The sequence below is a fragment of the Porites lutea genome, chromosome 11 (assembly GCF_958299795.1).
Source record: "Porites lutea chromosome 11, jaPorLute2.1, whole genome shotgun sequence".
NCBI lineage: Eukaryota > Metazoa > Cnidaria > Anthozoa > Scleractinia > Poritidae > Porites > Porites lutea.
Window position 1 is genome coordinate 17,920,336 of NC_133211.1, and position 71,642 is coordinate 17,991,977.

Genomic DNA, 71,642 nt, shown 5'->3' on the forward strand with positions numbered 1-71,642 from the left:
CGCACCGCTCCCCACTATCTGAACGCCTGGAACAAGCTAGATCGCGTCTTACCTTCATGACACTCGCATTGCGGTGTTGATCAGTATATTTAATATAATTAGGTTTTTAGTATTTTTATATCATAATTATAACTATTATTATTATTATTATTATTATTATTATTATTATTATTATTATTACTATTATTATTATTATTATTATTATTATTTTCTTTAATTTTTTTAATAATTCAATCTCAAGCAGCATTTGTAAATTGCCTATACGTAGCGAGATTTACAATTGCACTTTCAAAACCACAAAAAAAGTTTCCATTATTATTATTATACATGGTTTATCAAACTACTATCGAGAGGACGGAGGACTCAAAACAAATTAAGCACAATTTACTGTTGCGAAATCAAGATCGCGAGGCATTGAAGTAGTGAAACTATCATATCTCTGTTCCTCGCGTAAGACTTTTCCTGTCAAGTGAAGGGCACAAACGAGCTCATTGATAATACCGGCAAGTTCCTTTCACGTTATTTTTTTAAAGCACTTAATAGGTAAACTATTTACATTCGCGGCATCACATTTACTTTTTCCTTATCTTAAACTCCGTCCTCCAAGAAAAAGACCATACTTTACAAGTTGTCATTAATATACATCATCCTCTTGTGGTTGTTAAAGGATTGGAAGAACTAGGAAAACTTGAAGTATCTAGTGTCAAAACAAACTGGCAGATACTTCTGTAACTAATCACCAACCAAACTTCTGAGAAGAATGGACAATTTTTCAGTTTATTGTCTCAAGGCTCCTGTTTGATCTTAAGATTTTGGAGCTACCATAGTTTCATTCAAGGCTTCAGCTTTATAGAGGAACTTTTAATGCTTTTAATGCTACGAGGAAGTAAAGTCCCAAGTGAAATAAGATGACGAAGTGGAAGCTCGATATAACGAACCTCTATATAACAAAGTCCTCTGTATAACGAACGATTTTGTTTTTCACCTTAGGAATAGTAAAATATATGGAAAAGAACCTCAGTATAACGGACATAACGAAACCGCTCGTTAAAGAGAACAAATTTTGCCAGTCCCTTCGGCCCTTTAGTCTTTATATCGAGGTTCCTGCACTGTACTGTGTTATAAATTTAATAGCAACCCATGGTGTGTGGTTCCTTGTTTCTCAGAATACTTATCAAAAATTGAAAGGACCACAACGTTAGTAGACATCCTTCCTATTCGCTTCTAACTAACTAGTATATCAGAGATGTATGCCGCCAACAGCGGATTCAGTCCTAACTGTGCTGTGTTCGCACTAATGAATCCATCATGGCATGCAAATTCTCGGCTTGCACTGTCACGCAATGAAAAATAAAAATGCAAACCATTCAATACAGAAGGACTAGAATCTGGGAAATGAAAAAAGATAAATATACAAAAACCCTTGCCAAGAATCAGGTCTGTGAAATATTTCAAATGCGAGATACTGGGAAAAAACGGTTTACCTAGATTCATAAAGCTTTGTATGGAAACACCATGTTGGTGTCCCTTTCAGGAACACCAATATGGCCGCCGGATACCAACAAGAAACATCTGTTTTCGCGTTTTCCTACTAATGCGTGAATTCTTCGCTTGAGGAACTCATAAAGATTACAGTAATATTTATTCTGAGACAAGGAATGTTTAGATTGCAAAATCTCCCAAAATCGGTGATGTTTTTAACCCACATAAGAGCTTTCTCGGCCGCCAGCTAAATGCCGCGTCACGCAAAAGCCTGGAAATTCAAGCGTCCTCTTTCGCAAAACGAAGAACCCTTTCGAACCAAAAATTTGTTTATGTAAAGGCATTTAGATACTGTAATACCTCGTGAAAGTAGAAACTCAGAAGAATCGATAGTTTCTTAGTTTGATTTTTGGTGACGTCACCTGCAACCCAAGAATAGGTAGAACTCGCTGACCGTTCCCTTTTTGAGAAAGTTCTTGCTTGTCAAGTGTTAATTTCTCCGATCATTCTGTCGGTCTTGGTGGTCTCGATCAGTGCTTATACAATATTCCAAGGATTGCGTAAGCAAGGATAGGTGGTGCGCCAATATTCTTGAACGTAGAGTGGAAAACAAAAAAGCAATTTTGCCCCGTTTGGCGGCTTTTGTTTCAACGAGAACCGTTGCTATGTCAAGTTGCAGTAACGTTGGCGGAAGTTCTCGGTTACAGTCATTCCGCGAAAGCATGCCCACGCCAGTCTTAATTTCTACAACTTCCGCGTTGTGGTAACCATAGTAAGAAAACTTTTATTTATCTCACAAAAAATAACAACCTCTTCCGTCAGCTGAAAACATCCGGTCTGTTTTTGGTTTTGGTTAAGCTCGCAATTTGGATAATACATGCTCTATTGCTCCGCAAATATATACCACATATTGGAAGTCTGAGTATAAATCAGTAGTTTAAAGACCTTACGTACTGAAGACCCGATACATAAAAACTGTTTTTTGAAGTTTCCTCGATCAGCATTACTCATGCCATGCACGTTGCCTGGAAATAAACCAGATTTTACACACAGAGGGGAGCCTGCACTGCGTACGAACTTTCACATAAAATACGGCAAAAGACAACAGCTTATGAAAAAGGAGTAGATTTATGTTAAATGGAACAGCTTTAATATACGTTTATCTACAGTTTTGCTTCCAGAGACTTGATGTGCCTGTTTGGATTTTTCAGCTCAAGGAAGATCTCTGCACTCCAGTCGGCTGGCCGGTGATGATCTAGCCTGTTCCAGGCTCCGAGATAGTCGGGTCCGCTGAATTGAGAAAGCGCAAACACAAAAATGCCTTTTTCTTTCGCGTCTTCCCCACTATCTGGGAGCCTGGAACAGGCTAGTGATGACCAGATCATACTTGTTAATTTATTATTCATGTTCTTGTGGTTGTTACAGGAACGAAAACTAATCAGGAAAACTATCTGTTGTTGAAATCGTCCCTCAAATCCTTCAATATTGGGCTTTAAATTAGTGAACTGGCAGAGCTTCTGTGACTGATCATCAACCAGACTAATATTATGAGAAAAACAGACAAAATTTCAGGCAAGGGCCAGGCTTCTGTTTGACTCTTACATGAGCTGACATGATTTCATTGCTGGCATCAGCTTCATAGAAGAACGTGGCATTTGTATACAATGCTACGAGGAAGTAAAGGGTGGCTCTTGAAGTATTGAAGCTACCTGCAGATGAAATTAACGACGATGTAACACTGTGTGCTATAAACTTCATAAATTGCGACCAATGGCTCGAGGTTCCTTTCTTTCTCAGAATTTAATAAAAAATTGAAATAACCACAACTCTTACACTTCCTTCCTATAAACTTCTCCAAACACCAACCGAGACACAGAGAGGATTGGGATAGCCTGCGAAAACATCCGTTTCAGTCCACGCTCTTCGCCGCTGGGGACGTTTCGCGCGAAACGTCTTAGCGGCGAAGAGCGCGGAGAAACGGATGTTTTCGCAGGCTAGGATTGGGACTATGATGACAGCCTTTATTACAACATGTAAATAGGTAATCACTCAAGTCACTCAATATAGGTACAATATTAAAATGAAACAGGTAAATGCTACTACTTTTGACTGTTGTTAGCCGAGTATCTTGCAAGTGAATTATAAGATGCTGGGCCCTGAATTTATACAAGCGTGCTTGGACTTTTACTGGCATTGAGTACAAAAAGCTGATCGTAAAAACACTGGGGATACTTCGTGAGTAAAATAACTTGATATGCCAGATGGAATAGTAATAGTACTCAATCTATGTAAAACTTGTACTAAGGTAAAGGCTGTCTTAGTCCCAGTACCCCATGTTTGATATTTAGGGCAGCATGACAAAACTGATGCCAACCAAAAATCAGTCGCGAGTAAAAGCACAACCCAACCATTGGCGGCTTGACGGTTCAGCGCCCGCGACATGTGTTACGTTCGCACATGAAAAAGACGGTAAATGAATCTTTATCATGGCATGTCATGGCGGCCTTGAAACCCTGTTAGTTAAACGTCCTCATACTGGCAGCGCACACAGATGGTTCCTCAGTTTAATCAAGTTCTTTCTTCCGTGTCATTTCTCATTCGTTCTTTGGAATTGGCGATCTTGCTCCCGGCAGTGGTTATACATTTGAATGATTTATTCCCAGGATTGCGTGGGCACCGGGAATGGAGGCGGTGTCTCAATTCACTGAGAATAATGAAAATTAAGAGAGCAATTTTCCTTTTGGAGCCGGCTACGGCTTCGGCTATTGAGTTGCGCATCGGTCATACCGCTTAAAACCTGTGCCCACGTCTTATTCCGCATGATGGGCATAGTTAGTATTAAAAGGGGACTCCCCTTTCATCGATGTGCTAACGGTTTTCTCACAAATAAAATTGGGCAGAGTTTAATTCATAACTGCCGTAACGATTGCATAAGAAAGAGTGAGTCAAACATCTCACACAACTGTCAGAGCATACCTGTACTCCTGCTACTGTGTGTGAATCATAGTAATTTGTTTACTTTATCGGTGGTTTTCGGTTACGGTGATTTAAGTCGTTCTGGGGCTCAAATCACGAAAATAAATAAGTAAAATAAGATGTTAATAAAAAAAAACTTCTTTTGAAGAGTTTTAATTGAACCACGATCATTCTCTCTTGATTGAACTTAACACCATTGCTTCAGCATGTTCAGTTTTAATTGAAAGTGGGCGAGTGAGCCTCAGGTTACCCTGCGATCGAAGGAGACTCTGCTCGCAGGGTAGCCTCAGGTAAAACCAGGAGAGGCTCTCGTGGCAAAACTGAACTCAAAACTAGACAATGATATCGATATATTTTTTCAAAGCAACAGAGAAGCATTGGAATTTGACTTTTTAATCATCCGCAAAAATAAGTAACTAGACCCAGTTATAAATTTTTTTCACAAATACGTCATTGACAGCAGACGCTGTTTTTATCTTTGGCAAAGGTACAACAATCATGTATTGTAATGTTTCTCGGAACTACAGGTATTTTTAAAGTTGTCAAAGGTGAAATGTTATGCGAGTAAACATTGGTATCATTTACTTGCTTCTCGTATTGCCGGATATCATTCCATTGCGGTATTAAATGCCGGAATCTCGGCTTTGAGCGTCCATTTAGTACTTTGCTCCGAATCTTATTCCCATGAACGAGACTTTGAATGGGTTGTCTTAGAAATATATTTTTTTTTCCTTGGCAGTTTTGTTGAATTTTGAAAATACCATAACCGATAAAGCAAAACCCGTTATTGGGTACATAATAACGAAGAAAACACAAACTATTAGTTCTCAAAAATTGAACCTTCCGTGATGTTTTCTTGTATTCACGGATTAGCTAAACTTTCCTTTAGTACTGAAGCCCAATATTTTTTTTCCATCTAGAATGCCGAGCATCTGTAATCAATATTCGGAGGAGGAAGGTTTCGCGTGATCGAGCAATTTGCATTTTCAGAAACTTTAAAATAGCTAAGCACAGTCTTCGGTTGCTTTCGTGGCAGTTTACAAATCATCGTTCGATTCGTCATGCATTTCGTAAAAGTACTTCCGCTAAGATTAGTCTTCTACCCTTTTGAAAGTGTTACCAAGTAAACTGCTTTAGCTAAAATCCAGTGGGACGAATCACGAAATTTCCGGTTACTATTTGTGATGACGTACAAACACGTCAAAGAGATCAATTTGCTATCACGGTTCAGTGCTCATTTTTTAGAGAGTGCATTATAAAAGACGGCGCCGTTACACGTACACAGCTATCTTAGTCTTTCTCTGCGGTGTTGTTTGCACACGTTAACAGCTGCAGTTACTCTAAGCATTTTGGAATAAGTCACTGGAAACAAAAAGGATAGTTGCGACGGTAAGTGGAGAAGAAAAAAATTGTAATCGTTTTGCGTAATAACGGTTATATAATGACCTGATCATGAATTTTACTTTAAAAAATCGGGAAGAAAATGGCCTTAATAATGTAAGGCGTATGAGAATTCAACGAAAAATCAACACACCATTTCTTAACATTTTAAGACCTTTAGGAACCGCCTTCGCCCTTCGAACATCAAATGATTTCAATCTCGCAGTAGCTGAAGTTCCGTACGAAGAACTGCCAAAAAATCCATTTTCAACTATCATTTTGTAACTAAGATAAACAAACAATCAAACTGAGGAAGCTGCCATCAAAAGCGGTGATTTGATGAGTCAGAAACGCTAAAATATTGTCATGGGTCGCCTCACGTACTGCGTGGGCGAAATGGCGTACGTGGGTGGATTACACGTGTCGTGTGTTTTGGGACGTATAGCAGTTCTAACTAAGCAGGTCTTTTTCTTGCAGAAAGAAGAATGATTCTAAAAAACGAAGCACAGACAAAAACAATCCAACAAACAGGGGAGATTGCGCAGTTTTTACAAGTAAGAAAAGCCGATTTGTCTGTCATATAAGCCGGGTATTAGCTTTATCACATGCCTTTGGTCATCTTAGACATTAAGTCTGTTCACTGAATGCCGTCACAACATCACTTTACAATTTGCAATATGCTGACCATATCAATATGTTTTTGTATTGCTCAACAAAAATCAACGCCCCTCTATTTGTACATTTGTTAGTACGTTTTTCTTTTTAGGCTGCAAAAAATGTATTAAGAAAACATAGAGTAAAGTAAGACTCAGGGGAAATATTACGGTAGTGAAGAAACTTTGATCGGATCCTTGAAACAAGCGAGTAGGAGGATTTCTTATCCACCCTGGCTTGGGCAGCTAAGATATATCAGATGATAATTTATGAGAAGTATTTCATTTCATTCTTAGGCCACTCCAAGACCATGTATAGCTCTGAAAATTAAAGTTTTGAGGGCCAGGAATGTCACGCAAGGGTGGTACGATTGGAGTAAGTAGAACAGATTTGATTTTTTACTGTGTAACCAGGTACACATTTTTCTTTCTTTAAAACCAAACAACGCCCAACATCTTCTTTGAAAACAGGCTTACAACTAGTCAATACAGTCAATACCAAGGGAGCCACTTCGCTTCGAGGTAGTTAGTAGATTTTTGGTGATGAAGTTTTGGTAGCTGAGTCAGTTTAGACAACAAAAAGCTCTCTCTTACCGCCGGATTTCAATTTTCCACATAATTCAACCGCCGTTACATTCAACTTATAAACTCAAATGCGTTCCTTGGCTCTCTCTTGTCAGTGATCCCGTTCCTACCCTCCGAGGACAGATTTCTTAATCTGGCATAGTCGTTCGCATGGCGTGTCAGTCGCGTAGTTGGCGTAAACAAACCAATTACGCGACTGACACACCAAAGAGAACGACTTTACAAATGCTAAAAGCCATGCCAGAAAGAAATCTCTACTCGCCCACAGGGTACCCCGTCTCATCTGTTGTCGCCGGCTCATTCTCCCTCGAGAGGTTTGGAATAGATTAAGAACGAGGCTGTTTAAATCTATTGATTCGCCTCTCTTTTTTACAGTACTAATATATGACGTTATATCATCATTCCTTGGTTAACCAATTCCTACATATTCAAAACTCAATTTTATGTGCTTTTTCAGTCGACACCCCAGATCCATATTTGAAGATGCAGATTCCTACATCTGCTGAAATTGTTAAAAGAACCAAATGTGTGTCAAACAACAAGAATCCTGAATGGCACGAAGAACCTTTTGTATTCCACATTGATCCTGAAGAAAACAACGTCTTAGGTTTGTTAAAATAACCACTTACTAGCTCTAACTTTCTATCATACAGTAATAACATAATAACATAAAAGAAAGCAAAGACAAAGAAAATTCGCCGGACAATCCAGTCTTGGAATCAGACGTGATGAGAAACGTTTTTTTTTCTTGCCACACCCTTCTGTTGAAAAAATTTCCAGTTCTTTCGCGTTCCAGTTCTTTCGATCGTTATCAGGAGAAGACATGTCGAGCCATTTTTCTTGTTTTGTTGTAGAATTAACTTTGTGGGATGAAGACTACAACGATGATGATCAAATTGGAGTAGCAGTTTGTTTGCCTTTGAAAAACTTGCAACTCGATAAACCAGAGCACAGAACCCTTAAATTTGGAGAGGTTAGTACAACAACTCATGAAATTTAGCGACGCCCCTGTGCGGAGAAGGTTGATAACTCATAAGTAAAATAAGATTGAGAAAATTCAAACTACGTGTGATGTTCTTAATTTACCCTCGATCAATAATCGTATTGCTCTGGTCAAGTGCTGTTAACAACCAAGCACTCGACCTCGTTGTCTAACCTAACTACTAAATAATCATCCAGGAAAGTTTTTTTGGTATATTTTGTACTACATGCAGTGCGAAATAAACGTTGTTGTTGTTGCTTAACCCAAAACTACCTACTAACAAAATTCGTCTTTTTTGTATATGTTTTAGCATTCAGAGGTAGACATCATCCTGGAAGCTTCTGACGTGTAAGTTTGGGACATTTCTCACTATTTTTTTGTGAATGCATTAAAAATTTTCTTGCTTCCTTTGTTATATTAACTTTTAAATATTTAATTTTTCAGTCCTGAGAAGCAATCAGACCTTCGGCACAGCTCGGAGCTCTGCGATGAAGAGAAAGGATTTCGGGAAAAGAGAAAAGCTACTGTTTTTGAAGCGATGAAAAAGCTCCTAGGGGAACGTGGCCCTCAAAACATGGACGAGGTAGGAGGAGTATTTGAGCAATTTAGTCTTAACTGATCTGCCAAGATTGTAGCTTGGTCTTCAGTCTCGTTGAACGAGTTCACAACCAGAGAATTGCAGTTGATGATCTATATAATACTCTCACAAAAATCAGTTTAGCAAGCTTGCTTATATATTTTTTCCCAGAAAGTTTTGATCAGTACTGCACTAATGAGGAGTGTGGTGGCGAAGGGGTTTTGTGAAAACTGCAGTGGTGTAATTAGTGCGTTGTTTTGTTGTACTCAGGTTCCAACGATTGCAGTTCTTGGATCTGGGGGAGGTTACCGAGCTACCACAGGCTTCAGTGCTGCCTGCAGAGCCCTGGAAGAATTGGGCTTTTTAGATTGTGTGACGTACCTCACTGGGTTATCTGGTTCTGCCTGGTAAGTGATTCTCTTAGAAGCATGCGCTCGTCAACCTCATAGGTTCCCTGGCGAACCGAGATAGAAAGTAGAAGAAAAATAGAGAGAAAATGGAGGCAGAAAACCGCTAAAACAGGGTATTTGACTAATAGGAGAAACAAAACTAAACAAAATCGCATCTGTCCAAAAAATATGTCCCGAGATGGTACAAAGCCAAGCTCATCGCAAAAGAGTGTATGCTGTTGGTATCAAGTATGGTCACAGGTAACCCAAGAAAGTTCGGTCGCATGAGTACAGCACCTAACAGAAGACTTGAGAAGTTCGCTTATGAAGAAAGTAAAAACTTCCATAACAACTAATGAAAAAAGGGACACATCAGTTGGATAGTAAAGCGACAAAATGTCATTAAGACAGAAAAAGGGAATGCCACATCCTCAACCCTGATGTACCTGCTATATGATGGTCTTTCGCAACCTTTCATGCTACCGTAACTAAAGGAATTTCTTTTAATTCCTTAGGGGACTTTCTCTATTATACTCGCAAACTGCCGGCGACAAAATCGACCCTAAGGAGACCCAAAAGAACATCAGGGAACAGCTTCAGTGGGGGCCTTTGTGGCTTCTTACTCCCAGGAGAGTGATGCATTACGTGAAGGATATCACTGAGAAATGGAAGAAAGGACAACCCGTAAGTCTGACGGACTTTTATGGCCACTGCGTTGGAGAGAGCCTACTGGGCCCGGTGAGTTTTGCCTCAAATTTCTGTAAAACCTCAATCAGCTCTCGAGTTTCCACCATAAGAAGCAGGAGTGTTTATAGGGCATACTGAAACATAAAGAACACGCGAAAAAGAAGCATGTTCCAAGTCTTTTGTTGCGATATCACGTTACTGCTCGGTAAAGCTAGCCGCCTTCTGCTATACCAAGCCGTCTTTGTAACCCTTTAAAGCCGCCTTCGATAGAAACCAGTTCATGATATGAGCTTTTAACCCTTTCACTCTTAGAAGTGCGCAAAGCTAAAAAATTGAGCGAAGAAGCACACATTTCATTTCGTAACTTATGAAATAAGCTGTACTTTTCAAACTTTCTAACCAAGTTTCAGTTCATAGCAACACCTTAGGGTTTCGTCCACAGATTCGAAAGCTAGACTAACAAATAATGTTGCCACAACTTGGTCTAGGGCTGAAGGGGTTAAAACAAAATATAAATAATGTGAGGTTTTGTTCCACAGAAAAAGGACAAAGTAAAGTTAAGCCAACAGCAGGAGAAAGTGGGTGAAGGCGCGGTTCCTATGCCGATATACACCGCAATTAACTCCAGGCGAGATGTGTCAGCACAGTGGTTTGCAGGTAAATTGTATTTTACAGGAAATACAAGATATATTTACCAATATACATCAAACCATATTACGTTTTTTTAACAGTTTCTGCTCTATTGTGCTTCAGAATGGGTTGAATTTACTCCTTATGAGATCGGTATGGACAAGTATGGCACATTCATGAAGACAGAATTGTTTGGAAGTAAATTCTTTTGCGGAAAACTTGTTGAGAAATTTCCAGAATTTCCGCTGTATTACCTTCAAGGTTTGTTATTAATGTGTTCTTAAGAAACTTACAAAAATCCTTTTACTTTCAGTTATTTTCTTGCAACGAATTTGACATCCACTGTTCACTCTTTAATTCAGGAATCTGGGGTAGTTTTTACGCTATACTGTTGCAGCGAGTCTTGAAAGAAGAAGGAAAGTTGAGGGCGATAAAAGAAAGTGACGACGAACAGCAACTGTTAGGTAAAGTAATAAACATCATTCCAGTTCAAATGAAGAAATGCCGACCTACTCAGTGCAGAGAAACACATTGAAGTCGCAGTTCTAGTAAACCTGAAAACATTTTGATGCCTTGGACCAGAATTGATCTATCATTCATGCCCCTTGCTACTGGCAAGATTCCCTACTAACCAACTGAGCCAAGCTCTATTTACAAACTGTTAATAGTAGTGTGAGAAAAAGATTGCCCAAACTGTTTCTAACGGAATTTCCTTACACATAATCTGCTCAAAATAGCCACTATGAGGCATTTTGCGATTAGAAGTTATCTCTAATTAATTTTCCCTTCTTTTCTTTTTCAGAAAAACAGTTTCTCCCAAAAGACAACGACCAAACGGACAATTATGTTGACGATGACGATGACGTCATAGAGCTCCAAAAAACGAAAAAGAAAGAAGACGTGGAAAGTGTTCTCATGAAGAAACTTACAACTGCTATGACAACGGATGAAGAGACGCAGCTGGATGGTAAAGCAACAAAAAATCAGAAATCAGAGAAAAAGGAATTTCGCAAGAAAGTCCTGGACTATGTGCTGGAAAAGCTGCCAGGCCTGGAGAGTCGATCGAAGAGAGCTGGGCTGGTTCATAATTTTCTTCGAGGCCTGAGACTCAGTTCACCACAAGGTATTTGTCCTTATCCATGATCCTTCATAAAATATCCAGCCCTTACTATATTCCCCTTTCTGGTGTTCATTAGGAGATGCCCTCTTAATACAGTTCATTTTACACGAAACGTGCGAGGAAACGCTTGGGATTTACTGACACCCGTGTGCGCGTAACACATATCACTGGCGCTTTTTACCATATAGAGGATTCACTGACGCCTAACACAGGATTCACTGGCGCTTGATACAAGATTCTCTGGCGCTTAATACAGGATTCACTGGCGCTTGATACAAGATTCTCTGGCGCTTAGTAAAAGATTCTCTAGCGCTTGATTCAGGAATCCTGGCGCCTAATACAGGATTCCCTGGCGCTTGTATGAGATTCAGTCTCGCGCTTAATACATTATTAATTCACTGTCATTTACTCGAGCAACTTACTAACTTAAATTTCAATTTCTTTGCAGTGACCACAGATGGGACTCCTCCACAATGCAGCGAATGCTTGGAAGTAGACAATACAAAAAGAAAGCGAATGGAGCTTATAGACGCGGGACTTATGTTTAATTCTCCCTACCCACCCCTCCTCCGAAAAGAGAGAACTGTTGATGTTATCTTGTCATTTGACTTCAGCGCCCGCGAGGCGGACGAGGAAAGACCTTTTAAGGTAAAATGGAACACGTGACGTCCTGAGACTTCTCTGTTTGTAACGACTAAACTCTGTAAAACTGGTTTATTTAATGTGAACACAACACGAGCTTCTCTTCTTTTATAACAAGGGTATTCGAATAAGAACTAACAGATTTCGACAAAAATCTTGTTAATTCGTGCGTCACTTCTATTAAGTCATTAAAGCATTTTATTTAGAGTGAAATAAAAACACTTTTATTTAGTAGAAGAGAAGCCAACAAAAAGTTTAGCAGGTTACGTTTAATTTGAAATTTTGTACTAAATCACTGCGCATTTGGTTCTTTTATAGAACATTAAATTAGCTGAAGCATGGGCCAAGAGAAATGGTCTTCTTTTCCCGCCAATTGATGCGGACGAGCAGTTTGATCGAGAGGGCTGGAAAGAGTGTTATATATTCAAACATCCGACCAACCCTGAATGTCCCATAGTGCTTCACTTTGTTCTGGTCAACAAGACCTACAGAGATTACATTCGACCAGGTGAGACCTTTACACGATTACTCTTTCCGGTGTAAATGTATTGAAAAAGCCCCTCCAAATGCGCCAATCACAGACAGCTGTTGGAAGCCAACCATTCAGAGCATAGTAAGGCTATCAGAGGACCTCAGCCGCAACTAATGAATACTAGTAGTAGGCAGTCGTTATGTCGCGATACATCACAAGTGAAAAAATGAAGAGAAAAACGATAATACTTCATTATTATTGGACTTCAACACGAGGAATGACTGTAACCTTTCTACGACAATTCTGTAACGTTGTACAAAATTAACCGTTAAGAAATGTATGGCGTCTAAACCTGATCTTGCCCAATTTCTTGACAGCAAAGTTTTCTAGCCTCGGTCACCCTTTTTTTGGATCGGTCACATAATGTTAGTCGTCTCGGATCGTACAGTATCAAATAAAAACCCTATGGAACCCTTCATTTTTACATTCTTAAGTCAAAATGTAGTAGGAAAATGATGTAAAGTACCTTAATACCACAAAGCTCCACAACGTAGACGGGTATGTTCTTTAGAACTAGTACGAACTTCTTTCTTAAAGTTTATTTTCTCTTCCCTTTTTAAGGAGTCCCAAGATTGTCAAAAGACGAGAAGAAAGATGGCAATTTTCCCATTTTCAATGATCCTGATAAACGTTACAGCACATTCAACTTAAAATATACTCATGAGATCTTCGATCGGCTTAGTGGCTTAGTCGAGTTCAACACCGCTCTAAACGAACAGCTTATCCGGGACACCATAGCTGAGTGTGTACTAAGAAGAAGAGCACTTAACCAATGAACAAATAGCCCCTCCGACGTACCCGGATGTGGAAGAAGAAACCGAATATTGAAGAAGTTTCTGCGTCATATTCATATGACGTTTTACAGTAATCAAAGGAAAGAGAAAAATGGACTCTATTGCAAGCTAATTAACGCGAAGAGATTCGTATGGAATAGATAGCTTAAGCAAAATACAATTGCCTCTTACACCACAGAGGAATCCCGATTTCTCAAAACTCTCGATAATTCAGACTAATACCAACTTGCATCCCTTCCCCCTTCCACCCTGTAATTTTATCCCCGAATTTTCGAATCAACTTCTTTTACTCGGGAGATTGGAGGAATCGCAATTCAGCTGTAGTCATTATGAAAATTTTTTAAACTAATTTTTTACACCAAGCCCCCTACCACTCCAAACCTGTTAAATGAGCAGATCTTCAAGTTTGGTTAAAAAAAAATTGAAAAGAGAAGAAATCTCGAAGTGAAAAAAGAAAAAAGTAAACATCAAATATAGCAGTAGCGGCTTGTTTCCCCTCATTTCCTGCATTGTAGTGAAGTTAACAAGAAAATATGTATCTTTCCTCTGAATTTCACTTGTTTTGTAAAGATAGAAGTTAATATATTTATTCATCAGAAAATTATATATGTACTTTGTAAATATTGAAAATTATCTGTTTATTGCAAGAAATCCAATCATGTAACACATTTAAGTAAAAAGTAAAGTTGAAACAGATGCTATTAAAAGACCAGATTATTTTATACCAGGTGATACCTGTCGAATCAAGTGGTGATTTGTATAATTTATTCTTTAAGGAACTCGTATAAGAGGGAATATCAAAAATGACAAATATGAAAAATATTATATGTAGGCACTTCCTAAAAGAACTGTGTTTCCAAAACGTAAATTTGCCTATAACAATATAAATTGGACAACTTATAATACGCCCTGTCAAAAATCTACAAACTTTTCTCATAGTGTAATAATATTATTACTGATGACTTAAAAACTCGAAAAAAAAAATTGATTTAAACTTACATAGCGTCAGCTCCAGCGTTAAAAACAGTATAAAACCACATTTGTCAGAATTTCCTGTTTATTGATTCCCGAAGATCCTCTTTTCACAGTTTTGGTGCCATGCTCATTGCAGTGACGTGCGCAGTGTCAGTTTTCGTTGACTTCTGTTTTGAAAAACTAAAAATAACTGTTTTAGGTCTCTACACAGGAGTGTTTTCCGATAGGTGCAATAACTACTGGTAAACAGCTCCAATAACTACTGGACGTGTAAACTGCAAAACGGTCGGTTTTTTCTCAAAATCGGTTTAGTGATGTTTTTTTTGACAACTCAGCGTTAACATTTTTGGAACTTGAAAAGGGGCCAGGATCGTGGTAACCATATTGATGTTAACAGCTGTTCAAAACTACGAAAGGGGCTGTAAAACATTTTTAAAATTCACTTGCCTGTGTAGTTGTTTGGCTTGTGAGTCTTTCTAAGTAAAATGTCCTTTAAACAGGGTTTGTTCAACCCCCAATAGGGTAGGGGGGGGGTGGTACTACGGAGTTCAAGTGACGGGGATGATCGAACGATTTTTGGGGGAGGTTTGAAATTTTCGATTCCGGGATTTTGTTTTGGGTAGGAAAATTTGGCAAGTATTTTTTTGGGTGGCTTGATTTAAGTGGCGATTTCTTTGGATATTCAAAACAATCTGAAGATTCGTGGTATCGTGGTAGTACCCGCGTATCCTGGCTGCCTTTGGTTTTTTTCGTGTTATATCCTTTCCGGCTCTCCGGAAATTCGTCAGGGAATTTTTTGGGTTTTGCTTGAAGCCACTCCTGTTGAAGCCTAAGGGATTTTTTTTGTGTTTCGAGTTTTGCCCTCATTCGATCATTCCCGTGACTTGAAATCCGGAGTACCCAACCCCCCCCCGCCCCCCCGGGTTCAAGCGGTACTTTCACTTAGTAGTAGTTTTCTCGTCACTTCACCTGACGTAAAAAGTAACGGTCAGTAACTCTTCCCCATGGTCCTTTGGTACGTCCGGTAGAATTTTTCCCGCACATACAGGTGAACTTGACATCTTGCGTTCCTGTACTTCCGGGTACGTCGAAGGGGCAATTTGCTCATTGATTAAGTGCTCTCCCAAAACAGATGAAAATCTTAAAATAAAGTGCGTTGTTGTCAACGACTCACAATTTTAAAGTTTAATATTTGGTGCAAACAGGTCGTGCAAACAACAAGCGCAGCTAAATCGTTTAGAAAATTTATTATTTTGTTTAAGACTGAAGTCTATAACAACTGCATGCACTGATTGAAACTGGAAAATCATAGGGTTCTTACTTGATACAACTTTAAATTAAAGGCGAGGCTGATTTGCGGACAGCTGGGTGACATTTCGGTTACTATGGCCTGACGGTTTTAGTATTTTCCAATGTTGTCATTGTTTCGAATCGTTGTTAACCTCTTGTAAGCGATCTTCTGACGCATGGTGTGGTCTCTGTTCAGTGTATGTACTACGCTTCTCAGAGTATAAAAAGGCAACATGTAACTATATTAAAACGTACGGTGGCCGATACTGAACAAAACAGAATCACAAAACCCAAAACAGAAACACAAAACTCGAAACAGAATCACAAAACCCAATACAGAAACACAAAACTCAAAACAGAATCACGAAACCCAAAACAGAAACACAAAACTCAAAACAGAATCACAAAACCCAAAACAGAATCACAAAACTCAAAACGGAAACACAAAACAAAAAACGGAAATACAAAATAGATAGCAGAAAAAAAACAGTAATAAAAAACAGTGGATTAGCCAGGTTACTAAGACAGACACGTGTAATCACAAAGGTTAAACTTCATGCTCAGTGTAAAACATGGCTTCTTTGGTAAAACACTTTCCTTTTTCCCCACTGTTTTCGCATTTCTATTATATCAATTTGTTTTCATTAATGATCTTCCCGCCTGTCCGGTTGTGAGTAATTTTGTTCCGCTGGAAGATTGCATACGCTCATATTGGTTCATTGGTTACAACTTACAAGTACGCTAGCATCGTTACGTTTTTGTCCCTTTACCACGGCATTCATACAACCGTAAGACAACTAAAATACCTGATTAACATTAAATATAATCTTCGAAGGAGAAATAACGAAAGTGCAGCTCACGAAATACGGCGAGCGTTACGCTATGAATTAAATGGACCGGGCTGTTTATTAATGAGTTATCGTTCCATGACAAGATGCCTCAGGTTTTGATTTGTTTTTTCTGGAAACACTGGTTAAATTAAATGCTTCCCATAAAAAATTTCGACGTTTTCATCAGTCAATGACGTAAATAACGTGGGATCCGCCCATCAAACAATTTATCGTGTAAGTGAGGCGAACGGTGTCAGAGGGCTACAGATACTGATGACCTTGGATATAATGATGATGAATCTCACACCGTGTATATAAAAATAGTAATGACACATGTAATCTGAAATGTGCTTTATTTTATCTTTCTTCTATCCTACTCGCCGTAGAGATTACGACCCAACTTACCGAGTAGTCTCATGTTGAAGTTCTATCTCCAGCAAAAATAAATTATGAAAACGCAAGTTTCATGACCCCTTCCTGCAGAGTAAAGTCACTTAGAGTGCAGGCGCCCTCTGCATCCGATTTCTTTGTTTCACAATAATCTCCACCCAACCCGCCCCTCGCTCTTCCCATGACGGATCAGCCTACGCTAACGAAATGTACAGCATGTATTTCAAAAAATTAAGCACTTCTTCGCTTTCCCCTGTCCGGTTGATACATCTTCCAACGAAGAAATTTAATCAAAAAGTAATGTGGCAAACATTTTCTTTTGCATGCATCGTTTAATTTTTCTCTCGGTGTATTTTCTTAATAGTTGTTTTAACTTATGTATTTTTAGAAAATCCAGGAGAAGTTGTTGTAATACGTTCCCCTAGAGTCTCCGTGATTCTCCGTTCCGGTTGGGAACTGTACAGTACCGCAAATGATCCCCAACCGCAAATGATCCCGAGACCGCAAATGATCCCCAAAATGGACCGCAAATGATCCTCGACCGCAAGTGATCCCCAAAGTCGACCGCAAATGATCCCGAAAGAAAAATAGGAATGACTTGGAATCAGGTTAGCGGATCATCGTGTCGATTTTATTATTATTACAATAAGTCAGATTAAAAGCTAAAGTTTACTTCTCAAATAAATACAAAATGAAACTAAAAATGATACTAAATGAAAAAAATCATTCAAGAGTAAAAACGAAGTAGGTAGGCAACACACGACTTTTACCTCATGCTAAAATGCTGCTTGTTCCAATGACTTTTTTCTGGCTCTGGCGGGTAGATTATACCTCTGAGGAAAACGTTTTGACTGAGCAAATACATGTGATTTTTGCTGCTTATTGCATAGTGAGAGGTCATGACACGCAATTTCTGCGGTTATTGTTGTTTCTGGTCGGCATGATTTGCCCTTTGATGCAAGAGCATTTCCTTTTACCTCTTTTGAAATGCAGTGCTCTTCATTGCCGCTAAATAAGGGTTTTAGGTTGTTTAATTTTCTCTTAAGTGCCTCCTGGATCCGAATAATCATAAGCGATTTTCTTTTAGTCCGTGAATGTGACGGTTTCTTACGATGTTTTGTCACACGATAACTACCGCTTACCTGGCTTTGCGTTTCTCATTACCAGGTTTAGATTTCTGGTAACTGTCTTCAGCAAAGCACAACAAATGAATATACATAAAAACGCTAATATAACAATTCACAACACGTTCATGAGATGTAAGAAAGTTGCTATTTCGAAATAAACCGAAACCTGTGTACATTGATAAGTTCGGGGGCATTTTGACTTGTGTTTATGTTAAATCATGTCTTGTTTCGTAATGGGCACCTAAGTTACGAACAAATGTCTTGCTGTTTATCACGTAAAATTAACACTTCAGAGAAAAATCAAAATGAAATATTCTGGCTGATTAATTTCATGCTTTCAAAAAGATCAGTAAAGTCAATAAAGCTCTTGTTAGGTAGAGGGTGCCCGGCTTTGTATTCCTCAATAGAAAGGTTGAGCTTCTAGGCGTTAAAACAATTTTTCTGTTTAACGTCCTGCCTGTCTTAAATTTTTCATTCTTGAAAGGAAATTGAAGCAATCGACAAAGGAAGAAGTATACGGTAAATACTATACCTTTTCAGATTTATTCCATTTTTTTTTTCGCCTTGTATAAATTGACCTGAGAGTGAGATGTAGCGTCCTCCTTCCCTTTTTCTTTAAAAGACGAGAGAAAAAGGTTTCTTTTTTATAATCAGTCCTTTTATGTAATCAGTCCCATAAAATCCATTCCATTCCTCAAGTTTTCAAGGGATCATTTGCGGTCGACTTTAGGGATCACTTGCGGTCGAGGATCATTTACGGTCCATTTTGAGGATCATTTGCGGTCTCGGGATCATTTGCGGTTGGGGATCATTTGCGGTACTGTACAGAACCCCCTGGAAAGATTTTTTCCGTCAAAAAAGCTGAATGCAAAATGTCATTGTTTCTTTAAAATGAGAAAAAAATTTCGTATTCATGTTAATACATGGTCTAATAAACTCACTTTTGTGTTGTAGATTATTTTCTTAGCAAATAATTAACGGTGAGTCACTGCAAAAGAACAAATAATCACTGGCCGATCTTATTTGCAAAGCCACCCCCACCCCCTCGTAAATTGCCTTCTTTTGGGCCTACTCTCTTCGGAATTTTTGTTGTCCTCCGTGAGGAGGGTATGGAAATTTTCTGGCCGGAACAACACAAAGCAGTCCCCCATTTCCTTTAGTCAAAATTGTTGTCTCTTTTTAGTATGTGTCTTCTGAACAGGATCCTCAAATTGGCTCCTGGTTCTAAATTAGTGTGGGTTCAATAAAGGCTACTAAAGTAGTAAAAGATGTGGAAGTTGAAGCAAGGTGGAGCAAAACTGTCAGTAGGCTCCTTCTCATCACCAAACTTTGTTTTTTCTCTCTTCCGGTCAATCTCTCCTTCTCCGGTTTAAGAGAGGAATGGTGGGGGAGGAGGGTGCGTCTATATTTTGTCCCGTGTGCCCTTTTTACTTTGTGATTTTGTTTTGAGTTTCCTTTTTGAGTTTTGTGTTTCTGTTTTGGGTTTTGTGATTCTGTTTTGACTTTTGCGATTCTGTTTTGAATTTTTCGATGCTATTGTTAACTTTGTGATTTTGTTTTGGGTTTTACGATTCTGTTTTAGGGTTTTGTGATTCTGTTTTAGGGTTTTGTGATTCTGTTTTGAGTTTTGTGATTCTGTTTTGAATTTTGCGATTCTATTTTAGGTTTTGTGATTCTGTTTTGGGTTTTGCGACTTTTTTGGGGGGGAGGGGGGGGGGTTGTGATTCTGTTTTGGGTTCTGCGGTTCTGTTTTGTTACTATCTACCATCGTAAAAGCGCTTTCAGGGAGCTTAAACAACGCCGGCAGACGGCAACGGATAACTTAACGCTGCAGATGCAGCACACATCGTCGTCACTGCTTGATTACGTAGGCTCCTGGCCCCGGTTGTTCAAACGTTGGATAGCGCCACCCCTCGGATAAATCACGAACCTACGGATAAGTATTAGGAAAATCGATTGCACTATCCACTGCGGGATAGATATTTATCCACTGGATAGCGCTATCCAATGTTTGAACAGCCGGGGCCTGCTGATTACTAATTTGACATCATCCTGCCTGCAGAGCCTTTCTTTTGCGTGTTCGATCTACACAGCCGTTTTTAGTGTCATCACGCAACGCTCCCTGAGCGCCCTGCTGCTCACGTATTGTCAAGTTTCTTATACATGATTGGTTTGTTCGTTAGACCACAAACACAAAGGGAAAGGAATGTGGGTCGATTTTCAGCAGCCGTTAGTGGGGAGTAGCGTTGCGTGACGACACTAAAAACGGCTGTGTAGCAGACTAGATTGGCGGACCCGAGAAAGACTTTTGTGAGCACGCGCTGATGTTACTTAGATACCAGATACCAAACCCAGTCCTAAAAGCCGTGTGCTTGTTACAGTGGACTCAGTTATGACCATCGGTTTATCAATAAATGGATGCTTACACTCAAAAAACCCGTTTGACGAGAGAAAACAAGATTGACTTGTTCAAAGGTTGGGGCTGCGGTGCCCTTTTCTCCTCCTACATATTATCCTTCTTTTTCTGAACTTTGATCCTCTGCATTTGTAAAATTGAACGAGACGGATAATATGTGTGTTTGGTGCGGCCTTAAGGCAGCCTTTGGTGGTTGATTTTATGACATGATTTTATTTATCTTAGGAATCACTTTTAGGACCAAAAATGCTTTGATGAACCCGTCCCCGGCCAGGTCGGGCGGCTGGTGAAGGAGCGGAAACGGTCACTTTCCTCCCGCTTGTCAAGAAAGGAAGAAACTATCTATATTATTCCATTTCTTATCATATTCATCCCCATGCTTTAGAATTTGCTGCCTTCCATAAAGGCATAATAACGACTTGAAAAATAAAACTCGTAATATTATATACATGAAAAATAAGAAGACTGATGGAGCTGGATTACTGAAGTGGTCTTGAACATTCATTGCTACTCAGAGTTTCATAACTTCTTGCGAATTAATCATCAGGCAACTGACAAAAGTAAAGGTTACAATCAAAGATATAGAGAAAACAGATTAAGTTTCGGATTCCCATGATAAAATCGAGGTTTGGTTCCGGATCTTTTTCAAAATAATGGCAATGAAGGATCATGAATTTGTTTTATCTCGGTTATCAAGCTTTGTCTGGGGAAATTAAGTTTAAACGTTTTTCATTAAGGCGGGGGCTTGCAAAATGTAAATATACAGGTCCTAGTACAGTCAAACTTCGTTAATACGTCTGAGGGGGCCATAGAAGGTGTCTGTATTAGCGGAATGTCCGTATTAAGCCGGTTGAATTAAGAAAAAAAGTAAGGGCTTTCCTTTCCCAGGGACAAAGTAAACTGTCAGTCTACTGTCCGTAATAATGAGGTTATGTGACTGTACTTGGAAGATCCCAGCGCCGATTAGGATGTAAACAGAATATAGGAAAATGTATGGCGTCAGGATGATCCGCCTCCTAGGATCTTCCTGGTACTAGAATCCTCCTCCCTCCATGTAAACAGTCTGTTAAACTCTTCTCAACAACTCTGACTAAGTCAGGTATTTACATCAGACAAGCGCTTAATTGTTATTGTTACTAGTATTTTTGTCCATGCTGCCATATGTTGGAAGCATATTTACACCTGTACACATCTAGATACACCTGAGTCAATTACTAATGTTGCTGATTTTGTTTCTCTTCTGTATGCATTTTCGTGTTTACTTGTTGATTGTATTTTTACTCACCCTCCCGCGATCATTCTGACGTGCAACACGTGTTAAAGGTTCCTGCTTATCTTGGGTTTAAAATTAATTTATCTTTTGGTCGGAATACATACCTATGATCATTCATCAGCATAGTAAACATGACCAATGAAAGTAATCCTTGGATGAAAATAACCCTTGACGTACGCGACCGAGTTCACTTCAACTACCTTGAAATAAAACTGACACTTTAAAACTTCAGTACTTATTTTCCTACGCGTTTAATCTCTAGCTTACATAAACCATGAGGACCCGCGAGACTTAGAGATCGGCGAAGTCGGTCATCTGAAATGACCGATTGCGCAATGTAAAACAAAAGACGTGTTGACAACTCATAGAATACGATCCCCTCTAAATCATCACGACTGGATGTTTCATTTTATTTACAAGTCATCGTTTGACAGCTTAACCAAATTAATGAGAAATTTGATTCATTGCACTCAATGGAAACACAGAAAAAAACTCGTGGGACCTTTCAAAGCAAGCCGCGACAACGGCGAGTAAAACGCGTGAACAATTTTGCGTGTGAGCTGCAAATGCCCAGTTAAAAACTATTTTTCTCGTGAGTGAAATATTTGGCTAAAAGCGAGGAAAACTAAATGCACGCCGTAACAATTATTCCGAAACCAAATCTTACATAGAATTCTTTAGTCAGTTTGCGAAGGTTAACTCAAAATTTTTTAGTACAATATTTATTTTGCCAACAGAAGGCCTCGTTGCTTGAACGACTATAAACTGCAGTCTATTATTTTCCATTACAAAACCGCGAACTGCTAAATGCGGGCGTCTCGACCTTCACTGATTTCACTGAAAAGCTTTGGCCGAAAACGGAAAGCGCGGGCATGGAAAGTCTCTGGCACCCAGGGTAAATTCTCTATTCTAAAGTTGTTGTTTACAATCTCGCTAGCTGGAATAAGAACTAAACAGATTTTAAGAGAAAAGGCGGGCTGCAAACAGTCTAGAAAGACTTTCTTAAATGTTTGAAATAAACACGACTTAAAAACTCGCAATGTTGTGAGACGTGACCTTAGAGTTTGCTTGAACAACAGGGGTTTTCCTTCCTTCCCTCGTCGCGCGTTGGTCATCATGCCGCACATGGAGCGTTCTAAAATTGTATTTTTTCCGCCGCACTGAGACTTACATTTAGCGGTCATGAAAATGGTCTATGCAAAAAACGGCGGCCTGCAAGCAGTCTACAAAAACTCTCTTAATTGTTTGAAATAAACACGACTTATAAACTAGTAATAATGTGAGACGTGACCTTAGAGGTCCTTAGAGTTTGCTTGAACAACAGGGGTTTTCTTTGTCGCGCGTTGGTCACTATGCCGCGCGTGGAGCGTTCTAAACTTTTACTGAGCGAATCTTATTTTTTCCGCGACATACATTTCGAGGTCAAGAAGATGGTCCATGTATATTGGGTAATTATTTTCTAAAAATAAAGATTTTAGTTTCTTTTGTTTTCACTCAAGATCATTTTTTAGACGCTGATGCAGTCCATTAAGTTTTTCTTGGAACAAGTTAGTCTTTGAACTGGAGCGCCATTTTTTTCTGTAGGTATTAAAGTATTATGCCTGCCAAGATTGCAGTCATAAGCCTACAAATGGTCAAAGTTAAGAAAAAGGATTGCTTAATATTAGATTTCAAAAGTTTCTACATTTTTAAATCTTTATGATATGAGTTTTCATATGAGCGAAAAGCTTTTAGACACATAAACGTATAAAGTTCATGGTGCCTCCGGTTGATTTTTTGCTCTTCAAGGGCTATTGCTTGAACAAAGCCTTCTGGAGCATCTAAAGGTCGGTAGTTGTTAAAATGATAATACTAGGTTAATAAATACATGTTTCAATACTAAGGAAAACTATTACTTGTTCATTCCCCTGCAGTTTAAGGCAAAAATGCACAGAAAAAGATACAAAACTCAACAGAAAGGACAAATAGAATAGCATAGAGTTCATGCCATTATCAATAACAACCCTTTATGATCCAGTGTAACTGCAAACAACAATATTTTCTAAATGACCGATTGTCAGTAAGAGAAGTATAATGTCAAAAACCCATTCCCAAAACCTACTCACTTAAGATGACCATTAGATAAGTTTACAGGTGAATTAAAAATGTGATGAATTTCTAACTCACAGAAACACGGGCGACACACTTAGTGTTCTGTTGCATTTCACAATTTGCACTTAGGAGTCGCAGAACATCATGGCATTATCAAAAACCTACTCACTCAAGATGACTATTAGATAAGTTTGCAGGTGAATTAATAATGCCATGAATTTCAAACTCACAGAAACACGGGCGACACACCTAGTGTTCTGTTGCATTTCACAATTTGCACTTAGGAGTCGCAGAACATCATCGCATTATCAAAAACCTACTCACTCAAGATGACTATTAGATAAGTTTGCAGGTGAATTAATAATGCCATGAATTTCAAACTCACAGAAACACGGGCGACACACCTAGTGTTCTGTTGCATTTCTCGATTTGCACTTAGGAGTCACAGAACATCATGGCATTATTAAAAACCTACTCACTCAAGATGACTATTAGATAAGTTTGCAGGTGAATTAATAATACCATGAATTTCTAACTCACAGAAACACGGGCGACACACCTAGTGTTCTGTTGCATTTCACAATTTGCACTTAGGAGTCGCAGAACATCATGGCATTATCAAAAACCTACTCACTCAAGATGACTATTAGATAAGTTTGCAGGTGAATTAATAATGCCATGAATTTCAAACTCACAGAAACACGGGCGACACACCTAGTGTTCTGTTGCATTTCACAATTTGCACTTAGGAGTCGCAGAACATCATCGCATTATCAAAAACCTACTCACTCAAGATGACTATTAGATAAGTTTGCAGGTGAATTAATAATGCCATGAATTTCAAACTCACAGAAACACGGGCGACACACCTAGTGTTCTGTTGCATTTCTCGATTTGCACTTAGGAGTCACAGAACATCATGGCATTATTAAAAACCTACTCACTCAAGATGACTATTAGATAAGTTTGCAGGTGAATTAATAATACCATGAATTTCTAACTCACAGAAACACGGGCGACACACCTAGTGTTCTGTTGCATTTCACAATTTGCACTTAGGAGTCGCAGAACATCATGGCATTATCAAAAACCTACTCACTCAAGATGACTATTAGATAAGTTTGCAGGTGAATTAATAATGCCATGAATTTCTAACTCACAGAAACACGGGCGACACACCTAGTGTTCTGTTGCATTTCACAATTTTTGCACTTAGGAGTCGCAGAACATCATGGCATTATTAAAAAACCTACTCACTCAAGATGACTATTAGATAAGTTTGCAGGTGAATTAATAATGCCATGAATTTCTAACTCACAGAAACATGGGCGACACACCTAGTGTTCTGTTGCATTTCTCGATTTGCACTTTGGAGTCGCAGAACATCATGGCATTATTAAAAACCTACTCACTCAAGATGACTATTAGATAAGTTTGCAGGTGAATTAATAATGCCATGAATTTCTAACTCACAGAAACACGGGCGACACACCTAGTGTTCTGTTGCATTTCACAATTTGCACTTAGGAGTCGCAGAACATCATGGCATTATCAAAAACCTACTCACTCAAGATGACTATTAGATAAGTTTGCAGGTGAATTAATAATGCCATGAATTTCTAACTCACAGAAACACGGGCGACACACCTAGTGTTCTGTTGCATTTCTCGATTTGCACTTAGGAGTCGCAGAACATCATGGCAGTATCAAACACCCACTCTTGAATACATACAGATAGATGAAAAAGAAGAATTTCTTCTTAAAGTGAAATGTCGCCCTTTAAACAAACATATTGTAGTGTTTTCTGTCAAAAAAAATCCACTTTTCTTTAAGACCTCTGTATGCCTAATCACATTTGCAAAACAGTTTCTGAGATCAGCCTTTATGAAAAAAAAAAACATTATTAGCCATTGAAAAGTGACAGGAATTAAAGTAAAAGGAGAAAAAATTGAATTTAAATAAGGGAGAAACAATGGGCTTCAAAAATTATGTCACACAATAATAATTATTATTGTAATTATTACAAGAAAATGATATTTCAACAAACAATAAACTGGCTAACTGACCTCATTTCTCACAATTTGCTATGCAAGTTGGTATACTGACTTTGTTATTTAATAAAAGCGAGTCATCCCCATTGTTACTTGGTTGTTTCCTGAGTGAAGGATGTGTACAGAGATTTTGGATTGGCGGGCTATTTTGGGAAAGGGAATTGGCGGGCTATTCGATTTTGGCGCCAATGGACAGAACCCTTGAATCAAAATGAAATGATCCAGTCGACCACCTCTTGAAATCCGCTTCTAGAAACAGGAGTTAGCTAAGGGACTTGTGGCGAATGATATCGAGCGACAGCGGACCAAAAAGCCCCCTCCATCGACGGCACGGAGAACCAACTCATACAAGCAAGAACGCCATCTTGTCAGACTGCTTAAATTCCTCGCTAAAACTCTTGACTGAATCGGAGGAGCCGAACATGCATAGCTTTCCATTACATGGGCTGGAATTCAAAGCAATGATACCAAGTCTTTTCGGTATCCAGCGAAGGAGAAAAAAACCCGGCGCAATAGAATAGACGAGGATCGTCACACATGTACACCGCCATCACTCGTGGCTCTCACTCTCAGGAATCTTCTGACAAAGTATCGTGGCAGATCTAGCGCGATATACCAAAAGCATACCATATAAAGTAAAATCCAATTAATTCCATTGTAGGATGGGTTATACTTTTACTTGCACAATCCTTCTTTCGACTTGCTGATTTGTTTCTTTGTTTTGACATTACGACGCATAAATAAAGACTGCAGTCAACCGCATGCCTAAAAAGCGGCTCAATATTTACACTGGACTCCGTGTCTTCGCTACAGATGGGCTATCGTGAGATAGCACCGGCCAGTCGCATTAGGCAAAATCTCGTTTAGCCTTGAAGCATTTCAGTTTGAAAGAGAAAATATATTTTTGATAAGACAATTCGTTCTTCCGCTTTATTTCTTGATCATTGCTGTCCGCGCGTCCTGGCGCGTGGCTTCCTCGTGCTGAAATCTGGCAAAAAAATTATCTAGAACGCAACTTGAAGGTTTTGCAAGGCATACACTTTACTATAAGCAAAATTGTTTTAATTTTGCTTTATTTTAATTTTTATAATGGATAGCGTTGTATTTTCATCTGGTTTTTACTATCTTGAACACGTTCTGAGCTTTCAAAAGGATTACTACTGTAGTGGCATATGACAGGGTTGACACCTTATCGGATTACGTTTTTTGGCCAGAAATTAATGTACTAATTAAATTCCCACAGCAGGAAATTCTCTTGTCACCTTTTGAAAACAAAGCGTCCGTAGCAACTAAGAAATCATGCTGATCGCAAAAAAAAGTCTCTTGCGGATCCTCATGTCTTCAGGAAGTTTCACATTCAAACACAGAATAACCCCTTTTACTTAAGCCATAGCTGATGTCTGTTGAAAATGATGATCGCAACCATTGATGTCCAGTCATTTAAACGGAGTTTACTACAGCACTGTTTGATAGCCGTTGTTTAACAAAACCGCATTCTAAGCCATTTTCAGTTCGCTCAACGCTATCATCTAAACACCATTTACTGAACAATTTCAATAAAGCATACAGCGTAGACTGGAAAAGCACTCATTTTCTTAAATTAACCCACTAAGAAAGAGATCTGGAGGTTCAGTGATTTCTTAAACCGCGGCCTAAGTTAGACCCTTGGTTAAATAACTGACCCTGAAGGTTTCGCCGACGTCACGTAAAACGAAATTTCGTTCCATTTATATCTTCTTAGGAAAAAGACCCAGTCACCGGTCAAAGATGGATGTTATGCATCTTAAAAACTGACTCTTTTATGAGTCTTATTTTAGCACTTAGATACAAGAAAAAGTAAATACACGGGGACATCGCGCTTAATGTAAATAATGTTCTTTTTTATTAATAGCTACTTGTAACATAAGATACGTATTTTTATCTTTTGAAGAATCTGACTTTACGTCTAAAAGCACAGCTTAATACGCATCTCTGTTGTAAAAAAACAACCATTGAGAGTGACATGTTATAGACAAGCACACAATTCCCCCTGGAGGGTTTTTTTTTTGGCTACGCAATAAACAATCAACTCACAAGTGAAGTTATATAAATCCGCGCTTCAGATAACGAAAACCCATTTCCAAGATGGTACGTTACTACAACTTAATTTTGGTGGCAGTTTTTAGCTTGGAAAGTTTAGCGCTAGTTCCGTTAAAAAATGGCAACGATACGGATAACCTCTCTTTGGTGAACAAGGCCGGAGGCGTTTTAAATCTCGCAGACGTTCACAACATTCCTGAATATCTCGTAAAGATGTACGAAGTCAATCAGAAGATTAACAATGGAATTGTTAGGGGAAACTCAGAAAGGAACCCTCCAGTGGTTCACTGTTTTATTGGACAAGGTAATTAAGCAAAGTTATACGTATAGCTTTAAGCATAAAACAAACCACCAGGTTTGTGGGAAGTTGCAAAACGAACAAATTTTACCCCTTCCAGTTAAAATGTAGTTAATTTGGTTTAGAAATGAGATATACTCACATCCCCTTCACTGCGCTTTTGAAGAGCACTTAGGGACTAGTTAGGAACTGCTATGTACAGTTGAACGTCCACAACTTGCTCAGAAGAAGGGATACACTGGCAGCCTGCTGAAATCAGTGCAATAAATATTTTTAGTTATAGTGCATCGAACCTTGTTTGTTTTTCTGTCTTTGCCGAAATAAGTTAAAGGGTTTAAGGCGGTCTAAAAAGAGGAAGAACACCCTTTGTTAGTATAAATACACTATGTGAAAAAAAAAAATTCAGCACTCGTATTGAAGTTTGCATCAGCTTCCCCCAAGATACGTATACATACAAAGAATGCTCGCCTTTTCTTCCCTACGGCTCCGTCGTTTCTTTATGTAATTTCTTCTGGTTCAGCAGCTAGCCGGGGTCGGGGGGGGGGGGGGGAATTAGGAGAGGGGGACAAAAATTTGTGGGGATTCAGCTCACCTCTTCCATTTTTCGGTGCCGAAAATATTGCAAGAACAACGTAACAGTTCTGTTTAGTACATATTCAGGCTCGTGATGCTTTCACTAATGGTTTTCATTAATGAGGTCAGCGCGTAGCGAAATAATATGTTGTTGGACAACTCTGGCCTGTTTTCGAAAAGCCAAACAGCAGCTAAATGTTTCCACTAAGACCGTACTAGGAAACAGAAATGGTCTTTGTATGGTACCTAATCGATTATGTCAGCTGAAAGAGGTTTGCCGGCCAGTACCAATGAGCCACGCAAACGAAGTTTTGGGAAACTTACATAGAAGTATGACCTTCGCACGATGTAGGATGAGCGCCCTCCCCACCCCTCAAATACCCCCCTCCTTCACCTCGTTCGCGCTCAAAACGTTCCGCGCCACCACGTATTATCTTTAGGATTCATTTTTAGGTATTTAGAGTTTTTTTAACAGTGATAATTGAGATCAGAAAAAAAATTAGTAATTTTGACTACGACTAAACAGCGCTGTTCTGTGATGAGGTCCGCATTCAAACTAGTTAATGGTAGACATCGAAATTGACCCCTTCTTGGGGAAGTGAGTGCCCCCCTGTTTCGAACGCCAGCTTTTTGCTTTCCGCCATCTGTATTTTAATAATAACTGTGTGAAAATCAAGTTGAAGAGCACTTAATACTAAGGGCATCATGATTTTTTAACATGTTTTTTTCTTAGTGGAGGGACCGGCTTGCAAAATATCTAATTAAGTCGGAAGGACACCCTGTCTATCATATCCTTCCCAAAGCAAAGGAGACTAACTACCACCTGCGTCGTAGTAGGCCGAAAATTAACACCCAAAAGTGTTTTACACACTTTTATGAATCGTTTAATATTTAATTATAACTTAGCCATGTCCTTTTACCATTTGTACATTGTTTTTTAATACAATATTCCTTATTTCTCAGCTATTTATTTTTTATCTTGTCGTTTTACCTACATCATATATTTGTAACATTTGGCTCTTTTCTTAATAGTTTTTGCAACAGAGAATATGTATTTCTATTCTATGAAATAGACATATATATAAAAACGTTAAAATTCTTAAAATAGCACCTTAAAGGTTTTCGTGCCCCGTGTCACCATCTTTACGATCTCTAAATCTCAAAAAACCCAAACAATCCCGTAGAACTTCCTGTTTAAGGAAACTATTACTTGCTCATCACGGCAATAAAGTTCAGGGCAAATCTCACGCTATGGAAAAGCAAACGGCATCATGCGAAGTACTTCCCGAAAAAAAGATTTTATTTAAATGGTCATGTGGAAGGGTTTCGTCCTCAGAGTGGAGGGTTAGAAATACTCTTGAAACCCATAGCACGTCGCAATAATTGACCCCGCCTGGACAAAAACATGGAGAGACATGGTTCCGTTTCCGGCATAATATCTGATCTCTCAAGTTAAAACAATGACTAAGAATGATGTTTTGAATTTTTTATGAGGTAGGGGTTGCAAAACTCATTGACAAAAGTTCTTCCGATTTGCATCGGTAGCTCGCTCAAAAACGCTTGCTTCGGGCGTCTCGGATAGGCCTCGGATGAAACCGATGTAATTTACTTAGAGGCTACAACAATTGTTATAAGGTGAAAAGTAACAACCTCTCCTTTCAAATACTGTATAAACAACGGGAAACAATGTATCGGTGGTTTTCACTGTTACGCCTATCAAGAATTAAATTCAAAACCCTTAATTAGGGTAAAATCAGGGTAGAGTCTGGGAAATGAAAGAAGACAAATATGCTAAAATACCCCCCAATAATCAGGTCTGTGCGATTTTTCATATGCGAGAAAAGTGTTGTACCCAAATTTTAAAAGCTGATTGTGTAGAGCTTTGAGGAGCACAAACATGGCGGCCGGAAACCTACAGGAGCATCTGTTTTTTAGTTTTGCCACAAGATCGTGGATCATCGCTTTGTATTAAAGCAATGTTATGAAGAGTAAGGTTATTCTGAGACAAAGACTGTTCAGATAGCAAAATCTCAAAAGTTCGGTAACATTTCTAACCTACATGAGAGCTTTCTTGGCCGCCGTACTGAAATGCATGCCTCGGCACGCAAATGCAAAAGCTTGGAACTCTTTGGAACCAAAAATTTGTACCATGAATTAATGTGTTTAGCTGCTGTAACCTCACGAAAGTAAATACTCAGACGAGTTGCTACTTCTTTGGAAATTTGAATTTTGGTGAACGGTCATGTGAAAACCGAGAATAAATAAAATATTACTGATCCAAACCTGTAATTATAATATAATATAATCTTCAAGAGAAGAGCAAATAAGCAGTGCCAGGGCTATTTGTAAAATGCAACTAGTGGTCTAAAACTACCAAGACAAGCATGCACTAAGAAAAAAAGTCAATATGAAAAAAATGTCGGACTTATCAGGCTATTACAGCTATAACCTGCTACAACAGGTTCCCTTTCAAATAGGCCAGAGTGCAAGTGTAAGCTTCACAAAACTCGAACTCGGAGCGGTGTCAGATTTCTCCACCAGACAAACGCCCACAAAAGCTCTACTATTCTCCATTGTCAAGATTTGACATGGATTATGAAGAGTCTAAGAAATAAAGAAATACTTGTTATGTATATATTTTTACAATAGAGTTTCTTTCTTTTACAGCCACTACAAAACTCAATACTGTCTTCTTCAATCTCAGCGCTTCCGACATTGGAACTGAGGAGAGGATCGTTTCAGCTCAGATCCGTGCACTTATTAAAACTACTGTTCCCGATTCACCCCTCCCTCAGCGTGGACGACTTGTTCTGTATGACGGGCTTTCTCGTGCAGCCGTTTATTCCAAGGCATTCCAGGGGGGTGGTACCAGGTGGTACGTGTTTCCCGCTCGTGCGTTGGTAAAAAGGTGGATATTCTCGCCTCATCTAAATCATGGTGTATACCTCAAGGTGAAATCGCATGTCCCGCGTGTGAAGCAGTCTCTGTTAGTTGACGTGAACGTAAAAGCACCAAGAAATAAGAGGCCGCTGCTGATTGTGGAAACTGATAACACAAAAGTGCAAGGAATAAAAGACATAACATCCTTGATGAGGTAAAAAGGGAGCCCTTGTAGGAACGAAAATACTTTAATTCTTATCAAACTGTAGCTACTCAGTTTAGCACCTTTTATGGAAAAAATTGGCAAACTCCAAGTACATTTGTTGCTTAATCTAAAATTAGCACCGTCAGAATCAGATTACGTACTACGAGTAATGTTTCAAGAACAACGAAGGGTACGGCAGAGAGCAAACCTGATGTATTAACACAGGTTCTGTAGCCTATTTCCAGCGTTCAGATACATGGTGGACTGCTGCGCGAAGTCAGAAAGCGGGAAAAAGAGAAAGAGAGAGGGAACCTACACCACCCCTCGTTGTTTTTACTGCTCACCGAGTCTCTTTGCGCCGTCCTTCACAATAATTACGTTGTAGTGCGCGCATTTCATAGGAGGTTCAAGAGAACTCAAAAAGGGCAGGACGACAAGCACTTCTCCTGTAATTTTAAAATTCTCGCGTGCCCATGTAGCTTAACAGCGCACCCTCCGCTAAAATTCCTTTTTCCAAAAAGGGTCAGATCTGGGCAGTGACGGTATGGAATGGCAACGCTGAGCCGTCTTTTTGCAGGGAAAACGCAATACTGCTATATCTAAACATGCCCCCTTACCACTAGCAAGAAAAAAATCAACGGTAAAATCGAAGGACCTGCGGTTTCAGGGTCGTTATGATTTCATTTTCTAGCTCAAATTTAAAAAAAAAAAACAATAACCACATCCTAAAAAATTCAAGGCGAGCCGAGTCAAAATTAATAAACGTGCCGACGGTAATATCTGGATAACTTTAAAAACAAAAATCTTGAGATACAGCTCTTGATAAGAATGCTTGGTATGATTATTTGGGCAAACACTATTCTTGGAGACCCGACAGGAAGCTTGCTGCAACAAGATACCGCACTAACAGGCATGCGCAGTTGCCTACAGTAAAAGCGAGTTTACAACAAGAAAGAGAGAAATTAGCCTGCGAAAAAAACAGCCCATTTCTCTCTAGCCTACGAAGACAGCCATTTTCCCTCATCTCTGCTGGGGACGTTTCGCGAGGAGGAACGTCTGCGTCTTAACGGCAGAAATTCCATACTGATGACGTAAATCAACGTTTACGTAATAAATTCGGTAGTCATGGGGTTCCAAATACAAATTTGTTCAATTTTGCGTTTCTCCTGATCGATTGTTAAAATGTTGTGTTCATCTGCGAACGAGCTCCAGCTCAAAACTCAAATGTTTCTTCTAGAGAAGCCTATATTCCACAAATATTGACTGTTTTGTTAAAGTTTTCGCGTTTACATTTGACCTTTGTGGCCTTTTGTCTGTCATTCGCAAACAATACCTAAAACAATGTAACTTTTCCGTCGACCAATCAGCGCTTTTGACCGGATTCCGGAAAGTTTAACGTCATCAGTATGGAATTTCTGTTCCTCCCCACGAAACGTCCCCTAACGGTGACGAACGAGGAGAAACGTCTGTTTTCGAAGACTAGAGATGAGAGTTCCCGGTGGGCACCTGTAGTTTCAACGAACCAGTTCTAGACAAGAGAGAATAATGGAACAGTAGGGAAAACGATCAGTCTAGTTCTTGGGATATGTAAAATTTTGTCTGCATACAATGTTTTCCTCATGCAGTGAATATTTTGTCTGGATTAGCTGCCTCAGGGGCTCCGAGGATGATATCACCTGTTCTTGGCGACACAGCGAACGCCCTTACAGGCATCTGATCCATACCTTTCAGACGAACCCTAGAGATCCAATGAGACTCAGGAACATACAATTGTTAAGTTCACGTTTAAAAGTTGTAGCAATATGTTTCAAGATGTTGCTATTCTGTTTTTTTTTTGTTGTTTTTTGTTTTAATGGAAGAATAGTATCTTAAATGAGCATATTTTTCTTTGATTCTATAGTGAAACAAAGAAGATGACAAGCCGCATATCTAGACGTCCCCGTGCAATTGTTCGTGATGACGGTCCCTGTTCTAAACGTTCCATGAAAGTGCACGTCAGAAAACATCTTAACATGAACGATGTTCTCATTCCTCGTACCTTTGAGTCCTTCCGGTGTGGAGGAGAATGCACATTTCCATTGGACAAAAGCGTAAGTTCCCATTTTTAGATTTCATTTTCGTGAAATTTAATGCACATAATCAGTATTTCTTTGTTTTTGAAGATCGGGTAGACTTGCTACAAGGTCGACCTCTAAGTCAGGTTAAAAGCGAGCTTAGCGAGTTTCAATGAGAGAAGTGAGCGAAGAGGGCCTTCAATACGATCGCAAAGCGAGCATCAGGAAAAAAAATGAAAACTCACCTTTACAATTTCTAAGGATCGGGGTAAATCAGACAGACCAAAGGCGAGAGCAGTTATAATCATGTTACGGTATTTTTAATGCAAGCGCTTCCTAGTAGATCCGGCTTTTGTTTGAATCTGTCGTTTGTTAGGGCGGGACACAATTTTTCAAGAAAGGTTTTTTATTACCTTTTTTTATCACATTCGTGCAAGTGTCCTCTCGCCCCTTATACCTTTAGTCAATTCTTTCTTGCTTTAGTCTATTTCACCACAAATAATTATTACTGTTGTCTAAGGAATGTTTTCAGTTTTGTTCTCAGTAAGATCCGATGTCTTTTCGGAGTTGGAAGAATTGAGATTAATCTATTATCGTCATACATATTCTCCACGGTGATCTCCAAACATTTCCTTTCATTTTCTCGTGTTACTTTGTGATGGTTTTGTCTACTCTACGATCTTTTATACTGCACTGAACGGTCGTTTGATTTTCATTAAAATCGATTTTGTGAAAAACCAAACGACTGTTTTGCAGTTTAAAAGACAATAGGAATAGACAACACGATCACCAAGTGAACTGGGAAGGTAGGTTGTGACTGGAAAACAAACTAAAGTTCAAAGTCCGGAGGACTTTTTGTTTGTCCGATCCCGAGTTCTTGACCTACGCGCTCTGTTCGTGACAATGAACTCTCCCTTATTAGGCGGATGTCCGTAAAGCGGGGTTCTACCGTATTAGCTTGAAATGACTGCCACTGATTTTCTCGGCCCAGGTCCACCCGACTGGACATGCTGTAATAAGGACGATACTATATTCATCTGGACTGGATCAGGGCGCTGGTGAGCCGTGCTGTGTGCCAGTGAAACTTAGAGGCCTAAGTGTGTTTGTGGAAAAATCGCCTGGTGCAATAACTATCAGGTCCTTTCAAGGGATGGTTGTTGAAGAGTGTGGATGCCGCTGACAAGCATAACATGGATTCGCAAAGGCTATCCCGGCGGCAGTTTTATGTCTGTGAACAGACAGACTTCCAGACAATGTTCACAAACACGAGGGCTTGCAGTCCTCTAATGCAATTATACAAGTAATTAATGATAACTTTCAATTTTTGTTACGAGGAGGCTTGTCTCCAGGCAATGGAGATAAAACCGTTTCTTGTTGAATTCTGAAATACCGCCAGGTCTGATTCGACGATGTTTCCCGTGTCACTCTCGCTTTCCACTTATGACGGCCGGTCGAAATATGCCGGATGTTAACTTTGATTGGTTAAGTTTCCCGCGATGCCAGTCTCAGTGATTTTTGGGAGAGACTGTTTGACGTTCTCGTCAGTAATTCGAAGGTGATCACTTTCAGCAAGTATAACCACCTTTTGATAAAGTAAATGGGTAGGAATAATCGCGATAAAGACTGGAAGAACGTAAATTCACCTTTTATGCAACGTTTTCGATGCCATCGCGTCGTCGGATCGTAAAGTCCCTTTCGGTCTATAAAGACATTGCGCAAGAAACTTGCTCCAGATTCGTCCCCCAAAACAAGTCCCACAGTCCAATTCGACACAAAACTTACTCGGGGTCAGGTGTAACCTAAAAAAGGCAACAGCTTGAAACAGGATAAATTACTTACGGGGAAGAGGGGGGCGGTGTCGTTACTCCTTCGTATCTGCTATAAATACTGAGGTAATAAACAATTAAAAGTTTAATTTTTTTCCTACGCAACTCGGCAAATAGAAAAAGTTAAAACAATGTAAGATTCAAATGTAACGCTATTTTCAAATTATATTTTTTTTACAAACGAAAGTTGAAAAAAGAAAAAATCAACCGCCGACATTTTGCGACGCCACCACTAGTTTCCCAGCGAAACTACGTCAGAGAGACGGGTGTAGAAATTCCATATAGATGACGCATCACTACCCAGATCTTGGTAGTGCTTCTGATTGCCCACGCACACAACCAATCAGAAGCACCACTCAGATCTGGGTAGTGATGCGTCATCAGTATGGAATTTCTGCGCTCGTTTCTCAGACGTCATTTCGTGGGCAAACCAGTGGTGGTGTCGTTGAATGTTGGCTGTTTTCTCAGGCGGGCTCGTTGGAGAGCAATAAGTGACAAACTGAAAGCGGATTCCTGGCGCTTACTGTTGACTCCATTTTACTATACTTTCATGGTTGTAATTTTTGTAGCTTGTACTTCAACACTGCTATTACATTCACTATGGTTGTCAACAGGTTAGTTTTACTGAAAGAACTTTTATACGTTGTTATTTCCTACATTATATAAGTCATGTTCATGTTCTTTTATAGTGAAGTAGTCTTTTTTAGTTTCCTTCCATATTTTGGCTACTGTGTATAACTGGCATTCGTATAATTTTGTATCATCTTGGTCACTAGTAACTTTTTGAATAAATTTTATTACTCAGTCTCAATTGCCTTCTTCCACTAGTTTTATGGAAGGCACAGGCAACCAGTTTAATCTCAACTTTAATTTATTGTTAAGCGTAAATTGAAGTAAGCATTAGGCTGTGCTCTAAGGAAAATTGAAGGAAGCCCGGCGCTCTGAACCTGTAAAACCGACGGTGCCCAGCATATGATTTGTATGAAACACTAAGATTTCCTAGGCACCCGAGAGCAAAAGTTAGGTACCAGGGGCCACCGGGCTCTGCTAGAGCACGGCCCTGAGTAAGGAGCAAGATTAGTCCAAATAAAAGTTTTTTTTCCTCTGAGCTGTCTGTTGTTGTTGTTGTGTAAGTGTATATTGTTAAACAAAAAAACACATCTGTTTCAGTTCAGCCCAAAAAGATGATTGTACAGTAAAATGACAGTAAACAAGAAGAAAGCGGATGCTTTGACTTCACTAACGAGCACAGGGCCAATTTGGGCCGGGAAAGAGGGTTACTCAACAAAGTTTTATACTGGCTAAGCTCAGCTCCGAGGTTCACTCCCTTAGACTTTTCTATACAATTTTTCACAGACAATGGTGCCCCTTTCTCATAAGTTTCATTGTGAAATGGTGAACCTTTCCCTTCCCTACTTACCTCACCTGTATCCCTTTTTTAAATGCTTGGGATGGAGTTGATGAAAGGTGGGGAAACAGGGAGAGGCAACCGATGGACACCGTGATGTAGTGCCGGCCTATCGGATCCTTTTGCAGTACTGTTCACATACAGTGTAAACCAGAAAGATCTGTTTTAGCCCTAAAAGTGGTACCCTTCCGGTGATTAAAATACAGTCCTATTTTTGGGTCTAATGTGACCCTAATGTGGCTCCCTTAATCAGGGCCAATATACTGTAGTCCAATTATCTAGGGCTGAAATGATTCTGCGTGGGCTCTGCAAGGCTGAATTGAGACTTGCTGAAACATGCTTCTTACGTTAGTGAAACCGGCAGAAACCTAAGCACGCGACTGACCGAACACAAACGCGCGACGAGGAATGGTGACGTCAACAATCAAATTGCTGAGCACCATTTAAAGACGAAACATCAAATTGACTGGGACTCTGCGACATGTATAACGTATTCTACAGACTACTATCAATGTCTTACTTTAGAAAGCTGGTTTACTAACTTAGAACAAACGCCACTGAATCGTAGCCAACAGTTACCAGCGCCGTACAAACGACTTATTGACGAGATCAAGCGAAACTAACTACGAGAGAACAACTGGAGAACTGATAATTTGACTAACAATAGACGACTGTTTAACTGTGACAATAGACGGATCGAAACGCACCAATCACTGATAACGAGGTCTTCATAGCCAATAACATCACGGCTTAACTGACAGACGACCAATAACATCGTGACATAATTGACCAATCAGATCAATAACCAGAGTATAATACCATCAACTGACGTGATACAACTCACTTTGACTCTGAAGATGACTACCGCACAGGTTGTCGAAACGTCAGTCACTGTCAACAACAACAGTCCTATTCAGGACTACGTTCACCCGGACGATCAAACTCAACCTTTTGAAAAGACTCCTGGGTTCAAACCTTTCACAGTGAAACAGATCTGTTTAATATTAATGTAGTTTTAAACATTCCTGGCTTGTTCCTTGTGTGACTCGTCTTTCTCCCACGGAGACATGTACACGTCCCAAAAAAATGCTTTTTAAATATAAGGTGGGTTAAGGAAGGGTTTTTTATGGTTAGCTAATCATTTCAACTGATCCCTACCGTCAGACTGACAGCGAACAATTGGGACTCGACAAAGCAATCCATTCCATTCCAGTCCAGTCCATTCCAAAAGCCGTGGTATAACATGCATCTATACAGCAAAACTGAGGGTAGGAAAAGAACTGTCTGAGTAATCATTTAATTTACAGAGTAGATTAAAATCGCAAACCCCTATTGTTACTCTTGACCTCTGGATAATCCGGGGTGGTAGGGTTGTTTTAAGATCGAGATAAAATGTTTTATAAAGTTATAAATCATATATAAGGCCTTCGGGGTGAAGAATTATGTGAGAGAAGATCATCAACAGCGATGATCTTCTTGAATGCCATTTTCTTTTGGACGGTGTTGATTACTAAACATGTCAATTTCCCTTCTTTGATAATTGAATTGTGTGTTTTCCTTTTTGTTTTCTTTTTTTGTTAGTGTTAAGTGTTGTTTTCAACGATGTTTACTCGCCGTTTTAATAAGACCTATCGATTAAACTTATAATTGTAGGCCTTTAAGATAAACAGTTTGTTTATAAAAATCCTTCTTATAAAAAAAGTATCCAAAGCAAAATTTGTGTTTTGTCTTTTGAAAGCAGCTAATTAAAGTCCAGCTGCGTTGCAGATAGTTAATTTAAAAAACACCTCGTAGAAAAGGCAATTAAGCTTGTGTTCGTCTTTTTTAAAGTCAGTAATTATAGGTATACATGCATTCCGCTTTTTAAGGACTGCTGAGATGGATAACTTTAATTTGTTTGTTTTACCTCTGTTTTTGAGTTCGCTTCGAGTATATGTCAGCCCGTCCACGATTTCAAGAAGCTACTGTAAAAGGGTAGGAGATTTTAAAGGGCCTTATACAGGTAATACTCTTATTTTTCTTGAATTTATTCATGTCATCGAGGGAAAAAGTATATTTAATCTTTCTCTTCTCAAAAGAAAGTACTAGCTCTGTCTCCTATGTACTAGCGCGATTACACTTCTTTTGAATTCTAGTGAAAGAATTGCTGTGTTAAAAACTGTCTTTGCACTGATATACGGCGTACTCAACTTTTGCCTAAAACAGATGTTGAGCTAAGAATTGAGCCATCTTCATCATATTTGCAAGAAACACAGTTTTCATTGAACTGAACAGCTGTTATTGGTATAAATCAGGCCTACATCTGAGATACTTCGCTTTTTTTATTCATGTAGAAATGTTTGAATTTATTCATTTCTCTCCATCACTCCCAACTATTAAATTAAACGGCTTTTAACTTATTTATTTTAAACCTCCCATATATCTGAGCTATTTTACGAGTTTTACTGTTAGTTAAACATCTGAGAAGTTTCCTCACGTTACCATTCCGTCACTTAATTAGCAAAACTAAAGTTGAAGATTTTTTTCCTCTGAATGAGAAATGAACACACTAGACACTCTTTGACACCTTCATGGCTCCTCGTTTCAAGACTTTATAACAAAAACCTCGTCTCACGCATAAACCTTTTTAGACATTTCTGTTACATTAAGACAACAAACAATTCATGTCGGGCACGCCAAAAACGAGAAAAAACGAACAAACAAATAAAGGAAGAAAGAAGAAGAAAGGAAAGAAAACTAAGAAAGTAAAAAAAAACTTGGTGGGGACAAAGTCCTTCCTTGGGATCTCATTGTTTTGTCACCTTGTCGATGTGTTTTCATATTGCAATTATCAGCAAAAAAATAAATTAAAATGGAGAATGCTAGATGGATGTATTGATATTAACACAAAACAACATACTTAGTAAATTTGTCGGTTTCTGACAAAATTGAATTATGCACATCCATTTGAATCCTTAGAAAATGCGATCGTACGTGAAAACAAAAATCGAGATAATTAAAACGTCTAACAACTACCTAGCCTGAAATTCATCCGACTGCTTCGAGTCGTTTTCTCCTCTCAGGGAGCAATAACGACTCGAAGTAATCGGATGAAATTCAGGCTAACTACTACCCTCTTCAGTGGGATATTTTGTTCTGTAAAATTGTAGAGAATCGGTAAATTAGCTGCAGGTGACGTTAACGTATTAGCGGCTACCCGAGGCATATTCCCTGAGGTGGGGGGTGGGAGGATTGGGATGCCGTGCGGTTGCAGGTTGGAATAGACCCTCTCACAGTTTTTTCAATTTCTGACATGGACCAGCTAAGGAAAATCCGTCGTCACCACTGGAAAGAGCGCGTCAAAATTAGTAAAATTGCCAAGTTTGAAAGTGATTTGTTAAAAACTAAGGAAGATACAGCTCTAAAAAGTCGCGAAAATTTACAGACGTTTGTACGGTGGGGGCGCAGACTTGCCCCCACCGTACAAAAGTCTGTAAATTTCTCCCTGGGCGGGGGGGGGGGGGGGGTACTTGGGTTAGTCTTTGCTGGGTATGTGTCGCTGGCCTCTCAGAGCCCCTACCCCATTATAGTCTATTCTGTGGCCAATTATAGACCCCATCTTAGTCACTTTTGGGCAAATACGTAATTTTCGCGATCCCAACTTAGTCACGTTCTATTTATGTATCTACTTTATCAGTCCTTTAAATAGATCATCCTAAAATGAATTGACACATTCAGGTTTAATTGAAAGAAGGTCACTTTACTTTTCACCCACAGTACAAACATCCCGGTACGTTTGTTAACCGTACATATGAAGAACTTTCATACCCCAAAAATCCCAAAATGTGCGAGCCCCATTCTAGTAACTCTATTGAAAATGCAATCCCATTATAGTCAATCCAGTCGTGAAAGTGCGACCCCATCCGGTGGCACATCCCTATTAGCCTCTTTTAAGGAAGTACCCCCCCGGAAAATTTTCACAACTTTGTGGAGTTATATCACCGCTCGCTTAAAACGTATCACTTTCAAATTTGGCAGTTTTACTAATTTTAAGGCGCTTTTTTCAGTAGTGTCGACCGATTTTCTGTAACTGGTCCTTATCAAAAGTTGAAAAAACCGTGGCATGGTCTATTTTGCGCGTTAGTGATAGATAGCAGTGTCTTCAGCATATAGAATATGGGACTTAACGCTCTAACAGAAGCTTTTGAGTGCAAGAGTAAAAAGACTCGGCACGATAGCAATTACTATGTGGCACGCTGATTTTCAAATAACTTAGCCTCACTAGAGGGTCTCAATGGGGTTAACCGTCCGCCGTCGAAAAAGGTTATTTTTACCGTCAACCGTCAAAAGTTTCAAGTTATTTCAAATCTCACTATTTCGCCTGATCTTAACGGACATCTGGCCCCTGAAGAATCTCTAAACTGGAAAGAACAGTTCCCATGTTCTCAAAAGGAATCTTTCTAGGCATCACAAGTTTTACTACAATTACAAATTGCTTATTTCTGAAAATATTTCGAAATTTTATACAGGTGAAAGGTAAAGACAGCCTCCAAAACACAAAAGTTAATATTATTGTGTAGAGAAGGTAATATTTACCTAAACTCTTGGACTAAATTTCCACCTGATAACCGTCAACCGTCAAAAGCTCTAAAATTTAGCCGTTAACCATCAAAATTGGAAAGATGAAACTTCAACCGTCAAAGTCACTACCCCATCGAGACCGTTTCACTAGTGCAAGTAGTTGCGATAAGAAATTTATTGAAAATGTTGAAGAAGCCACAAAGCTATGATTTGAGTAAGGCAGATGATAAAGTTTTTTATTTTTATTTTAGAAGTTCAAGATTAAGATTGTATAAGAAAATAATAGTCTCTGAGGAAATTGTTCTTTTCCTTTAGACTCCAGCTTGTTAGGTCATGTGATTTCCAATTTGACTGTCCCGGATGTGATGTCTTGCTCGTTTGAGTGCCTGAAGATTGAGCAGTGTTTATCGTATAACTTCAAAGATGAACGTAACAGCTTGAGAAACATCTGTGAGCTTAATGATGCAACTATGGTGACCAGTCCAAATGCTTTCTATGGCAGGCCTGGTTACAAATACTATGATACACAAAAGGTTTGATGAAATGTTGAGTACTAGATAGTTGTGTTATGAGTAAAGAGATTGAGAACAACCATCCTTTTCCAAAAAGCGCAGACTTACTCTGACGTACACATTACGTGTTGAGACAAATCACGTGATCTAATTGCACAGTACAACCAATCATAACAAGCTGGTTTAGTTGCATGATGGGAAAAAGAGAGACATTGGGGACGAAGCCACGTCCTCCCATCTCATCTTGCAGCCACCATATACCCAGACAAGCTACTTCTTTCGTGTTCCAGCCGCTTCCTGTTCTTTACAACAGAACAAAGCACAGTCAAAATTTCTTTATTTGCTACATTTCATTACAATTTTTTGGGAGGAGGGGGGTGGGGCGGTGGAACAACCTTTTTCTCGAGAATGAAAACATTGTAATTCCTTCTCAAGTATCACTTAAAAGAGCACCTTCCAAGTTTGTTAATACAAAAATGTTAAAATAATTTATGTTCACTTCCGATCAACAATTGTCGAACGCCTTATCAGAACACGCTCTCCTCGGATGAGACATCATTTGCTTCATTCCCATTATTTGTACAGCTTATTCTTAACAGACTCCAACCAGCCCGGCGGTGCTTAAGGTAATAAGATTGATGTTCCTCATGTGCATAGATAGCTCAATGACAAATTCGCCACCTTAAAAATGGGGGGGGGGGGGGGGGGGGGCGGTGTTGGGGACTATTACTAGGAACAGGGAAAAAATGCCCAATAGCTGACCGGCAAGTCCCCAGCAACGATCCCGGAAACAACTGCAGCCAGCAGGCATTTGGGCACCAATTCCTTTCTCGTTTCTAGGGGACCCGTCATTATTTATCGCCTGGGGGAGGGGGGGGGGGATTTTGGTGGGATCACTTGATTTTCAGGAGAACAAAAGGGGGATCAGTCATAACTGAGAACCCAAAAGGGGGGATAACCAAAAACTTTGGAAGAACTCAGAGGGGGGACCACCCGCCACCGAAATGATCCCCACCATCGAAATGATCTCCGCCACCGAAATGACCCCCAATCACCACCGAAATGATCCCCACCACCAAAATGATACCGGCGGTCACCACCGAAATGATCCCCGGAATATCGGGTATGGAATTAAGAGGACTACAAAAACTGGACAACAATTTAGTGCGTGCTTTTTATTTATTTATATTGCATCTTTTTTACGGTGTGTAATTTACCTTTTACCGCACTTTATTTTGCAGTAAATTGCTTTTTTTTGTTTTAACACTAGACAATGCTTGTTCAAAAGATGCAATTCACTTATGTCTTCTATTTCTTCGAATTTTTTTTTATGTTTTTGCAAGAAAATCTTCTTAATAAAATTGTGTTAAAGCAAAATAAGTCAAATCTTGCAATCAGGTTATGTCTTCCTGATGATGTCATGACGACAGTGATGACGTCAGTTACAGGCTCACATTACAAAACGTGCTTTCCAATTAGTTTCGGTACTTGCACTAGCTGCTGTAGCTGTTCCCTGTTCAAGGCGGATTTATGTAGTTCCTTAAAAAAATGTTAAAATTTTGAAAATAAAATCAGTGTATCAAACTGTTATTAGTCTGATTGCTTTCTCTATTTTCCTCTGTTTAGAATCGTGTTTGCATGAATAAACGAAGAATTTAGAATAGATAGCAAAGTCCCAAATCCATTTAAGCCAAGGTTCCTAAAATTTATGACAGGATCATTTCGATTGCGAATAGGTATCATTTCGGTGGTGGGGAACATTTCGGTGGTGATTGGGGATCATTTCGGTGGTGGAGCTCATTTCGATGGTGGGGATCATTTCGGTGGCGGTAAAGCCACTCAAATTTGCTTGGAAAATGAAGACATTAGTGGGAGGATCGCAAAAGTCATCAAATGTTATTAGGGGGGATCACTTCAGTGAAGTAACATTCAAAGGGGGGATCGGCTAAATTTCACCTCGTTTAGCCCCAAATCCTCTGCCCCTTCCCAGGCGATGACTGGTCCCTAAAGTGTGAATTTCTCTTTTGGTACCCAGGCTACCTCCAAATGCCTGTCTTCTCCTTGCTTGAATGGTGGCACATGTGTGGACAACTGTCTGATTGGCTCTCAGATCACCTGCCTATGCAGGTTGGGAATTACTGGTGACAGGTGTCAATCATACAAAGGTAATAGTGGACATAAGGTCAGCAAGAACATATCATACTGTTGTACTCTTGAAAACGGCATAATTAAGAAGGGCAAAGAAATTAACAATGGGGTGGGCACTTAATGATTTCAGTTATGGAATTTTGAAAACTGGACACATACAACTAGACACAGTTATAAAAGATGAATCTCTGCAGGCAAATTTTTTAAATCAAGTCTTAAGTATATTAATAAAATTGTCTTAGTTTAAATTGCCCTCTTTCTTAAATTTGCACCACACATAACTGAACATAATGAAAATAGGGAATCAAAATAGGCAAAAATACTGCTATAAGAAATGCAAGTCATATAGTGCATAGTTTTTCCCTTTAAGAACATGGCAAGTGCCTCATATAAGCCTTAGGCTCTCTGTTGTGGTATTTATGCTCCCCCTAGACCCACTAGCTGTTGGTGTTTCTAAAGCTTGCAACATCTGCATGGTTTAATTGTGAGTACAAATAAGCACGGCCCAAAGTCATATCACCATCACCCAAGCTAAGCTACAACACTAAAGAATTCCAATTCTAATCATTATTTTCCTTGATTTTTTATGGCATCGGGGGATGAATAACTCAACATTTAACTGGTCAGGAATGTCCTTGTCGTATTTCTCTTCCGTTTTCATTCCAGCTGATTTGTTTCATTACGACATGGTTTTCCCGAGTAAACATGGTGCCAGTTTTGCAGCAATCACCTTGGACAGTAAAATTGAAATGTATACTATGACGTTGTGCATGTGGCTTCAAACAATTGATCCGGGGCCTTTTCATCTCTTTTCCTACATGACGTTTGATGGGACTAGAGAACTGTCTTTAGGATGTGAAAGTAGTGAAGATTGTGAACTGGTATTGCTTCGTGAATCCAGGTTAGTGTAGCACATATCATCCCCCAGTACACCGGTCCACATAGACAGCTCTGTGTCCCAAATCAAGCACAGTAACAAAGCCCTGACTTCGAATACAAATACAGAACCATAGCCCCGTTTTCCAACCAATTAGCACCGATGAACAGACCCGTTCTCTGTGTATTAGCACAAATTCAAAGCACTGTATTTTGGCATTAGCACAGTCTTCCATATTCAAGCACCTGACATCGCCCCGTCTCGTATGCTTTTGCATATGCATAGGCACAGATGTATTGTCCAGTCAGTTCCCACTCAAAAGCACAGCTGTCCCTTGCATTAGTACAGGTGCACAGCCCCGTCGTCCATGCGATGATCAACCACGTCTATCCAAGTCCGTGTTGCACATGTACTGGCAAGATTCACAGCCGCATCTTTGACGCATTTGCAGAGATGTACAGCATCTTTTTGTAGCATACACATGCCCTACATTTAACCCAGTCAGTTTAAAATCCAGAGTGTTATGCAGTGGCTGTTTTGGAAATATGTGGACCTTTACACAAGAGAAATTATTCATGACACCAAAGGAAAAAAAAATTTGTTCTTTCTAAAACTGTGTTCACACTTTATCAGATAGCTTTTGCGCCGCCAGATTGGGTTTCTGTTCACACACAAGACAGCTGTGGTGGCGTGATTTCTGTGACTGGAGCGAAGGTGCACCTCGCTGATCACAAAAGTGGAGCGTCACATATTGGATAGGAGTTTTTGCCATACTTTGGTGTTCTACATGTGAACACTTATTCAGCCTGTCACAGAAGTTAATAAGCAGTAGCGAGGACTAGAATCCACCTAGAAGGAAGTAAATATTCAAGATTTAGTATACCAAACCCTCTCAGCCAACCGCGCCAGCACGATGTTTGATGTGTGAACGACTTGTACAGCCCCAGGTTGTTGCTGTTTATTCTGTACCGGACAGCTTTTTGTGGCGCCATGGTGTAGTGTGAATATAGCCTAAACCACTCTAAAGTGCGTAATTTTTTAAAACTGGTACAGAACTCTCTAGAGCCTTTTTGAATGTTACTTTATCTTTATAGTTTTTTTAAAAATAATATCCTCTTCTCAACAGAAAAGTTAGCCTGATATCTATAAATGATGGGAAATGGCGTTGTGTTTGCCTGACTTGGGGAAATCGTGCAGGGAACTGGACCTTATACCTCGACGGTGCACGAAGAGCCTATGGAAGCAATGTAGGAACTGGACAGGCAATAAGCGGAGGAGGAAGGCTGGTACTGGGTCAAGAACAGAAGAATTCTAGTGCCCAGTCTTTCAACTCGACCAAGTCATTCATCGGCATCATCTCTCAGTTTTTCATACAGAAGAAAATGTCAGCTAAGCGTCTAGTGAAGAAACTGTCAAGTGATTGTCATGGCAACATTGAATCGAATAAAAGTGTTGTCTTTTGGAGTGAATTCCAAAATAAAATTCGGGGTCAAATACAGATTCAACGGAATTCGGCGTGCAATGCTTCAGGTATAGTAAAGGTATTGTTAAGATTCACGCACAGAAATTCCATACTGATGACGTGTCACTACCCAGATCTGGGTACTGTTCCTGATTGGATGAAACAAATTTTCAACCAATCAGAAGCACTACCCAGATCTCATTGGCATTTAAATTCTGGGCTTGTTTCTAAGAAATCATTTCGCAGGGAAATCAGTGATGATGGTGTCTCAAAATGTCAGCTGTTCTCTCAGGCTAATAAAAATAATACAGTGAAAAATAATATAAGCGGTCACAAGGGTTAGTAACTCTCTGACTTTTCCTCCACCATTTTCTGTTAAATGAACCCGCACGTAGCAGAAATCTGAGAGTCTCAATGGGGTAGTGACTTGGACGGTTGACATTTACATTTACCATGTACAGCCTACCGCTCACATTATTTTGAGGATTATTTGCTGCGGCGGTTAGTTTTTTTTGACGGCTAATTTTTTTCTAGTTTTGATGGTTAACGGTTGAATTTTAGAGCTTTTGACGGTTGACGGTTATCAGGTGGAAATTTAGTCCAAGAGCATGGCTAGAAATTTTGGACAAGCATGCGCTCTCGAGACAGCATTTTGGCGTTACGTTGTGTCACAAAACGCCTCAATGTTTATAGGCTTTAATGGAAGAATAGATACAAAATCAATCCTACCTCAATAACTGAAAGTAAAATCCATTTCGTTCACTTCAATTCTGCAGAGCAATCGAGGAAAGCTAAAACTATTCCAGAGAATTGCACTTCTCCTAGTCGTAATCGCTGAGGTATTCAACTTTGAAGATGCGACGAATTTTTGTAAGAGGCCCATATTATGGCGGAATGCTCAAAACGGTGAATCCAGCTTGCGATGAAGGCCTCCTCAGTTCACGGCGACTTTGAAAAGCCAAGCTCTGAAAAACGCTACAGGACATCTCTCTGTAGTCTGTTTCTGTTGCGGTATATCTTGTGTCTCAAACAAGCCAAAATAGAGGAAGCCATTCTCGGCTAAACCTCAAGTTCTTTGCTGTGCCATATACAATTCATCCAAATTTCCTCCAAAACCCACTCGTTGAAAAGGTTGTTTCACGGACATTTTATTGCCGACATTTTTTGGGCAATACTTTCAGTCAGCAGCTTCAGTTGGACCACAAACAACTCTGAATTTCACCACTCAAGGTGTCCCCTAAACCTATGAGCCGGGGAACTCGCAAAAATCCAGCGGAGTTATCCATTGCGTGACAGATTGTATGTGAATGTCACGAAATTCGATGTCCGTGATTTTCTAGCCATGTTAGGTAAGATTAATAACTCGGTCAGTGTAAAACGCAGACTGCGGACTGCAGACTGCAGACTGCGGACCAGGGGTAAAATGCAGACTGCAGACTGAGAGTAAAATGCAGACTGGGGTAAAATGCAGACCGAGCATAAACTGGCTCCGGCTGGGTTTAAATTAATCTTCCATCAGGCCATAGTTTTCAGTTTGCTTGTTTTGTTGTCGTTGTTGTTGTTTTTCTTTTGGAAGAAAGACACGATAGGTTCCACCGTAAAACCTTCGCTGTAGTACACCTATAGATCTTAATGCTTAAATGCTGGACGGAAGAAGATCGACGGAAGGATTGAGCAGTGGGTGAATGGTTTAGCGAGATGTTATTCCAACCAAGTCGCCCGGGGTTCAAATACTCGCTCCGGTCAAAGTAGACTTTCCAAAAAGTCCTTCGTCCGATTTAAACTCTTGAGGTCGACTCGTAGCAAGTCTAACGTCAAGGTAGCTCTCAGTTCAACTTCTCAGTCGATCATGATTATAACCGTATTTCCAGTTAAGTTGGGGGTTCTCACTCAATTGGCCGGGGGGGGGGGGGGGTACTTCCTTATAAGAGGTTAATGAGGATGTGCCGCTGGATGGGGTCGCATTTTCACGACTGGACTGACTATAATGAGGTCGCATATTCAATAGAGTTACTAGAATAGGGTCGCACATTTTCGGATTTTTGGGGATAAGACAGTTCTTCATATTTACGGTTAGCAAACGTACCAGAATGTTTGCACTGTAGACGAAAAGTAAACTGTTCTTCATTCAATCTAAAAAATGGGTCAATTTGTAAAAATAGAAAGTAACTAAGTTGGGATGGCGAATATTACATATTTGCCCAAAAGTGACTAAGATAGGGCACGGTCTATAATTGGACACAGAATAGACTATAATGGGGTAGGGGTTCTAAGAGGCCAGCCGCATATACCCAGCAAAAATAAACCCAAGTACACCCCCGGGTCAATTGGTAGGTTTTATTTAAAGCATCCCTTTTTAAAAAAATGAATAAATGAATGAATTATTGGAATTAAATGAATGGCTGGCTGGATGGATGGATGAATGGTAATGTATCAAAAGATCGATCAATCTATGAATAGATGGATAGATAAATGGATCGATCGATTTATGAATGGATGGACTTATATTATTATAACTAACGATCATACACACATTCCCATTTACAATTCCAGGCGAAGAATCGAGATTTGTCCTGAATTTCCCAGCTCGTTCAACCAGCAACACCGTTGTTCCACAAGCTTCAATGCCATCCATGACCGCGGGAACAATCTGCTGGTGGATGAAGAACAACTTGAATAATTACAATCTTTTTTCTTATGTTGCCCCCACCGCTTCGAATCCAGCACTGGAGATTTACTTTGGCATATTTTGGAAATTCCAGCTCGGTTTAAAATCACCTAAGTACGTTATAATTACTATCCATAACTGTGGCAAAATACAATAATTATTGTTTGAGGTTAAATATGAAGCAGCATAAAAACCAAACTTAAGTTACAAATCGGGATGGCCAGAGCTTCAAGTTGCAATGGTAAAACGAATTCGTAACGTGCACCAGGGGTGTCGCTGATAGCTGCTGATAGTTCAAATTCACTTCAGTTTTAGCTAATTTGGTGCCGTGCGCAAAAGTAGGTATTGTATGAATTACGGTATATTTGGGAGTAAGAAAGCTCAGAAAAGGTGGGTTTTCATTTTCGCGTAATTTTTACGTGCGTGCGCACGTATAGTAAATAGAATAGAGGCACTGTATGAAGTTTCGCGCTAGTTCAAGAGGAATGAGCAGTACTCGGGCCGATACTCAGGGCTATAAAATAACTGAAAGTTGAAGGTACTGCCATTGTCCTGCAAAAGGTTAGACCGTTGCGTTTCTCCGACAAACACTTATAAATGTTTAAAAATAGCGGCCTGGCCATCTCCAGTAGATGCAAAAACAGTGCCCTCAATTATTACTTGCGTATAAAAGTGGCTTTTACTTTTTTGGATAGGAATCCTGGTACAAACAATTTGTGAAAGCTTATTTACGGTTATGATACTAAAGTTCCAAGATCGTGCATCCTCATTTAAATCAGTCTCAAGTATACTTGTACTTAATTATCCTGAAGCGAAGACCACAGCGGAAATATTCATAGTCATGCACAGTGAAAGTTTAATTTCTAAACTACGTACAGTCAACCTCCGATAACGGCCACCTCTCGAGCTCTACAACGGCCACTTTCTACTGTCCTCAAGGTGGCCGTTGTAGAGATGTTCAACAGTATCGCCAATGTGGACTCAGTTTGTATTTTGTTCCAGACTTTCGTATGAAGCACCATTCATCGGCGATGATTACTGGCATCACTTATGTGCGATGTGGGATACAGATACGACAGAGTGGAGCCTTTATCTTGATGGAGTGCACCAAATTTCTCAAACGAAAGGACATTTAAGTGGCTACATAGTACAAGGGGGAGGGACGTTTCACCTTGGACAGTTTGTGCAAAACGGAGCATACAAAGTAGCTAAAGCTTACCAAGGCTGGATAACTGGACTCAATATCTGGACGACGAGGCTCTCCTCGAGGACAGTAGCAGCGTTAGCCGAAGAGCCTGGTACAGAGAAGGGAGATGCGCTTTCATGGAGCATGTTTAGACAGGGTATAACAGGAGATGTGCAGATATACAACGACTATACCTTTGAAATGACAGGTATATGTGCTAGGTCTAGCCTTCCACGCAGGCGTTTTTTAGGGGAGCTCGAAATACGAGCTCCCCTAAAAACGTCTGCGTACGAGGCTATGCTAGGTCTGGAAATGGTGGTGTTCTTGTTAAGAGCAGATCAACCAATGGCACCTTTGACGTTGTGTAACATTATTCGTCAATTATAATCAGTTTTCGCTGTTTGAAAGATTGCAGACGTAAATCTTCCAAATTGAAGCCAAGAGATTTAAGACAATCTTTAAAAATGGAGAAAATTTTTCGAGTGAATATTAAACTAAATCAGGTAGTAATCAGTAAAGAATGATGTAAATTTCTAAATAATATGAAGAATGAAATCGTAATATATTTGAAATAGAATGGTTACTTTGTGAAATACGGTACTTCGCACCATCAGAAGCACCGCGAAACAATTAGCTTTTAAAAGCAACTGACAAAGAAAGTTTTATCTACTGGTCTGTTCTTCGTTTTTGATCTGGACCTACAAATTTGTCTAAAATTTGGTGTTATTTACTGCATGATTGGATAAAGTGGACCCTGGGAAAGTGGATTAGCCACCGTGGGAGGATTGAGAAACTGACCTTTCGAGCGCTAGCCATTCGTCAAATGTGTGCTTAGTACAAAAATATACCCTAGTCTTTGATTGAATGTGAGGCTGAGCCAGTTGACCATCTCTTGATACAAACCTCCTTGCTATTTTTATAGAAATGATATTACGACATGATTTACGTAATAAAGTAGGAAGGCTGTATCAAAACAGTTCAACTCCAACTTTGCTTCAACCAGCCGCAGCAAATGTTTTCGCTACTTTAGAACGAGAGGGAACCTGGGCCGAGTTAGATTTTGCAAAGACGTCTGAGAACGATCTGGGGACGAACTATTCAGCTATTGGCCAATTTCTTTTCCCTGTCCCCAGTAATAGTCCCAGAATTCTTTGCGAAAGTTATCTTTACCCAGTCTCTCCTCTTTTCTTAATTGGCGAAATAGCCGCTTGGGCTGGGCAATAGAGATTCTCTCGTGGACTGGGCTGGGTAGGTCTGCGGCTTTGTGTGGTAAGCTGACCTAGAAATGACTGAAGCTTGTTTGGCTTTTCTCTTCTGGTCAAATCGTTCATATTTTCAAGAGGTATGATTCAAATATGAATTAATTAAATAACTCTCAGTTATGAAAGGACTATAAAATTCCCATCTACGCGTCCTGCCCCTAGCCCAAGGTTACCACCACTCAAACTCTTCCTTACTGAGCAAAACGTTGGATGAGAGAGCGGTCATGTAGCAGCTCTCCTACATTACTGTGAGGTGGACAATTTACCGATCAAATGGATTGACTGTATCCCTTTTTTGTTGCAGCCAGGGAAAGTGATTACACTCTTCGCTTTCCCGGATTCTCAAACAACCCAGCCTACGTTAAGTATAATTACGACTACGCGTATGTAATTACTTCCCTCAGCGCTTGTGCCTGGTTTAAGACAACAGCTGCTGCTAATGAAATGACTCTTTTGTCGTACGCAACTAGTCAGCATTTGTCAGCTATTCACTGGTCCATTATTAACGGGACAACCATTCTGATGAATATCAATTCTTGGAATCCCAGGTAAAAGACTTTTCAAATCATCCAATACAACATTACCTTCCGTATATTAGTTTGTAAAATACAAGTAACTTGATCTTCTCATCGCATAGAACAATTCATAATTAAGCCCAACTGGATCTTTAAAGAACCTTTTTGAACAACTCCACGTTCGTGTTCGAACACTTTTTCAGTCGTTTTTGGTTGAAATTCAATTGCTACTGGTTAGAGTCATTTTCAGACGACTTTCTCTGGATCTGCTACCAAGGTTGTGTACATGGCAAAAGGAAGAATGATGGCTGCAGTTCCTCTTCAACAAATGGTATAAAAACGTTTCAGTCTTACGTACGACAAGGCAATGACTATAAGCGCCTGTTTACATGGAGGTGGGGGACCCCAGGTAGGTGAGGTAGCCCGCTTAATTGGGGCAACCCGCCTGTCCATACAATCACTCATTTGAATTTGATCACGTTTACATGATAGGTGGGGTGACTATATGAGAGATTTGATGGAAAGGCGAATTATCTCACCTACCTGGGATCTCGCACCGCCATGTAAACAGGCCCTAAGAATATGTACCGAAACTTTTGTCGCAAGCGGAGACTGGACTTGTCCAATTTTTTGCATTTACCCTGAATATGTCTAATGTCCTCTTTTTTAATATCTTCCATTTCCTATTCCTCTTTTTGTTTTTTAATCATGAGCGCTGAAAGGTTCGGAGCCCCAAAGCACAATCCCCTGAATAGACCGTTTGAATGAGATTACCATGTGTATTCGTTGACTTTGTAGTTTGAAAAATTTTAAACTTTCTTATTACATGTAAATACATATAATATTTTACGTGTGTTTGGTAGTTCTGTAGAGGTCAACAGCATTCTGAATGATGGCAAATGGCATCACGTGTGTATTAGTTGGAGGTCCGTGGGAGGTTCGGTGTGGGTGTATGTCGATCAACGCCTGGATAGCACAGGTTCTGCGTACAAAACAGGAGAATATATCGGGCGTATAGGAACTTTTATGATTGGACAGGTTCAAACTTCAGTTGGTAGGTCTCGTAGGAAACGTCTAGATTCCTTTGCCTACAATGAAGTTAAGACTGCTTTATTTAATTGCGAATTAGGGATGCGGTTTCACAGGACACTTTCTTTGGTAAATGACCCTTTTACCGGGGGGAATTGCTGAAGTGTTTGTGACCGGACTTTCCCGAGATAAATTTACCATGGGAAACATCCATGGATACCTCAAAAAGAAAAGAGAAACTGCCCATGACATTAAACGTGGTATTAAGCTAGGATGTTGCGATACCCCAGGGCAAGAAAACCAATCAGGATCTTCATTGGACAACAACATGAGAAAGCAAAGAAAATTATTTATTTTAAGAGGTTTCTTTCGCTATGTTTCGGGAAAGATCGATGTTGACATAACAGTTTTTACGTTATCTAAAGGTAAATTTTAAGACAAGATTTCAGCTGATTTGCTGGGCCAGAAGTATACGTAGGAACGATATTTACCAAAAATATGTTCTATTCCTGACAGATATTCAAAATAGGCTGGAGATGGAATCTAAGGCCCAGATTTAAAAACAAAAAATGGTATATACCTTCGCAAAGTTATCAGGACTAACGTGCGGGATGAAATTTTGCCTACACTATTCATAAATTTTCTCAGAACATGAAATCCTGCCATCCTTGGTGATTAATTCAGTCATGTCATTCAGTCACCGATGGTTCACTAGACTACGAGCAGTCTCTCTTTTTTCTTGGTCCATCGAGCAAAACGAGCGAGACACGCAAACGACCACGCTCGTGACTCAAGGTGCGAGACGTCCGCGCCCGCGTGCACTCCCCCTCGCCCCAACTAAATCTGACGAAAAAGAGAAAATTCTCGCAGTCTAATGGTTCACCGTTGTTAATCGTCTGTGTAGACCACGTGATTTTTTCCCGGATTGTGCAAAAAATGATTCCGAGGGGAGGGGACACCTGTACACAGGCTATCAAAAAATGGCTTTGAATCTAAATAACCTTAATCTTTTTCAATCATAGAGTAGGGAATCTTTCAGTTACTATCATTTTACAAACGTTTTCTAACATATTTTAACGCAGGTGTCCCAAGTTCGGATACCACTAAGGCTTTTGTCGGTGAGATAACGCGACTGAACGTTTGGAAAAACAGAATGGAGGTAACTGAACGAGCAAAGATCTTGGGCAGAGGGTGCGGCTTTTGGAATGGGAACGTTCTACCCTGGTGTGAACTGAAATCCAATCTATTTGGAAACGTAAACCTTATCCCCAACTCCGAATGTTTTGTTCCAGGTTAGTTTACATTAGCACTTTTTCTGTTACAGTGTCTTTCCGAAAGGTGGTCGCATACTTACTGGTACCATTACTTGAAATTGACTCAGTGATTCTTTGTTACTACACGAGCGTATTTAACCCAAACGGTACAGCGAGCAACCCCATCGTTTTTATGGATGAATTCCCCCAGAGAGGGAAAGAGACACATGATTCGTTCACAGTCGTCCATTATCATTTGTACGCGCGGTAGCGGATCGCAACCTCGTCCCGGGGCTTTTCCCTTAAAAAAATGGAGGTGAAAAGCCTGGGGAGAGGGTTACGCGGATCGGTCACGGAAGTCACCTTTCTCCCTTGTGCTTGCCTCGTATGAGACACAAAAGAAGCCAACATGAGATGATTCAGCGATAATGTATAATCAGTTTCCTTAGTGTGTATTTTACATTTTGGTCAATTGGCTTGGTTATTATAGTGACAGGGAAAAGGTTAATAAATTACAGTCGAGGCAAGTCAAAATTCCCCCATGGCCCATTAATGTACTAATTGTTTCAGTCGTTGTCGCTACTTATAGTATCGAATTCAAATTTGTATTCCTGCACGCACAACAAGGAGGGAATTTTAGGCTGCACCTTCTCTGTATTCAGGCAGGTTGAAAAGTGTTTCAAACTTTGAAATTCATATGAAGACACAACCTTGTTCCCGGGTCTTTCTGAGCAGGAGGGTACAATAGACCCTGGGAACTAGCTGCGTTGATGATAACGGACACTAAATCGATTTCAGAAAAAAGCTGAGTCAAGAGCTTACAAAAATTTTACCACCCCGCGTGTGAATTCACTACTCTTGATGTGTATGCTGAGAATTTAGGATTCAATTTTCGAGAGATGAATTCAATGATAAAATAAAGGGAGATAATGACCCACTATCCTTTCTTGTACGTTAAAATCTACAGGGGTGGGTACGCTTGTATGGCAAGGAATAACATAATAGACAAGATTCATGTTCTCGTGAGCCTTAATTCCCAATCTCATATCCCCGCCCCCCCCCCCCCCCCCCCCGCCCCCGCACTCAAACACCAGCCGTGCGAGCTATAGTTGTACTTTCACTAGGGACCCGAGCAACGACGACGACAACGGCAGTGAAAACATCACTTAAAAAATGAATTTGCGTCCTTTTAAACTTTATCGCGTCCGTTTAGGACCGCTGAATTCGTCCAATGTTGGAGATTTTTCCTGGAGTTGACTGATTCTTAAGGGCTTTATCCATGCTCAAATAGAGAAGGGAAAATTTGTCATAGTATGTCCGCGACCTCCATAAAACATCGCATTGGGAGGTTTCACGTCGCAGTCGTGCAGTGGACGTCAAAGAAATGTACTAAAGATCTAGAGCGTGATGTACGTGCAGAGCAGTTGTTTCGCTCATAAAACCAATTGTTTTTTGACTTTGTTGTTGTTGTTGTCGTCGTCTTTGCTTAAGGTCCCTATTATCAACTTTTTTCCTCTTCTTTTAGACGTTATTGTACAAGAAAGACGCAACGAAATGTGTCAAAACAGGATCACACCCGGCCTTCACTGCCATGGCCAAAAAATCTACTCAATGTTTGATTTTGATAATCAGTTAAATGGTGGAAAGCGTCTGCGTTGTTACGTGGAGGACGCCTTGACAAGCAGTGAATTACATTACCTTAAAATATACGACACAGCGCGAGACTCAACGTGCTTCCAGGACTTGGTACAAGAGCTTCTTAATTTAAGACGATGATTCAAAGAACCAATCAGTTTCAAGGACATGCATCGTACAAGAGATTCTTTACTAAGTAAGGATGACCCCTGGGCTGACCTCATGGATTATAGGGTCGTTTATAAACGTTGTGTTAAGGACTGAAAAGGCGAGGGAACCGCTATAAATAAAAAGCTCGAAAGGTTATACCAGTTTGTGCGGCATCACGAATTGCAGCGAACGAGTGAGATTTCTGATACAAAAAAGAGTGCGTAAATACAGTACAAGGCACTTTTTTCCCTTTCTCTCTGGATTCATTCATTTCTCACATGTGACATCCATTCGCTCCTCTGATTGGCCAGAACTCATTTGAGTCTGACATAGCTTTTAGTGAGTAAATCTCAGTGTGTATATGATAAACTACAAGGAACCACGATATAAAACGCTATGTATATTAGAGTTATTCGTTTAAATGTAAGCCGTTAGAATTTTTTATGATGATTTTGGTTGCGAGTGACGAATGGCATTTGTAGTCGCCTTTAACCAGCGGAACATAACCTTTTGGGGGCAATAACTGCCCGTTTCTACTGAATAAATATTAATTTGCATTTTTACGATTATAGCATTTTAAGTGATAATTTAGCAGTACACATGTCTTTACGAAATCGAAGTGATTTAACCGCTTAGTTCATTAAAAGCCAGTTGTTTTGACACCCTTCTCATTCAAATGTTAAATGGCGCCCTTAATTCCAGTGGGAAACGCCCTGGGGACCATGGACTATAGGAAACATATATCGTTTTCGACTTAGTGCTTGAGCTTGCATGGAGGTGGGGGGCTCCGGATAGGTGAGGTAACCCGCCTGTCGATAAAAAAAGAGAGAGATTGAGAGAGAGAAACGGGTGTATTCGCAGGCTACACTCTCGCCCACTCGGGTAGCCAAGAGCACAGGATTCCCTTTATCTTATCCCTTTGCGGATTCAGCCTCCATATACTAGGGATAAAAATCAATATTGTCCGTGTATACGTATTTCCGCTACTTGGAACGACCATCCCTTACTACGGTCAGGGGCACCCAACGTCAATTTGCGGAAAATATCTGTTCGACAGACAATTTGAGATCTAGAATTTTCGGAACATTTGTTGTAAAATTTCTTGCTCGCCTTCCTCTCCTAGGATTTTAGAACATCTAAAAAATGCTATAATTGCCCATTTTTGACGGATTTTTATCCTAAAAAGGTAACCTAGAATTTTCGGGCCTTCTTTTTTCTGGCTTAAATTTTCGAAAAGGTAAGTTTTGATCCCTATAATTTTCGGATCACTAGACTTTCAGCTAGGAAATCCGATCAGATGAAAAAATTTTAGGGGATAAAAATATGCCTATATCTACGTTTAACAATACTATGTTTAACTGGTTTTGAACTATATTCTCGTTGGGTGCCCCTGTACGGTAAACTATGCTTCATTGTGTTTTTTCGGATTGGCCTTTAAAGTAGTATACCAAAATAGCCAGGCCAAGGCCAAGACCACTTTTAAATAGCTTGGTCCGAAATAAGCCTGCGCAACAAGCTTCGCCGCGTAAGCAAAGCTCTTTGTTGTAAAAAACGTTTAAAGCTGAAAAATGCCAGTCATTTTCGCGCGGAAATCCTTCCCATGACGCTGACCGAAACGAGGGGTCACCCCTGTCATTATAACTCCGTCACGCAGTAAGCAGTACTTTCCAGATGCGCCCTTACTGTAAGTGTAAAGGGTATAATTTGGTGACACGAAATCCCTGCGTTTCACCACTCACAGACACAAAAACTCATGATGTTTTTTCTTTTCCAGCTTTATAGTATATCTGAGAATTAAAATAAAGATATTACTGTCCTTTAAAAATTGGTGTCATTGCAGGCCTGCAGGCTGAAGGCCCCGGGGGGGCACTTGGGTATTTTTTCGGTGGGTATGTGCCGCCCGGGACTCCAAATTGGCACCCCGTTCTAAAAAAAATTTCCTCTAAAATTGATACCCCGTTCTAGAAATGGGTCAATTTTTTATTTCCCGTTCTACAATTCGCCCTAAAACTGACACCCCGTTCTAGAAATGGGCCAATTTTTTATACTCCGTTCCAGAAAGTTTGTAAATTGAAATAGCCCTGTCTTTTTAAAAAGATATTTCTTTATTTGTTCGACTTATACATCAAATAAATGCTTCTTCATAATCAGCAACAATTTTAAGCAGAAGATAAAGTCGTGATCCGTTTATCCGTTTTATACCCCGTTCTAGAAAACGCCTCTGAAATGGATACCCCTTTCTAAATCAGGAGCTTCAAAATCACGACCCCGTTGGGCGGCACATACCCGTATAGGTAATGTATGGGAGTACCCCCCCCCCCCGGGCTGAAGGCACACTGTGTTGTGACAGCGGGTCAGATGACATTGGCGCGTGGGCAGTGGTAATGTGATCTCGCGACTATTCATTTCATCCTGACGGATTTCTTGTTTAAAACACACGAAGTACTTCATCCTTTCGAACGAGTACGTGCAGTCCGTGGTACGATACTGAGCTTCACCATGGCCAACCTTGTTCGTCCCTTTTTGTTGCTGTGTTTTCTAGGATGCTCCTTGACCGTTGCTGGTAAGTGTAGTTAGAACAAGACATCTTAAATGCCTTTTATTTCAACGTGAAGTGTTGTTAGGGGAAGCGTTTGCGGATCAATATTATTCGCAGCTCGCAATATGGCTGAATGCCATCATGCTTTACTTAACAGTATTGGAGAAGGGTTAGTTAAATCTATACTTGCATGAGACATGTCACCTTTAAATCATGATAAGTGAATTTGATAAATTACTACGTAAAGAAAGTAACATAATGATTGGGGTAACATTGTACAATCAATTTGGAATTATTTCCATGGTGTAATTTCATTTAAGCAGTACCACTTGCTTAGTCACTTTGTTATTCTTCGATACTACATTCTCAATTGACGTCTATTCCATCATCAATGCATGGTTTTGCCTGGTAGCGACTTCTATAACAGATCCCGGGGAGTGTACTCCCTTATGTGGTCTATACGGGGATCAGTGCTGCTAGACAGGGTATGGTTAATTTTTTACCTCTCTGTCCTAGACAGGGTATATAATTTTGCACGAGTCTGTCCTTAAACAGGGTTTATAATTTCGTTCGAGTCTGTCCTAATTATGAACAGGGTATTTACCTGCAAGATTGATTTGATTTACTAGATGAAATTTACTTGTACTCCAGGTAAACAGAATAAAAGACTATAACGCGAATTTGCTCTATTGCAATTACCAACAAATGGCTTTAAACCTAGACGGGAGTACATTTTGTCCCTCGTCCTAATCAGGGTAATAAAATGGAGGATGTTGTCCTAGGTAGAGTATGTATTTTAGGAATTTTTTGTCCTAAACAGGGTCAGGATGTCGCACTCTCGGCGGTCCACCTATACCCAAATATTGCATGGTCGAGCACTCCCCGCCCTCCGCCCTGGGTAAATAGATCAACAGTTTAATACGAGACAAGAGCATAAGCCCTGCAGTACCTTTTAGTAATGAGATTAAAAGTGGGAAGGCAGTTCTTATTGAACCCCGTTTAAGAAGGATTAATTTTACTTTCTAAACGTTGTTGGTAATGTTAATTACACCCTCTTCTTGGAAACGTTTGGAATATGGAAATTTCTCTCTCGATCGGGAGTACAAAGCCCCTGGTTAAAACAGTCAAAGTTAAAGTCACAGTCCAATATTTTTCATAGAGATCGTCGGGATCTTTGGTTTCATATGTAACGAGGGGACGGGTGTTGGGGGTTTATAGCGATGGGAGGAGGATGGTGCCGTTCCCCACGCACATATTTTTTTTTTTAACAAAGACGGCAATGAAAACGTCGCTAGAAAATTTAATTTACTGTCTTTTAAATCTTATCGCGTCTTTTTGGACCCGCTCAATTTGTCAAATGTAAGCGACTTTTCGTGGAGTTGAATTTTGAAGGACCTTGTTTAAACATACAAAAGAGAGGAGAAAATTCGTGGTCTTTATATGTTCACGTCCTCCATAAACGAAGTAATCGTGCACTGGACCTCAAAGAAATGTACTAAGAAGCGTAATGCGTGTGCACAGCTGTTGTTTTGCTCATAAAACCAATCAGGCTGTTTTGCCGTTCTCGTTGTCGTCGTCGTGGTGGTGGTGGTTTATGCTCCCTATCACTGGATTAGTCTAGACTCCGGTTGAAACCTTATCCCTAGCTAGAGACACTTCCTTGTTTAGCGAAAACGGGTATGTGCCGCTGAAAATGGTATGGTTTTCAAGTTCTTGAGGCCTCAAACAGGGTATACAGTATCACTGTTTAGCACGCGTCTTAAAGAGGGTGGTTTTTTTTGGTCGGAGGCCAAGAAGATTGGCAATGAGCCGTCTATATTTGCGATAACAAAATTGCTCTCTAAATAAGGCTATTTTCATGATCGTAGTTCAAAAAAAAAATGTTCATCTCTGTATGCGAAACGAAATGAATCGGAGTCATTAAATGAGGGCTCTTGTCCTACACAGGGTATTAAAATGAATTGCAATAAAATAAAGCGGTAGCCACGGCATACATAGACTGTTTTTCTTTTTTACCTTTTATGTTAGATCCAAGCTGTGGTGGCGTGCTAACAAACTCGTCTGGTTTAATCACAACTCCGAATTATCCAAACGACTACCCAAATAACATCAGCTGTACTTGGCAGATCTCTCCCGGAAAAACACATTTGAACCTAACCATCGAGGACTTTATGGTAAGTAGACAACAGAGAACTTTGTAAACAAGCTACCGTTATGAAGAGGCCTAGAAAAACTCTGTGTTATAGCCACGTCTCTTCTTTTAGGCCACAACGTAAAAGAATTCAGCCATAAAAACATTGTTTATTCGACTTGTTTTCCGTGGTTTTTGGGGTGGTTGCATCAAATAGCCACGACGTTTTATTGTACATTACTTTATCAGCTGCGTCCCTTGAATCGAAGGGTTATGCTAGGTGGTAGCTTGACATGCTACCGTAAAAATGCATGTCTAGCTTTCTTAAACTTGTTCCCAAGGTCTCTTTTGTCCTCACTTAAAAAACAGAGACTCAGAAAACGAGGGTGGACTTTACCTTGTTTGATTTTATCACTGAATAGAAACCCAGGCTTCACGGGGACGATAACTTTAAGTCAGGCAAAGCGCGGGTAGAGAAAACAAAGACAATGGTAAAGAAACAAACGAAACAATATAGCATTGAAGGTGATCATTAAATCTGAGCATTATCGTTTTAGCCACCAACACTATCTTAAACATCTGGAACAGGCCAAAGAGACAAACAACCCATATGCAACTCAGGATGTGTCTTTTCCACTCAAATGCCGTATTTACTCGAATAAGCAAAGCCGCTGCCTCGAATAAGCGCCACATTAATGGACAAAAAAGTTAATAAGCGCCGCGGCCACGATATAATAAAGATCAAAAGACATTAATTATGTTAGTTTAATACGGAAAAATGATAATGCTGCACTTAAAAAATCTTTGTCGCGTCCAAATTTCAAATAAACGCCACCCTCAAAGAGCCGCCCTTGAATAAGCGCCGCATTTGACCCGTGAAAATTTTCGTAAGCGTTGCGGTGCTTGTTCGAATGAATAAGGGTACAAGAATCAATACTGCTATAACGTAACTGGAAATCTATTTAAAAATTTGACTCTTTTCCTTACAGCTTGAGGATTCTCAAACTTGCCAAAAGTTTGATTTCCTTAAAATCGAATTTAAAGTCGGATACAACAGGCAACACGTGACTTTGTGTGGACAGGAACCCTCTCGCCAAGTCAGTTTAAAGATAGATGGAACAGAAGTTAAAATGATTTTTCACAGTGATACCTCTTTTGCTGAAAGAGGCTTCAAGATCAGCTACCGTGCTTATGGTTGGTATATTAAGTATTATATACGAAGTAAAATATACCGCGGCAGCGTTAGCATGTGATGATGACAACCTCGCGGATCTCGACCCACCAAAGCAACAGGGTTAACACCATGAACTTAATATACCTTAACCAAACGATTTTCGTTTTTGTTTTCCTTAATAACATACTGCAAAATTGCAGCTGCGAAAGAATTCTTAACAGTTGCTAAAGGTAAGAAAATGAAAATTTTACAATACACTTTGACTCTGAAGATGACTACCGCACAGGTTGTCGAAACGTCAGTTACTGTCAACAACAACAGTCCTATTCAGGACTACGTTCACCCGGACGACCATACTCAACCGACTTATGAAATGACTCCTGGGTCCAAACCTTTCACAAAATGAAAATTTAAACATAAAATCGCTTACCTTGCATTTGATAACAGTATCTATTATAACTATGGCTGCGAACCCGCGAGCGGGCAAGATGAAGGGTATCCTGTGTTCTGATTGGCTACCTAAGCGGGCAAGACGGGTCCATCTTGCCCGCTCGGGATTTCCCACTTTGGTCCCGCGAGAAAAAGTTCCCTTTTTGGCTATATTATAAATCCTTTATTGCCTAAGCTTGATCGGTCAAGGTGGCTGGAGGTCTATTGGCCTCGTTCTTTAATTTTTTTGCGTTTTTATTGACCTCGACTTCTTCTCGGCTACAAAAATTCAAAAAAGAACTTGGCCAATATTCAGTCATTTCGGCCTCGTGTTTGGTCAATAACGTAGCGTATGTATTGACTCTACCAAAGAGGTTTTACACAAAGCTCGGAGCTTGTTATCAGTGAATAGCCTGCAGAAAACCTTCCTTAAAAAGAACCGTGAATTTCTGCCCTTTCATGTGCAAAAAACAGCATCAGAGTCCTTACTGATGAAACATTTCCATAGACAAAAAATATCAACATCAGTATTGAAGGAAAGTCTGCAAAATTTACTAACAAACTAACGCAAAGCAAATGATGTAGCCATGCGTAGTGCAAGTTGAGCCAAAGACTGACTCAGGACTCAACATTTCGCTAAGAAAAGTTTTAGGGCCACTTATTTAAAGCTACGTTCTAAGTAATTTCCAGTTTGTCCCTTAATTCTATGGTTGTGGTATCTAAGCGTTCTTTGCTGCGAACAGTGTTAAGAAAACATGACGTGCAGGATGGAAAGAAACATCTATTTGAAGCAATCCACCTACAATGGAAAGATTTAAATACAGCTATCTATTCTCTTCTTTCCCACATGACCATCCATTTGTCTCGGCTTAGTTCATGGTACATAAAAACATCAAAGAAAAACTTTCATTGCAGATATCGATCCTTGCTTGGAGAAAAATGGTGACTGCTCCCATTTGTGTAACTTGGTTAAGGGAAAGCGGATTTGTTCGTGTCCCAGTGACTATAAACTGAAGTATGATGGGCGAACCTGTCAAGGTTAGTATCAAAAAGACTTATGCCTTTGTGTAGAGAGGGAGGGATATGTTGTTCTTTTGTGCTATTGGAGTTTTGGGGAGGGAGCGGGGGGACTTGGTAATGGGAAAACTCCGCTCGCCAAAGTTTCGCTATCGCGAGGGTAACTCGCCAATTTTTTATTATAATTGGTGGACGGTATCCAGTGACAAACAGTGTTCGATCATTGCTTACATCGTGGACTAAACGACCACAGAAATCCTTGCCCCGAAAGATTGTTCCCATTCTTCCTGGAGTGACAGGCAGTTCCCAGGGGCCCTTTTACTCAAAAGTTCCAGAAACTTTTCAGGCCCAAAATCAAATGTTCAAGTAAAAATCTTAAGAATTAAAGTTCGGACATTAGCTAACAAACCAGTCAATTTTGTTTTGTTACTCTGATAGTTTTATGTTAACTGCCAAACTACTGAAACTTCGATCTCGAATGTAAACAACAACAACAGTTTTCCGGGCTCGTTAATTATTGGAATTTCGAGAAACGGGTCGCAGTGGTGTCAACAGTGGCGGATCTAGGGAGATCTTTGGGTGTTCGTGCTTACAAACTCCTTCGGCCAAAATCCTACAGTCAAACACATGCCAAACAAGACGGTATTCTCGCGTGGCTGAAACTACACTTGTCCAGCAGCTGTGTCTGAGAACGCTTGTACTTACCTGCAATGTTTACTACGTTGTTCGGCACTGCACATCTTCTCTAGGTCTATGGCTGCCTACATGTATTAAACCTTTAACCTCAATATACGCCGAATTTTTGTTATAGGCGCAAAGAGTTGCTACTTCGTGGGATACTCTAAGTGCCCGTATAGCTCCAGTAGTACTTGTAAAGACCTCCCCGACGGGAAGACTAGGTGCGAGTGTTGGCGTGGTTACAAAGAGCAAAATGGCAAATGTCAAGGTAAGCTCCAGGGCCTAGCCTGCGACTGTTTGGCGCGAAAAAAGTATGGGGCGCGAGATAAGCGATGCGCGCGGGAGAGAGGAAACATCGGTCCAACTGGCGAACAGAAACTGTTCAGAGAGCGAAAAATTCCTGTTGGCGTTTAGCACTCCGAGGGAAAAAAGTGTTCGTTTTGGAAGGTTAACCAATCAGGGAAAGGAGAATAAACGAGTCAAAAATAGCATTGAGGGGTATGTCAAAAGATTTAATAGATTTTTAAATGGCTATCAACGTATCACCCACCGCTAGTGTCACTGACTTTGAAAGGTGGAAACGGTCTTGTACTAACACTGTTTTACTCTGTTTATTTAAGATATTGATGAGTGTAAGGAGAAGCCAGGTAGATGTGGAGTGGGAACCTGCTGGAACTACAGAGGCTGGTTTAGTTGTCGCTGTCCAAGAGGATATCGACATAATGGATCGACATGTACCGGTACGCGATGCACTTAGATTTTGTTTGAGTTATACCCTTCCATTGATGCATTGTTTTTTAAAGCAGTTAAACTGGACAACGTTTTGGGCGAAAAGTCCCACTGACGGCCCTCGCTGTTACTCTTTGCAGATATTGATGAATGTAAAGATTACAGAGCGCCAGATTGCGGGGAGGCCACCTGTTTGAACACCCCTGGAAGCTACGTCTGTCAGTGCGCGCCTGGGCACCAGCTGATTAATTCCGCTTGTCAAGGTAAGTTCATTCAACCATAAATCACAGAAACGCGCTTCTTTGTTCCCTTTCCGTTTCTTGAAGCTACAATGGCAGACGCAAGTGTTTAGAACGCTTAGATAAGCGACGCTAACTTCATGTATCTGATGTACTTCCGCATGCTGCTTCGGTTAGTCGTGCTTAGAAATACTGCGTCGGAGGACGCATGTAATTAATCAAAATCAAATTTATAGAATGTGTCTAAACTCAGTTTCACTCACTCACTGGCTTCCCCTTTGATCCGCAACTATCTCGGTACCACAGCGCCCTACCTAAGCCCAATCACTTCAGTCTATCATTCTGGTCTCTTATAATCATTACGACAGTAAATTTTCTCAAGGCCACACAGAACAGGTCTTGATCGGATCGAGATTTAATTGAGTGGGAAAAACTTTATGTTTTATAGATATTGACGAATGTAGTACAGGCACTCATGGATGTGATCACATGTGTAGAAACACCAAAGGCTCCTACATATGTCGCTGTCGCCCGGGACATTTCCTTGATAGCGATGGCAAATCCTGCCGAGGTACTTTTCAGCTCTTTAATTTAAGAACAGCTTTAATTTAATAAGTATTAGGGGATGCGTGAAAGGCATACGCACCTAACAGCTTAACGTAACAACAAACGTATTGTAACGTTATTTACCGACGACGCGATCACGTGACTTAAGCGGAGACCAGGTGAAGAGTATCAAGCTGCCTTCCCCTCAGTAAAAATCGGAGAAGGGGCGTCTGTGATTTACCTTCGCTAATCGTGTATGAAGGCCACATGATTTTCCCGGAATGTGTGGAAAACGATTTAATTGGCTGTTACTTGTAGATGACTACCTCATGTAAATGAGGGATCTCGATTGGTTTTAGGGCCTGTCGTCAAAACATAGCAGGCAACCAGAAAATCATCATGCAGCACGCGAGAATTTACCGCGCTTGGTTGCTCGCTGAAATCTTTCCGAAATATGTTAATGCTGTAGAATGGGAGAAAACAATAAAGAGGAAATTCGGGGATTTTATAGTACACTGATCAATTACAGCACTGAAATTTTTTAAAGAAAATTTAACAACGAATTTTGGTCCAATCGCTGTTTTTGTGAAAGTAGCCTTATAAATTATAAAAAGAGCTCAGCATTGCGTTTTACTGATTCTCATGTTTTCATTTCATGCTTCATGTCTACTTGCGTTTAGCTGGTTGTAGAGTGTATAAGGGTTATTTGCAAACGAATGAGTGATAACATCTTTTCGGAAGCATCCAAAAAGTAGCAAATTTGTCTGTATTAGGTCCAGCCTTCAGTTCATGCATTTTTTATACCCTGCCATAGAAAATGCCGATAGGGGCAGGAATTTGATTTAGAGCTAAAACTATTGTGACGTCATTGTCACGTGATATTTATTCCGATCGCCCAAAAAATAATATCATAATAAAGTTAAGTCAATGTGTAAGAGTGATAATGTTTTTACAATAAAGATGCTGATCAATTTATTTAAGCATAAGAGACTCAAAGATGGAAGCTGTACCTACAAAAATACTGGGGCGAGCCACCTTAAGATTCAGCAACCTCTGATAAATTGTTATACGCAGCACAGATTGATCAGTGTGCAAGATGGCTTTAAAAGTGTCCAGCGCGCTTACACTTGTATTGCTCTTATTTCAGCGGTAAGAGTTGAAGGCCTCGGACAAGTCCAAACCATCGAGACTTGCCAAGGAGAATCATTAGTTCTCGATTGTAAAGACGAGAAAACGGTACTGGTCATTTTCAAGGCTGTGTACAGTAACTTTGATTCAAATGCCTGTCCTAGAAACAAAAACAGGCATAACCTGCCTTACAATGTCACCCAACCTCAGTGTGCAGGGGACGTCACATCCATGATAAAGAATCTTTGTGGATGGCGCAGACGATGTGACATTGTAGTAAGCAGTACGACCATTGGAGAGTTGTGTACGGACAGCTATAAACTGACAGTCCTGTATTCATGTGGTAAGGTGACATACACAGTTAGTTTACGTAAGAAGGTCGACGTGGCCAGCGGTAAAGTCTAACACAAGTTAACTAAGTTAACAGAAAAAACGGCCGATTTCGCGGGAATTTCGCGGAAAAGTTCGGAACAAATTTCGCCGAAAAACGATCGTTAAAAAAAGCAAATTTTGCGGACATTTTCTGGGCAAATTTCGCTAGAAAGCGATTGGTTTTGCGATGATTTCACGAACTTTTTTAATAAAACAAAACGGCAATTTTGCCAATTTTTGGTGGGGGGAGGGTGGGGGAATGATGAGAGTTACAAACGCCAAGATTCGGCCTAAAGGAGAGCGGGCTCTGAGTACGAGACTGACAATCGGCGTGGGCGTTTTCTTCATATGTTTTCCTTGGTATATTGTTAAGATAAAATGTATAATGTTTACATTTCGAATACGACTTTGTTAATATTAGTTAATAAATCAATGAACCATCAAAATTTGAAATACTTAGCCCAAAAATTGTTAAAATTGAAGAAATTCCTCGTTTTCAATGACGCAATTGTGCAAGGCCGCAGTTCGATTCAGGTATCAGAGTTCCGCGCATGTCTGTAAAAGTACCCGGCAACCGTTTGGTCTGCCACTCGGTTTGGTATTCTTTATATAACTGACTTATCTTATTCTTAAACACACGAACGTTCTGTGAGCACTTAAAGTTGATCCTTTTGTTCTTCAATAATTTAATTTGTTTGCCTCTCTAAACTTAGACTGCAAAACAGTCCGCATTTCTGCGTATTGAAGTACGCACGAACAGTCAAAAAAAAGGTCTGGAGCGAGGCTGAAAACGGAGAGCGAGACTGAGGCTCTTACGCTACTCTTACTCTACACTAAACAGACTGTTTTGCAGTTTACTCTAAACGGCGCAGAATCTCTCTACGACGGACACTTAACAGGAGGCGCGGTGCAGAAATACTGTTTGTTTTAACCCTTATTTGAACCTTAATATCTGTCATATCTTCACTTAAATTCTCCTTTGTTGTCCCTACACGTTTCTTGTAGAAGTAGTGAGGAGAATTTGCTAAAGTATCAATACACCTTTGTGATCATGCCTTTAATTCTCATGACCAGTCTGTTTTATAAAGCATAGATATTACAAGGAGAAATTTGATGTTGTTAACTTAAAGAAGGTCTAACACAAGCATTGTTCAAGCAAATAATTTTCATCCTTCCACGACCTTACATATGAGTTTCTATTACCGCACAGCGGAGGACCCATGCAGTGGTGACGCGCGCGGTCCATCAGTTTTCATTCGTCTCTTGTGTTGGAAAATAGAATAATTTTGTTTAGATTTCCTCAGCTCCTGATTTGAACTTGGTTCAAAGTCAACAGGCAGCTCAAGTTTCAATGTAAGTTTAAGCCAGGAAATGAAAGTAAGTGTTCGATCTTCGGTGGTAATGTTTTGTTTTGTTTCTGGACCCTGCGACCCTCCCCCTTGGATCATCTACTGCTTCGTTTAAGTCTAACGGCTGTATCCGTCTGAGAGAGGGAGTACATGGCCTTATGGTGGTAGTGATTACAAAACTTGATTAATATCACTAATAGTTACCATAGCACTAAACATCCTTTTAAATTTCTACCAATCCGCGGACTCAAAAAAGACAAAAAAAGGTCCGCTAACGGCATTAACATGTACTCAAATTCTGCCCTGTCCTTTAGGGAAACCTCTCACGTGCAAGTATTCACCGCCGAAGTTGTCATGCCCTGCTACAGAAAAGAATGAATGCACCTCGGACGAGTCCTGTCACAGCTCTAAAATGTGCTGTTTTAACGGCTGCATAAAAACCTGTGTAGCTCCTTCCTTGTACTCAGGTTAGTCTGACAGATTACGCCGCGCGTTCACGTTGGATTGAAAGTTCGGTACAGTTTGGATACCCTATACACAAGCATTTTTGCAGGCGTTTCTGATCGTTGACTTTAGACTTATTGGTTAGACATTCAACTATCCGGACAGTAAAGTTTCAGTTTAAAGTACCCTTTAGGGCCGTTTCAATAGCCTTAGGAAACAGCTGACATTTCGCGACGTCACCACTCAGTGGTTTCCCAGCGAAATGACGTCTGGGGAACGAGCGCGGAAATTCCATACTGTCAGATTACGTGTAACTACCCAGACCTGGATAGTGCTTCTAATTGGTTAAAGCAAATTTTCAACCAATCAGAATTACTGCCTAGATTTAAAGTAGTTCTGATTGGTTTAAGCAAATTTCCCTCGTGGTACAACACTACCGCAATAACCCAGAACTGAGTAGTTGCACGTCATCAGTATGGAATTTCTGCGCTTGTTCCTCTGACTTCATATTGCAGGGAAACCACTGAGTGTTGGCGTCGCGAAATGTCAGCTGTTTTCACAGGCTAGTTTCAACGGTTTCAATCGACAATCCCGGACATTTAGAAACTGTAATTACAGGGTTCGTGCAGATTGTTTAATCCAAAATTCAAGACTTTTTCCAGACTTTTTTTCCCAAAACAATCATTTCTTTTTCCAGACTCGAGGTTATCAAATAGGTGATCAATACAGACCTTAAACAAAGCAGTAACGAAGCTTTTCTCTCGATGTACGCACTGCAAGCGTACGGGCGAGATTGAATAAGATTTGACCAAAATGAAAAAAAAAAAATCACTTACGAAGCACTTGTTGTAGCTTTGAAAAAATACTTAAAGCCTTTTTACCATTTCTCCAGACTTGATCTCTATTTTCCAGACGTCTGGAAAATTGCTGGGAAAATTTCAAGGGCTTTTTCAAGAATTTAAGACTCTGTACGAACCCATGTGTATATAGAGTAAAATTGTTGGTGGCGACGCTGTATGCCAGTGGCATTGTCTTAAGCAAACTCTCTTAAACGGCCAATTTATGATTTTATGAAATTCTAACAAAGTTATAGAGCGGTTTTCATTTGAGTGTCGAAAAGTAATTGGTTTTGCACTTTCTACACGATGCGATTGGCTTAAAAGATTCGCGCCACCTTTTCATCCAATCAGAAGTAAAACCAAAGCCAGTTGTGACGCGCTCGCATGCATTTTCCCGCGCTTTGCGTCAGCCACATGTAATTACTTCGAGTTTTGATTGGTTCAATGTATTGTCTGTGTCCTATGTGATTGGCCAGAGTAATTACTTTGGTTTTGGTTTTACGACACTCAAACGAAAACCACTCTAACAGGTAGGAAAATTATCGCTGAGGACCAGGACTCGTAGCTATCGGACTCATTTGGCGAAAGGAGATTTAAGAAAGCGTTCAATCCTTTAAATAGAGTTATCAACTAACATCTTTCTTTTATTTACCTTTTACAGCCTCTTGAAGCCTGACTTAAGGAAAAAGTTCCTTTATGGACATGGACAAGTCGTTGACAGAGTTGACGTACCGAGAATTAAAGAAATATGGCGTTTTCTCTAAGCTGTTTATTTCAGTCACTATGGTAGTCGGGACATTCGTAACGTAAAGCCTTTACGCCCTTATATCGACACCCTTATTCTCTATGCATTTGGTATGAGGAAAATTTTTCAGAAAGCAGATACGTTTGATGTTTGTTGATATTTTGACTTTTTACCGTGACTTTGTTTTATAAACCGCGATACTGCTGGGCGCTCAAATGTCAAAGCTAACAAAAAGTTAACAATAGAATGCATTAAACTCGGATTCAATAAATGCCATTGCTTTTATTTTTAATAAAAAGAAAGTGTCATTTGAATGCTGTAGTATCAAAGTGGTCTCTCCCATAAGCTCAAGCCGCCTGCACTTCCAACCCAGACGCCTTGAAACACCTGCAGGTAGGCGAATTTTTTCTTGGTTTGGCCTTCAAGGGATAGGGTTACATGTGCACTTGTTTACACTTCTCTGATTCGGAATCCGAATTGTGGTATGTAGCGTTCTTTCAAAATATTTAATTTGAATGGAAGAAGGTTTAAAAAACCGAAAGAATGTCAAGCAAAGACGACAGTATTCCTTGTTCATGCCTTTCGTTATTAATATATGATACACCACAACAAAATGAGAATCGAGGAATTGTACTCAAAAGCCAATCGTTTCGGTCGATGACATTTGGCATTAAGAACTCCAACTTGATGAAGTGAATACTGACAAAGTATCCTTAAACAAACACTTTAAGTTCCATCATTTGGTGGTCGCTTACCAGCCAGTTTGAAGGCATTTATTCATTTCATTTTTGACAGTGTCCCAGCCAGAAGAGGGTTCGATCTTCCCTCTTT

General features: G+C 39.9%; 4 protein-coding genes across 5 annotated transcripts in view; 3 read left to right on the forward strand and 1 right to left on the reverse strand.

Annotated features, from left to right (window-relative positions):
• Positions 1 to 5,688: 5,688 nt before the first annotated feature.
• On the forward strand, positions 5,689 to 14,161 carry LOC140951663 (cytosolic phospholipase A2-like). 2 transcript variants are annotated; one of them, XM_073400961.1, is made up of 16 exons: positions 5,689 to 5,847; positions 6,316 to 6,392; positions 6,789 to 6,867; positions 7,534 to 7,683; positions 7,931 to 8,049; positions 8,369 to 8,406; positions 8,503 to 8,641; positions 8,906 to 9,042; positions 9,540 to 9,762; positions 10,251 to 10,368; positions 10,465 to 10,602; positions 10,704 to 10,805; positions 11,144 to 11,464; positions 11,910 to 12,109; positions 12,422 to 12,611; positions 13,197 to 14,161. In XM_073400961.1, the coding sequence occupies exons 2-16, from the start codon at positions 6,324 to 6,326 to the stop codon at positions 13,409 to 13,411; spliced, it is 2,238 nt and encodes a 745-aa protein (XP_073257062.1). In that variant the 5' UTR covers positions 5,689 to 5,847; positions 6,316 to 6,323; the 3' UTR covers positions 13,412 to 14,161. The 2 variants fall into 2 exon arrangements, with proteins under 2 accessions (XP_073257062.1, XP_073257063.1); XM_073400962.1 differs by lacking the exon at positions 6,789 to 6,867 and having other exon boundaries at positions 5,716 to 5,847.
• Positions 14,162 to 27,970: 13,809 nt separating this feature from the next.
• On the forward strand, positions 27,971 to 35,726 carry LOC140952590 (bone morphogenetic protein 7-like). Its single transcript, XM_073402018.1, has 4 exons — positions 27,971 to 28,255; positions 31,490 to 31,916; positions 33,808 to 33,997; positions 34,953 to 35,726. Exons 1-4 carry the CDS (start codon positions 27,997 to 27,999, stop codon positions 35,139 to 35,141), a joined length of 1,065 nt encoding a protein of 354 aa, XP_073258119.1. The 5' UTR covers positions 27,971 to 27,996; the 3' UTR covers positions 35,142 to 35,726.
• A 23,128-nt stretch (positions 35,727 to 58,854) lies between these two features.
• LOC140951816 (uncharacterized) lies at positions 58,855 to 71,125 on the forward strand. The gene is made up of 11 exons (XM_073401171.1): positions 58,855 to 59,015; positions 61,020 to 61,165; positions 62,112 to 62,316; positions 63,641 to 63,763; positions 64,554 to 64,688; positions 65,041 to 65,160; positions 65,290 to 65,412; positions 65,837 to 65,959; positions 67,082 to 67,405; positions 69,098 to 69,250; positions 70,728 to 71,125. The coding sequence occupies exons 1-11, from the start codon at positions 58,952 to 58,954 to the stop codon at positions 70,733 to 70,735; spliced, it is 1,524 nt and encodes a 507-aa protein (XP_073257272.1). The 5' UTR covers positions 58,855 to 58,951; the 3' UTR covers positions 70,736 to 71,125.
• A 132-nt stretch (positions 71,126 to 71,257) lies between these two features.
• The window catches only part of LOC140951818 (transmembrane protein 234 homolog), a 5,042-nt gene continuing 4,657 nt past the window's right edge, over positions 71,258 to 71,642 (reverse strand). The window contains exon 5 of the mRNA XM_073401172.1: positions 71,258 to 71,642. This exon is cut by the window's right edge and continues 128 nt beyond it. The gene's annotated coding sequence lies outside the window, so the exon portion shown is untranslated.

What these genes read in the sequence shown, in the direction of transcription:
- LOC140951663 (XM_073400961.1), top strand. Translation starts at nt 6,324, where the DNA reads ATGATTCTAAAAAACGAAGCACAGACAAAAACAATCCAACAAACAGGG. An exon ending in TCCGCTGTATTACCTTCAAG is followed by an intron (nt 10,603 to 10,703) that starts GTTTGTTATTAA and finishes TCTTTAATTCAG; the next exon opens with GAATCTGGGGTAGTTTTTAC. An exon ending in CGACGAACAGCAACTGTTAG is followed by an intron (nt 10,806 to 11,143) that starts GTAAAGTAATAA and finishes TTTCTTTTTCAG; the next exon opens with AAAAACAGTTTCTCCCAAAA.
- LOC140952590 (XM_073402018.1), top strand. Translation starts at nt 27,997, where the DNA reads ATGGTACGTTACTACAACTTAATTTTGGTGGCAGTTTTTAGCTTGGAA. An exon ending in GACATAACATCCTTGATGAG is followed by an intron (nt 31,917 to 33,807) that starts GTAAAAAGGGAG and finishes TTGATTCTATAG; the next exon opens with TGAAACAAAGAAGATGACAA. An exon ending in CATTTCCATTGGACAAAAGC is followed by an intron (nt 33,998 to 34,952) that starts GTAAGTTCCCAT and finishes TTCTCGGCCCAG; the next exon opens with GTCCACCCGACTGGACATGC.
- LOC140951816 (XM_073401171.1), top strand. Translation starts at nt 58,952, where the DNA reads ATGGCCAACCTTGTTCGTCCCTTTTTGTTGCTGTGTTTTCTAGGATGC. An exon ending in TAACCATCGAGGACTTTATG is followed by an intron (nt 61,166 to 62,111) that starts GTAAGTAGACAA and finishes TTTTCCTTACAG; the next exon opens with CTTGAGGATTCTCAAACTTG. An exon ending in GACAGTCCTGTATTCATGTG is followed by an intron (nt 67,406 to 69,097) that starts GTAAGGTGACAT and finishes CCTGTCCTTTAG; the next exon opens with GGAAACCTCTCACGTGCAAG.